The following is a 72,089-nucleotide window of genomic DNA, read 5'->3' as shown; positions in this document are numbered from 1 at the left end:
GTCAGAATCAGTAAGAATACTACCTAAAGGAGAAGAATTAATAACGATTTCCGAATAAACCCATCCATGACGCGCTGAGATAACTGTCCATGTAAAAACGTAATGACCATGGTTTGGCACCGTAAACATACCATTATGTTTGTTATATCCAGACCCAGAATTTGTCATGATGCTGTCGAATATAAATGTGTGATGTTGTCCTGGGCTTGGTTCGCTTGCACTCATGTATGCATAAAAGGCCACCATAACATCCTGTCCAATATCTGCAACATGAACTTTATATATTTCATTTAAAGCACAAACATTTCATTTCAAATATAGTTCAAAATGTGGACAATCTAGTATTACAAAGATAGAGAGTGAGATTTACATACTTTTGAAGAATCATGATTGAACTGTCTATAATTGACCGCCCCTTTGCCGCATTAAAAAAATATGTTTTTACAGAGTATGGTTTGTTTTGCAATTTCTTATATAAAACAAACGAAATTCTAGTATAATGCCTTGTAAGCACTTTGGGTCCATATCCATGGTAAAATCCGAATTTATTATTTGACAGCTGGTCGCGGCAACATCATAATTGTTTTCGCTGTTCCAAGTATGTAGACAGTTGTAAATAATATTGTAAACTATTAAATGGTGAAGGTTGCACAGCACAAAAATATATTAAATTTACCCTAATATTTTCAAACACTCCTCTGTAACTAGTTTTATGACAAGTTAGTAATCTCGTTGGTTGTGGTTTACATGTGCATATGTTTGAGTAGAGTACATGTATCTTCCATATAATAAAATAAATACATCGTGTTTATGCGTTACTGTTTTTCCTCATCGTTGAACTTGTACGGTGGACTATAATTCCTTACATCCACATCATTTGAGCTTTGGAGGATGTTGTCACACTGGCAATCATACCTCATCTGCATATATTATATTGGTTTATTTTGCAAATAAATTTACATACCAAGATGAAGCTTGTCTGTTCGTTTAACGTCATGCGCCACCTCTGTTGTACTGTCATTTTCCATATTTTTCTGCAAAGACCACTTATGAAGATTGGCTGTTATGTTTTCTTGTGACCCTAGATTCAATGGTTTATTTTCATTCGTATAGTTTTCTTTTGGGCGATGCATATATCCATTTCTATGGTTTATGGAATATTTGTTTTGGTTTTTATCGTGTTCACATATCTTTGTAATCTCTTTGAGCGTCTCAGTCTGTATCTGAAGTTTAACCTGAAGCTCATGAATATTATTGTTTTGAATTTCTTGATAGCTTTTAAGTTCGGCAACTAGCAACAATTGTTCTAAGCGATCTTTTTCCATTTTCCGAATTTGAAATCTTTGTTTTTCCTGAAACGTCTCCAATTCATGAATATGCTGGTCTTGCCTTTCAAAATATTGTTTTGTTTCGTCTCGTAGTATTTTCATTACCTCTTCCTTAACGAAATTATTCATATGGTTATCCTCAACACTATTACAGACAATGCCTGAACTAATGCAAAACAAAATGAAACAAAATATGACTTTCATTTCTGACACTCACGATGGTGATCTAACTTGTTTCTCACTGTTTATCGACAGAATGAGGTCGCAAATTATGTGTGGCGGCTATATAGCTATTTCAGATAAGAAACAAAGGTTTCAATTTTGTCTTAAAATAAATGTTTTATTTTTACATTTGAACAATAAAATTCCCAGAAATTAGTCAAACCTATCAAGCTGATTATTTTTGTTTTGTTGTTTGTTTGATTGACATTCAGTTAATTAATTGATTGATTGATTGATTAATTGAGTCCTTAACGTCCAGTGATAAATATTACATTAATTTTCAACGAAACCATATGTTTAGCGGCCTAAATGAAAAGTGTCTTAATCTAATAGGCCTATCTGATTGATGAACATTTTTACATTAAGGGGACGACCATTTGATATTCTGGGGGAGGGGGGGGCAGGAGGATTTGTTTTTGATAGGTTATTTCTTTTTGTAAACTAAGAGGACAGATTGTTCATTTTCTGCACTATTGAAGCAAGATTTTTTCATTTTCATTAAAGCAAGGGAATGATTATTCATTTTCACAACTATATTTTTGATATTCGAAAACATACAACTTTTAAATGATTTGTTTATTATAAATAATACATATAGTATAGTCAAGTAATTATGTACCATTTAATTAGATTAACCATCCCCCTCTGCAGAAATAAATCTTTTAAATTCCCAACTGCATATACATGTATTGTATACATACATAGTATTAAAGTTAGGTTATAACTAGGCACTTTTAAATGTATTGGCAAACATACTACGCCGCGCGGATCGAGGCAAAAAAAATTTTGAAGGGTTTTGGAGCCACGGAAGGCCCAAAAAGCTATAGAACAAATGATGCAAAATCATGCTTTCTGGGTGTTCCGAAGACCCTTTCATAATCTGAAAATGAAGTTTTGTTTTAATAATTTTTTGACAATATTTATTTTGGTCTCAAAGCAAAATGTATAAATTCAGTGTAAGACTGAAGTATCTAGGGACAACATCAAAAGACCAAAATGAATGTGCATGATAAAGCAAAAATGGAATTCACATAGTTAAGTCTGTGGCTGGTGGTTTTTTTTTTAAACTCCTGATCAAGTTCATAACAAAATTACTAGATTACAAAAGGAATGCAACACTAACAGAATACAGAAGGGCAATCAACGAACAAAAGACAAATAAATAAGAAACATTGATCCCGAAAAATCAGAACTTTCTTCTTGCCGTGAACACAATTTGATATGGAGACAAGCGTTTGGTTTTGAAATTTCCTACATGTAGTTACGGCCCTGTTAAAATAAAAGTGAGGTAAGGTTTCCTGAGACAATATACCTCAAGTTAAATGAAACCAATTTTCAGACATTTCAAGTATATTTAATAGAGATTATAAAAATTTCATATTTTCAATAATCTGGTTTAATTCAATCAAATATTTGTGTGGGTGTGTGGGTGTTGCAGCCTGTAGCTCATTGCCATATTCGGCATGGCCATAGAGGGCGCTCGCAGCTTGAATCAGAATTTTGGAATTCCCGTATCAGCTTGAATTAGAATTTTAGAATTCCCGAATCGGGCACTTGTTAATTTGCTGTCGACTAGAAAGCAGGTGTTACACAAATTAGTTAAACTTTTAAAAGAAAAAGAAAAGATGCCAAACAAGAGAAATGCCGTAGGATCGCCATCAAGGGCCATAGGAAAGAAGAGAAGAACGGCTAACAGGACAGGTGGACAGATAATGCAGAACGAGGAAATAACCCAAAAGAAGGACGGAGCTGGCCGGAGAAGAATTGCAAAGAAAAAACAAGGGGTCGGACACGTGGTGGCAGAAGGACCGGTGGAAACTACTGATTTTTCATCAGGTAATGAGTCGGAGGAGGATGCACGAGCATTCACCTCTTTAAGGCACGACCCGTTACACAAAAACTTTGAAATTGCAAATAATTCCATTGATTTCACTCCTTCACAAGAATCTAGCATTCATGACACAGTGGGGGAACACGTGCCTTTTAAAATTAAGGAAAAAATTTGGGAGGGAAAGTTTATTGAGCTGCATTCTCTTTTGAGAACGCAAAAAGCAATGGAAGAGGTGGACGAGGGCGATTTGAAATTAAAAAGGGGAAAAATTTGCATTGAAAAAAGATCGTCGAGTGTTAATTTGTCCATAAATGAATGGACTTCAGCATTCATGGTTTTTATGAGTGTCTACATTGAGAAATACTGCACACGGGCACAGGAATTGTTAAAATATATGCGCGATATAAGACTAGCGGCAACGAGGTCAGAAAACTGGGCCACCTATGACGAGCAATTTAGGCTAAAAATAGAGAAGAATCCAAATTTATCTTGGGGAAATATACACGGTGAATATTGGCTATTACACATCACATCTCCCATAGTACAAAACAGCGTGTCAGTGCAATCACAGGGTTAAAGGACAAATACACAACATCCGCTAATCTGATGATTATAAATTCCTAACTGTCAGTATTAATTATAAGCCGATTCAACTATAAATTAGTGATAACGTATAATGTAAACATAACCAGACAAGGTCGTTAAACACTTCCATTTGTTTGTTGTTAACATAACAATCCTCCCCCTTTTAATTAAGATGATCAAGATAAACAAGATTAATCTCCAGTGAATGAAAGCAATAAATTCAATTTGCACTCAATTGAACTAAATAGCTACAAGTTTTAATGTTCAATTATGAAATCCTAAACCTACAGCTATATCACTGCACTAACTTAATTAACCACAATTATTTACAGTCATATATATGTTTTCAATAAGTCTCTCTCAGTCTGGTGCCTTTCTTACTCTTTATGTGCGGTGCATAACTATAGTATCATTAGCATCTTCAATTGTTTTATTTTCGGTTATTTTAGTTTGTTCGGATTCATTGTTATTTTCAGATTTTTCGCTATCGCAAGTGAATTACATGTTGGTTAGGTTATTAATTCAGTGTAAATATCAGATATGGTAATTTCAAGTATGTTTGGTATGTTTTTATTTTCCTGCGGTATGAAGTTACGAATCTGAAAAATATGTCACTTCTAGATAAGTTACTGTTCCGAGTTTATGAACGATAGCTCCTTGTTTCCACTTGTTATTGTCTCTATAGTCTCTTTAAGATTTGAACTCCCTACTGGATGCAAAAAGAATATTTGTTTTTACCATCTCCCCATTTTATTATTATTCTCTGTGGAGCTATTGATTTGACATATTTAGAATTGACATCAAATGGTTTAATTGAAAAGGAAAAAATGGTCTACCCTACGTAACCAGGCTTTATTTAAAAAGGTTATTATAATATGGCCTTTATTGCTACAGTGCGATACTGGCATGTTGCACCCTTGAATGTGGGTGCAATAATAGAACAGAACAGAAAAAGAGTAATTTAGTGGCCAAAAATCTTTGTTACGGAAAAGAGGGGTAAAGCTATATTACATGAGAACATTAGGGCAAGTGAAGTGTCTTTATACAAAACAAATGGAACTTATTTGTCACAAACTGGAAATCAGGTTTTCTTGAATAATATACAAGGGTTTGTGTAGGGGGGAGTCGGTCCTACGCACAACATAATCAACTTTTCCTTAGAGTCAATAAAGAAAATTTTGTGGAGGTGAGAACCCATGTCAGATTTGGAAGCTGACTTGGGCTCTCATGTGGCGGTCCAGGGAGACTGGTAGTGATTGGGGGATTATTTCACTCGGCCCTTGCTCTGGGCCTGACAAGTTATAAAATTTGCAGGTTTGGAAAATGTGGTTAGTGGTAACGGTGTGGTCTACAGATGGGTGACTCTGGGACCTCCTCCACCTCATCTCATAGAGGGGAGGCCTACACCTGCCAACAGGTGGGGCGCTAACTGGAGCATTGGTAATACGAGTGTTTTCCCCGGTCACTCCCCATGGTAGGTGGTGGTGTAACCGTGTTTAACTACCAGGGGTTTTATGACACTATGTCAACATAGGTCAGCTGATAGCCATTGTGTGTAGGTAATCAGTAGTCACCCTGGCGCCTCAACAAAATATCATAGAATACTCTGTAGCCAAAGTATGGCCAAAAAGTAAAAAATGTATATTCTAGTCATGAAAATGTAAATACAAGTTGGTGTAATAAATGTATGTTTAATTCAAAGGATTGTTTTTGTATAAGTTGTATATGAATTACAGAGGATGGAACCTCTACACAAATGAGTATAATACACAGAAAGTCTTTAGTTAGTATTTGGTATTTGTGAATTATAATTCACAACAGAAAAAGGGAGACAACTCTTGATTAAGTTTTAGTATGTTTAGAAAATACGTCGACAACTCTGGATCGTTGTTTTTCATCTCATTGTTATTCGTTCAGTATTGAAATAGGGTCTTCATATATGAGTATTGCAATTAAATAATATTTATACTTTTGTTATTAAAAAATTTGGGAAGTGTTTCCCGATTTTTTTTTGGGAAAAAAGATGAATTTATGAAGAATGTGGTGCCATCTCATACTTTAGATAAGACCTGCTGAGTTATTTATTTTCAATACATTGCAAGTCAGGTAATTTATTTTCAAACTACCACAGAACAAACCATTTATTTTTTTGATTATCAAGGCTGAGTTATTTATTTTCAAAATCCTCCAGCCCCCCCCCCCCCCCTAGAATATCAAATGGTCGTCCCCTAACAAGTCAGAATTTTTTCTTTTCCCACTTGGAATTTTCACATGGTAAATGTTCAATTTTAAAAGATATGCCTCCCTCTTAAAATTGGAATTATTTGAATATTAAATATTGGTATTGGTGTTCTAGATGGATGTGTCCGGTGCCTTTATGCAAGGCAAATACGAATTTACAGTATAATTTGAGTTTAAGAAAATTGTATCTGATTGAAATTGATATTTATGTTATTTACCATTAGAACATGGTCATTTGTATTAAATCAAGATTTTAAACTGAATTATATTCAATATTTATAATTTATCGTTGTGTCCGTGTGCCCGGAATGGTGCCCGGACACAAAATGCATGTCAACTATATTTTGCATCGGGACCTTGCCACTAATGTAATGTTGACGTACGTGTCTTTTAGTAATTTGTCGTTTATATTGGTGTCTTTTTTCTTTTATTAATATTATAATTATCAAAAACTATTCTCTCTCTCTCTCTCTATCGCGTTTGAAGTCGTTTGATTCTCTAAGGTTGTTTTCGGTTTTGTTTTCGTTTTTGTTTGTTTGTTTTGTTTGTTTTTCTTTGAATTGTTTTCACATTATAAATAAAGCTAATTTTAAGTTGTCAATGGTTTTAAATTGATCTTAATTTTGACACACTCTGATGAAGACTTTTTTCTTTTGCACATTTTTCATTATTTCTGCTTAAATTCATTTCTGCGTAATGCCGCTCCAAAATTAACAAATACATAGATATTTGTTTACGTTTGAAAACGAATATAGACGAAATTTTGCACTAGATGGTAGGCTTCTACATTAAAACAAGTTTCTTATCTAACTACATAGTTTGTCTTACTTGACATTTGAACAAGATGTCGTCTATTATCAAAGTTGTCATAATTCTTTGTGTAGTTGAATGGTACTTTGCACATGAGACAACACATGAAGAAATTAATTTGCCACAAGTTTCGAGTGAGCATATTTATATCACTGCGCATAGTTAATACAAATTTTGATATACATGTATGCACATAGATATAGGAAGATGTGGTATGAGTGCCAATGAAACAACTCTCCATCCAAATAACAATTTATAAAAGTAAACCATTATAGGTCAATGTACGGCCTTCAACACGGAGCCTTGGCTCACACCGAGCAACAAGATATAAAGGGCCCCAAAATTACTAGTGTAAAAACAATTCAATCGGGAAAAACAACGGTCTAATCTGTATAAAAAAAAACGAGAAACGAGAAACACGTATAAATTACATATTAAACAAACGACAACTACTGTACATCATATTAACATATTTGTTTTTGTATGTGGTAGTATGATTTATTAAATTAAATAACATTGACAACTTTTTAAACTATCTCCATGGTTTTGAAAAACTATTCTTAATGATTGTTTATTTTCTTTTTGCCTATAAATTATAACATACAAACTAATATAAATTTAACTAATTTGTAAAGGTTTCGTGTTGCCTTGTGTTTACTCTATGATTGCAGCTGTCAGTGTAAAAGTGTTAAATATTAATCGCCGAAAATAAGACCTTTTACCTGTAAAATAAGAAAAAAAGACTTAAACGAATTGAATAAAAATTTCACATGCTACATGGATGCTTTGATATTGAAGAAGCATCTGTTCAATTTTAAAAATGAAAGTTCTTTACCATTCCATGATCACTTAAGTTGCTGATGTCTCAAAATTTTAATCATCACAAACAATTATGTATTAATATTTACTGAACAACGCTAGGCCCATCAAACTATTATGTATAACTGTTTACTGAACAGCGATAGGCCCATCAAACTATTATGTATAACTATTTACTGGACAACGCTAGGCCCATCAAACTAGTATGTATAACTGTTTACTGAAAAACGCTAGGTCCATCGAACTTATATGTAGAACTGTTTATCAGTTTTAGGACCCTTTCTGTTTTTATTTATATAAATGATATAGTAAATGACATTGCTAATGATATTATACTTTTTGAAGATGACACCTCTTTATTTGTTATAGAAGATGATGATCATGCTGTAGCAGCTGCTTCTTTGACTGATGACTTGGATGTTATCTCAAATTGGGCAAAATCATGGGCTGTTCAATTTAACTCTAAGATAACTAAAAATATTGTATTTACTAGTAGGAAAAGGGAGCACCCATCTGTATTTTTTGAGATAAATGGGGAAGAGGTTGAGAAAATAAATATTCACTGTCATCTTGGGATTACATTTCAGTAATCAGCTTCACGGAACTGACATATTGATATTATTTATAAAAACTCATGCTCTCGTCTATCTGTGCTTCGTCAAGTTAAACATTTATTAGATAGAAGTTCACTTATACGTATTTATTATGCTTTTATTAGACCTATATTAGAGTATGGTGATGTTGTATGGGGCAATTGCTCCAAGCACGAGTCTGAGCTTCTTGAAAATATTCAGATAGAAGCCGCTAGAATTATTACAGGTTTACGACGTAAATCCTCCAGACAAAAACTTTATATTGAATTAGAATTAGAAACTCTGTAGAATAGACGTAATAAACATAAGCTTATACTATTCTATAAAATATTAAATGGGATGACACCTGCATACTTATATGAGTTAGTCCAGCCATATCTTCCCAGACAAACCCCTTATACTTTGAGGAATGAAAATAACACTTTCATCCGCCTCTTGCCAGAACTAATTCTTTTTTTAACAGTTTCATTCCTTCCACTATAAGACTTTGGAATAGTCTTCCTTTGAGTTTACAAAAATCCCCAAGTTTGGTTATATTTAGAAGTGGTCTTGAAAAGTTATAGGACTGATGATACATTTAAACCTTTCAACTATGGGATATAAAGGAAACTTAATATAAATTTATTCATTGTAAACTCAGAAATAATGCTAGCAACCTAAAATCTCATTTGTTTAATCAGTTCTTATTCTAAACACGTTTTGTGCAAACTGTAATCACCTTATGGATAACAACATTTCTTTTTTTTATTTGCCCTAAGTACAATGATGTAAGACAGATCTTTCTTGATTCCATTAACTCCATTGCTGATAATGTTAATATAAATATTGAATTATTACTTTTTGGAAACAGATTATTTTCATATGATATGAATATTGTAATTTTTAAATGTGTTCAGAAATATATCAGTGACACTTAACGTTTTGTTTGAAACTTACTTATTTTTTGTTTCATTTAGTTTTATTTTTTATTTTTTTCTCCTCCACTTCAACATTAATTAATTTAATCCACTAAGCAAGCTTAGTGTCTCTTTCAAGCCATATATATATATGTACGTCTGAGCAAGTGACAACTCTACAACAGATTTATCCATCGGATCACCAGCAGTGATGGTGATACATGGCTGTGTACATTATGTATATACAACTCGTCGAAACATCAACCCAACAATGTTAGATCTGTAAATTTGCTTTCGCAAATTTTTAGCTCACCTAGCCCAAAGGGCCAAGTGAGCTTTTCCCATCACTTTGCGTCCGGCGTCCGTCGTCGTCTTTTACAAAAATCTTCTCCTCTGAACTACTGGGCCAAATTAAACCAAACTTGGCCACAGTCATCATTGGGGTATCTAGTTTAAAAAATGTGTCCGGGGACCCGGCCAACCAACCACGATGGCCGCCATGGCTAAAAATAGAACATACGGGTAAAATGCAGTTTTTGGCTTATAACTCCAAAACCAAAGCATTTAGAGCAAATCTGACGGAGTAAAATTGTGAAACAGATAAAGATCTATCTGCCCTGAAATTTTCAGATGAATCGGACAACCCGTTGTTGGGTTGCTGCCCCTAAATTGGTAATTTTAAGGAAATTTTACTGTTTTTGGTTATTATCTTGAATATTATTATAGATAGAGATAAACTGTATACAGTAATAATGTTCAGCAAAGTAAGATTTACAAATAAGTCAACATGACCGAAATGGTCAATTGACCCCTTTAGGAGTTATTGCCCTTTATAGTCAATTTTTAACCATTTTTCGTAAATCTTAGTATTCTTTTACAAAAATCTTTTCCTCTGAAACTACTGGGCCAAATTAATCCAAACTTGGCCACAATCATCATTGGGGTATCTAGTTTAAAAAATGTGTGGCGTGACCCTGCCAACCAACCAAGATGGTCACCATGGCTAAAAAGAGAACAGAGGGGTAAAATGTAGATTTGGCTTATAACTCCAAAACCAAAGCATTAAGAGCAAATCTGACAGGGTAAAAATGTTAATCAGGTAAAGATCTATCTGCCCTGAAATTTTCAGATGAATCGGACAACCCGTTGTTGGGATGCTGCCCCTAAATTGGTAATTTTAAGGAAATTTTACTGTTTTTGGTTATTATCTTGAATATTATTATAGATAGAGATAAACTGTAAACAGCGATAATGTTCAGCAAAGTAAGATTTACAAATAAGTTAACATGATTGAAATGGTCAGTTGATCCCTTTCGGAGTTATTGCCCTTTATAGTAAATTTTTAACCATTTTTCGTAAATCTTAGTAATCTTTTACAAAAATATTCTCCTCTGAAACTACTTGTCCAAATTAATCCAAACTTGGCCACAATCATCATTGGGGTATCTAGTTTAAAAAATGTGTGGCGTGACCCTGCTAACCAATCAAGATGGCCGCCATGGCTAAAAAGAGAACAGAGGGGTAAAATGTAGATTTGGCTTATAACTCTAAACCCAAAGCATTAAGAGCAAACCTGACATGGGATAAAATAATCTATTAGGTCAAGATCTATCTGCCCTGAAATTTTCAGACAAATCGGACAACCAGTAAACTGTTGTTTGGTTGCTGCCCCTAAATTAGTAATTTTAAGGAAATTTTGCAGTTTTTGGTTATTATCTTGAATATTATTATAGATAGAGATAAACTGTAAACAGCGATAATGTTCAGCAAAGTAAGATTAACAAATAAGTCAACATGATCTAAATGGTCAGTTGACCCCTTAAGGAGTTGTTGCCCTTTATAGTCATTTTTTACCACTTTTTCGTAGTATTTTGTAATCTTTTAGAAAAATCTTCTCCTCTGAAACTTCTGAACCAAGTTTAACCAAACTTGGTCACAATCATCATTGGAGTATCTAGTTTGAAAAATGTGTGGGGTGACCGGGCCAACCAACCAAGATTGTGGCTATGACTAACAATAGAACATAGGGGTAAAATGTAGATTTTGGCTTATAATTCTGAAACCAAAGCATTTAGAGCAAATCTGAATGGGTTTAATTGTTAATCAAGTCAAGATCTATCTGCCCTGAAATTTTCAGACGAATCAGACAACTGGTTGTTGGATTGCTGCCCCTGAATTGGTAATTTTTAAAGAAATTTTACCGTTTTTGGTTATTATCTTGAATATTTTTATAGATAGAGATAAACTGTAAACATCAATAAAGTTCAGCAAAGTCAGATCTACAAATATGTCAACATGACCAAAATTGTCAGTTGACTCCTTAAGGAGTTATTGCTCTTTATAGTCAATTTACAAAATATTTCCCTCTGTTACTAATGGGCCAAGTTCATTGTAGATAGAGATATTTGTAAGTAGCAAGAACGTTCAGTAAAGTAAGAACTTCAAACACATCACCATCTGACACCAAAACACAATTTTGTCATGAATCCATCTGTGTCCTTTGTTTAATATGGACAAACACCAAGGTGAGCGACACAGGCTCTTTAGAGCCTCTATTTTGTTCTTCCCTCCCCGGGATTCAAACCCATGTTACTGAGATATCGGAACACCAAATCGCCTGCACTGTAGCCGTCCCGCTAGACCACACGACCACCTGGGCTTCATAAAAATGAAGCTTTCGGTGGCCGGGTGTTACCTTTCCACGTCAGTTTTAATTTAGCGTCGTACTATACAGTACATGATATATAAGGCATGAATATGTTGTTTTTACAGATCAGCTAAATTATCTATAGTAAAGGATCCTACAAATTAATGTAAGATACAGTCACAGAAAATAATTATATTTATATGTGACTGTATATATATTTCTAACGACTTATAAAGGATATTTGCATGTTGTAAGGTTCTTGAATATATAATGAGTAATTGCCTATATACTTAAATATACTTTGCATTTAACACTGTAAACATATATTTGCTCGTGTGTGCTCATAAGTAGCTCAATCCTTTTCATATCTTAATGAATAAAATTTGTTTAAAATCAAAATCAAAAATAACTGTTTACTGAACAACGCTAGGCCCATCAAATTATTGTGAGAATGTATTTTCTGTTACCTGTTATTGAAAATTGGAATATAAGCATTTGGTTGTATTCGGTAGAAATTGAAATCATTGAACATTACGGTCTTACCCCCTGGTGATAAGATGGTCACAGATCAGTATATCAAGAATTTTTTTACTCAATGCATGATTGTAGTTTTATGTTATAGAATACTTTTTTCAGCATTTATTTGTGCTCTTTTAAAGAAACTCACACGTGCTTGTAATTTGAATAGTATGTGTATTCGAATTCTTAGAAAAGCTGAGTTCATTATCATATAAAAGGTCTTTCTTTCTTTATGTTATTGTAGATGTAGACACAACAAGCCAACAATACAAATAACTTAAAGACATAATGTGGCCAATCTGTCTACAGGAAAAGACAGGAGTCCATTCATTCACACAATATGACCAGCTCTAAATAGTTCAAAAATTATGATGACAAGCATACTTATAGTATTTTATTTGAACATTCAGATACAATACACAGTCAGGAGTCTACTTCGTCAAAATTATCTCCCCATTACGCCAGTTCATTTTCACAATCGTAGAAATGGAAGCCATTGTAGGGATGACGCGCTACCAATATTGCTCTTGGAAACCGATAAATTTATCCACATTGCACCATTACGATCCTTATATGTCAGTTTTATTTTAAAAGACAAATGTATCAACTAGTTAATGAGCATCAGTTAATAATCTTGTCTGCATTGATTCAACTTAAAACTATTGTCTGATCGGTTGTCAGGTGGAATTTTCGAAAATTCATAAACATTTAAAAAAATTCTTATTAAATATTTCGTGGAAGGGCAGACTAGATTTTTTTAGTGTATGAAGACTATAAACCCTAGTAATCACACACAAAAAATTAGAATTTTTCGAAGATATGCATTTTCATCATCCAACTTGAAAGACTGTCGTCAAGTACTTTCAGTAAAAAAAATAGCTATTCGAACACACCTTCTCTGTTTTTGTGACTCATTAGATAGGTATTTCACTTGACCCATATATTTCATCTTTTAGTACTGTGATTCTTTTGTGTTATAAAGTCAATCTGTAGCTTTGATATATAAAAATGATAGAATCTGAAGCGAGACGATGTATGAAATATTCTTGCTTTGTACGATATCAAGACAAAATATTCAACTCAAACACGCCCTAACATAAAAAGGTGCACTCGATTTTCTCTTTTCATTACAACTGTAACCCATTTTTTTTTCTTCTTGAATCACACAATGGAAGGGCAGACACGAAAATTACTGAACTAATAGATTGATATGTTTTCCGTCCGTGGTAATTTTATTTTAAAAATCGGAGGTTATGCATTTTCTACATCCAACTTGAAAGATACCCATGTCGTCGACTTGATATCTATCATTGATAAAGTTCTAAAAAGGTCAAAAACATTTAAATATAACAGTATGCGGCCGCTAAATATGATTTCTGACTCCAAGCAAACAAATTATTATTTGGTGACGTTAAATGAGTATTTTGAGATTTCAGTCTTTACCATATACAATGTATAAGTCAATCAGTGGACTAACAAACCTAACATAAAAACACGAAAATCCATTACAAAAATAAACTAAGAAATGAAAAAAATTATAACTGGATACAAACTCAATATTAAAAAGATGCATCTAACAACTGTGAGCAAGCTTCAAGTAATAGTCAAGCTACTGATGTGACATAAGGCCGTCTTACGCTAATAACTAATAGTCTATGAAATATTTTATAAAAGTATGCACATATTTCAATTTTGCATACAGACTGGTAATACGCAATTTAAGTTTCTTTTGTATTATTACATTTAGATGAGCTGGAAAACCTCAAACTGGAAATGAGATCTATGCAGAAATATATGACTGAAGTTTTCAGAAAGAACGAGTTAATTCAATTGGAAAATGACAAGCTGAAGAAAGAAAACAAAGTCTTGCAAAACCAAATTGGTTCGCTGGAAACTAAAACCATAAAAATAGAGAGAACAATGAATCAAATGAAGACTACGTTTGAGTGGACAAGACATTTAATAACTGAGAAGGAAGCAGCAGAAACAGTCAACCAGGACAAGGTTTCGAGAATTGAAACTCTTGGTGGGATAAACACAATTCAAGAAAAGAGTCCAAGATTAATAGTGCCCGCTGGTAAGGCTGCATTTCATTTATTTTTTGAATATTTTGTTATGTGCAGGGACAGATAATTTGTGATGTCACATTTTTTTTTGAAGATCATGCATAGAACTTGGACTTATTGGAGTTGTCGACTTTAGATAAATAATGTTAAATAATTAAAGAGTTTTGCCTCTAGTCTGGAACATAACAATTATTGGACAGAAGCTGATTGGTAATAAACATGAAAATAAATGAAAACTTTCACAAATAATTTGTTATCCTTGTCTCCTTGTCTTTTTGTTAATAGCAATATTTCATACTTTTAGAACATACGCGATTTAATCTCCGTTATCTGTTTCGTTTGTATAGTTAAGAAAATAAAATAAATAAACCCTTCACGTTTGGCTACTCTTAAAGTCAAATTTAACCATAGTATAGACAACACTGTTACAAATACATATGCTGTAAGAAGTAAAAAAATAAAACCACATTTAGAAATACATGTTATGTTCTACCTCGTTAAAAACCATACAACAAGCGTCATATTAACTGTTCATACAAATATTTACAGAAAGAAAATACAAAGAATTAGGATTTATACAAAGCATAATGTTACAATCTAAATGTAAAGTTGTCGCACAAGTTTGGTGTGTGAAATTTCGATGCAATGAAAAGGGCGCGTAAAACAGTATATAAAATTCGAAAACCAAAATACCCAGTATTGCGCAACAGAAATACATGTAGTAAGAAATCTCAAAACAAAAAGAAATACAATAAAATTATCGTTTGTATGATATAATTTATTTTGTTTATATCATTCATTTGAAATGAAGTTTGTATTATTTCAGCCTCCCAAGGGTACCCGGTCGTTGGTTTTAATGCAGTACTTACACATGACGTTAGCCTTGGTCCTCATCAGACTCTCGTATTTGATACAGTAATTACCAATGTTGGACAAGCCTATGAGCCAAGAGATGGACAGTTTTCAGCTCCATATTCCGGTCTGTATCTTGTTTGACAATCATTTGTAGCGCTGAACATTCGAAAGTTCATGTAGAGCTGGTGAAAAATGGGGTGCAGCTAGCAGCAATATATGGGGATGACTACAATCTTAGGAGTCGGACAATTGTAGTACAGATGAACGAAAATGATAGGATCTGGGTTCGACACTTTATAGATGCAGGGATTGGACAAATCAACAATGAAGCAAATAGACATTATAGTACTTTTTTCTAGAACTTTGATTGCAGCTCTTTAACGTGACTGTTAAATCCATTTACCTTAGCTGTATTTGGCAAAACTTTTAGGAATTTTGGTCCTCAATGCTCTTCAACTTCATACTTTATTTGGCCTTTTTAACTTTTTTGGATTCGAGCGTCACTGATGAGTCTTTTGTAGACGAAACGCGCGTCTGGCGTATTTGCTAGATTTAGTCCTAGTATCTATGATGAGTTTATTTACAAGCACTGGATCGATGCAACTGCTGGTGGAGATTTATTTCCCCGAGGGTATCAAAAGCCCAGTAGTCATCACTTTTGTGGTGACATGAATTGTCAATGATATGGTTATATTAATAAATTTACTGTTTACAAATTTTTGAATTTTTGGAAATACTAAGGCTTTTCTACCTCAGGCATAGATTCTCTTAGCTGCATTTGGCAAAACTTTTAGGAATTTTGGTCCTCAATGCTCATCAACTTCGTACTTTATTTGGCCTTTTTAACTTTTTTGGATTCGAGCGTCACTGATGAGTCTTTTGTAGACGAAACGCGCGTCTGGCGTATATACTAAATTTAGTCCTGGTATCTATGATGAGTTTATATATTAGTATAGAAACAAAGTGGATTCTTATAACTCTTTCATTTTATTTGCCGTTTAATTACACACTAACATTAAACCGCCGAAATGCATTACAAAATTGTATTTTGGAAAGCCATATAATTTTGACATTTTATACTGTAAAGAAAACAGTAAAACCAAAATTGTCCACATCAATAACATTTCTTGTTAGCACTGTTATATTAGAAGGGGGAAATGTGACTGAAAGGGGTGAATTCCTTCAAATATCATATACCTTACTTTGTTCAGGCAAATTGTGTTAGTTTTTGAATAGTTCAAATGAACAACAATTTTTACGCTAGCATGACACTCACTTCAATTGCTATACACACTTGCATTTAAGGTAATAGTGCAAAATAGATAAAGGTTCAAATGTATGATATTAACCTTTTTCAACCTTTAAAAAGTAATATTCAAGTAAACCAATGGAATTGTTAATACGCAAAGCAATGTACAACTGGTTTAATCAAAACAAAGTTTATGCCTGTGGTAATTTGAGCTATTTTGACCATCTATTGGTCGTTTGGTGTTGTGTGTTCCTGTTTTTACGATTATTTTTTCGGAATAGTCGGGTATTGGTATTGTCTGTTGTCTGTTGTGCTGTCCAGTAAATTCAAGTTGTTCCTTTTAGTATTTGCGTGTTACACAATAGACAGAGAAGGAAAACGTTTCAAGCAGTAGCATCGATCCCGACTCTGATAGAATTTGATAGAAATGATGACTGAGAATGACATGTGTTCATTGGTTTATTCTCAATGGAACTGATGGTTCGTTTACTTGACAAAAACGTAGATGAGCTTTTTATGCCCCGCCTACGATAGTAGAGGGGCATTATGTTTTCTGGTCTGTGCGTCCGTCCGTCTGTTCTCCTGTCCGTTCGTTCGTCCGTTCGTCGTACCGTTCGTCCGTCCGTTCGTCTCGCTTCAGGTTAAAGTTTTTGGTCGAGGTAGTTTTTGATGAAGCTGAAGTCCAATCAACTTGAAACTTAGTACACATGTTGCTTATGATATGATCTTTCTAATTTTCAAGCCAAATTATACTTTTGACCCCAATTACACGGTCCACTGAAAATGAAAGTGCGAGTTTCAGGTTAAAGTTTTTGGTCAAGGTAGTTTTTGATGAAGTTGGAGTCCAATCAACCTGAAACTTAGTACAGATGTTCCCTATGGTACAATCTTTCTAATTTTAATGCCAAATTAGATTTTTTACCCAATTTGATGGCCCATTGAACATGGAAAATGATGGTGCGAGTGGGGCATCCGTGTACTTTGGACACATTCTTGTTTTTTAGGCATGAACTTTTTTTTCTACAAAAGTTTTTAAAATGGCGTCATGCATAAAATAGTCTATAGCAATGGCTTGTTAATGATAAAGTATTTTATTGTGTTTAAAATGTGGTACAAAAGTTGTTGTTCATATCAATTTGGTATTCTGTTTTGACAAATATTGTCACATGAAAAAAATCCCTTCTTTTGTACATTAATAAAACTCTCTCCAATTCTCAGCGCTTCAATGTCATAAACGTTAGGGTTGTCGTCAGAAAAACAACCTATAAGTTGACAGTTTAATATCAGCTGTAAATACAGGTTCAAACAAGAATGTGTCCCCAGTACACGAATGCCCCACTGGCACTTTCATTTTCTATGTTCAGTGGACCGTGAAATTGGGGTAAACCCTCTAATTTGGCATTAAAATTAAAAAGATCATATCATAGGGAACATGTATACTAAGTTTGAAGTCGATTGGACTTCAACTTCATCAAAAACTACCTTGACCAAAAACTTTAACCTGAAGCGGGACAGACGGACGAACGAACGGACGAACGGACGCACAGACCAGAAAACAGAATGCCCCTCTACTATCGTAGGTGGGACATAAAAAGAACTTTTGAAACACGTGTGCCGTGGTTATATTATAAAATGCTGTGCTTATCTATATCATGACTTATGTATCGTTTTGTTTAGGAAGTCTGTGGTACTTGTTTTTAGATATTGTAAATGTAATATATTTATATGCCGGAATTTCATACATTTTAAAATAAATTAATTTAAACTTTAGCAGCATCTCTTTTTTAATCACACCGAATACAAAACCTAAAGCTGTCCCTGAATTGAATGATTCTTTGCCTTCGTTACATATCCAATTTGCCAAAAAAATGATAATTGGACATGCACATATTTCCTGCATACTAGTATTAAATTCTACATGGACACCTGCATCTATTTTCATTTAATAGTTTAAAGACACCGAACCTTGAGATTCTGATGATTTTATCATTTTACATAAACATATCAATTATATATCTAGTAGAGGCCGGTTTGCTCAAAGTTTCTATGCATATCTGTTATCGCAAATATATATATGAACCACAAGAATGGTTGAATATATTAAATAAGACACTTTAATTCACGAATTGAATCTCTTTCGAAAACATTGAATGAAATTAATAACCTTTCAAAAAGACAACCGACGGATAAAAGTATTAATCAGCATGGACACGAACTGTTAGATTTTCTGATTGAAGCCAGATTTTGTGTACTCAACGGAAGATTCCCTTATGAGAATTTTACCTCTATATTGAAAAAGGGAAAGCCATAGTAGCTTATATATGTGTGTATTTGATTACGCACCATGGACTATCGTCTAGGATGGGAGAAATCCGTTTGCGCCAAAAATGTGTCTTTTTTTGCCACAACCTTTTTTTCTATAATGCAACGTTTGCACCACCTGTTTTAAAATTACGAAGTACTATTTGCGCTAAAAATAAATATACGATTGCGCCAACTAATAGGAAATTAACTTCTCTCTTCCTTCATTTTAAGACATTTAATAGAATATTTTAAAACAAAAAATCAATGTACAGTCAAGATAATGAGAAAAAATATGTTTTAATCCTTTATATAAAATTGAGAATGGAAATGGGGAATGTGCCAAAGAGACAACAACCCGACCATAGAAAAAAATAACAGCAGAAGGTCACCAACAGGTCTTCAATGTAGCGAGAAATTCCCGCACCCGGAGGCGTCCTTCAGCTGGCCCCTAAACAAATATATACTAGTTCAGTGATAATGAAAGCCATACTAATTTCCAAATTGTACACAAGAAACTAAAATTAAAATAATGCAAGACTAACAAAGGCCAGAGGCTCCTGACTTGGGACAGGCGCAAAAATGCGGCGGGGTTAAACATATTTGTGAGATCTCAACCCTCCCCCTATACCTCTAGCCAATGTAGAAAAGTAAACGCATAACAATACGCACATTAAAATTCAGTTCAAGAGAAGTCCGAGTCTGATGTCAGAAGATGTAACCAAAGAAAATAAACAAAATGACAATAATACATAAATAACAACAGACTACTAGCAGTTAACTGACATGCCAGCTCCAGACTTCAATTAAACTTATGATTTCATCATATGAACATCAGGCACAATCCTTCCCGTTAGGGGTTTAGTATCATACCATCATAACATATATGAGAAGAACATAACCCGTGTCATGCCAACAACTGTTTTTTGAATAAATGTGTTTAGTTCCGATGAAAAGACCCTATAAGTGAATCAATATTAACGCCAAAATATGCAATCTTTAATGACCTGACAACAGTATCGTAACTATATCCCTTCTTAATAAGTCAATTCAAAGGTTTTGTTAGTTTTTGAGGTGAATACTGACACCTTTGTGCTTTATAAAGAATATTTCCATAAAAAATTGGATGTGACATACCTGAACGTATAAGAAGTCTGCATGTTGAGCTATATCTACGAATGATGTCCTTATACCGATGATAAAATTTAGTAAATGTTTTGACCAGTTTGTGATATAGAAAACCCTGGTGTAATAATTTTTCAGTAATACATAAATTTCTCTCGTTAAAATCTAAAACATTGTTACATACACGAGCGAATCGTACAAGTTGGGATATATAAACACCGTAAGATGGTGACAAGGGAACGTCACCATCTAAAAATGGATAATTAACGATAGGAAATGAAAAATCATCTCTTTTATCGTAAATTTTAGTATTCAGCTTTCCGTTAGTGATATAGATATCAAGATCGAGGAAAGGGCAGTGGTCATTGTTAGTATTAGCTTTATTTAAAGTAAGTTCAACAGGATAAATTTCTTTAATATACATACTGAAGTCGTCATTATTGAGAGCCAAAATATCATCCAAATATCTAAAAGTATTATTAAATTTGTTTATCAGATGTTGTTTCGATGGGTCTTTGCTTATTTTTGTCATAAATTGTAACTCATAGCAATACAAAAACAGGTCCGCAATAAGTGGTGCACAGTTTGTCCCCATTGGAATTCCGATAATCTGACGATATACGGAATCCCCAAAGCGAACAAAAATGTTATCTAGTAAAAATTCAAGGGCATATATAGTATCAAAGCATGTCCAATTGACATAGTTTTTTTGTTTATTGCTACTAAAAAAATGACCTAAAAGAGTTTGAACATATATATTCACATTCTGACTTTTTAAATGCCCATTTAATTAGGTGTGTGAATTTTTTCTTAATGAGAATTTGAGGCAAAGTGGTATATAGGGTAGAAAAATCAAAACTTTGAACAGATTCAAAATCACCAATATAAGCATGCAATTTATCAAGTACTTCCAACGAGTTCTTGACACTCCAAAAGTAATTAATTCCACTATTTTCGAAGGCCTTATTTGAACAATTTATTATCAGGTTTTTAATTGTACCAAGTGTGCTGGTAAGAAGAATAGACAATTTAGTAGTGGAACAATGGCTTGAAGACGAAATAAATCTATATTTGTAAGGTGTTTTGTGTAGCTTCGGAAGCCAATACATAGTTGGGACTTTCATTGTATTTGGCTCTGCTTGTAAAGCGGTAGCTAAAAGTTTATGTTTGTTTCAGATGTCGTTTTCTGAAAATGGAGTCAGTTGGAATGTTTGTGAATAAGTGATTTCTTTTTTCAAAACCTCAATGTAAAATTTACGTCACACAATAATAATATTATTAGCAGCTTTATCGGCCGGGACAAAAACAAATTTCTTGGCTAGTTCTTTTAGTTTATGTTTGATACGAGAAATAGGTTTATTGTGGTTATTGTTAATTATAGTAAAATGTTCTTTAAAATTTTGAATACGTCTATCAACTATCTTCATTACTGAATTAAAAAAAGAGTCCAAAGATTTTTTGTCAGCTTTTTCCCGTTTTATCCATTTCATACAGTAAGTACGGGGTGAGTCGTGGATGATATTACGACACTCATTCCAATTAATAATTGACGGGGGACGATACTTAGGTCCTTTACTGAGGAATGATTTTAACTCTCGGTCTTGAACGATGTTAAGATCTCCTGTTACAACATGGGAAATGGGTCCATAAATATATTCGGAGGTACTACAATTACATGAAGTAGGTGTATTTTCACTGATATTAACATCTTTATACAATGGACTATAATTAAACACAAATTTCCGGGTAGATTTCTTGTAAATATAACAAATAAGAGGTAACTCAGTATTGTCAAAATATCCAGGAATTTGTTCTTTAACAGAATGGTCGTTAAATATACCGGCTATATTTACAAATTCAAAACCTTTATTGACATACTTTATTTTGATAAAATGTTTTTTATGATCTTCAGGGCGATCAATTTTGGGAAATAGTTTAGAATAACAATATGCCATAATAATTTGAACAATTTCATACTTAGGACTGCTATATGAAATTATGTTGCAATCCTCCAAAATTTTATTTAACTTATTAACCGGTAATGAACAGAGTTTTGTTAACAGACAATGTCTGCCGTTGTTTTTTGAAATAGAAATTAGGTCCGAAATATTGGTATGATTGGTCCGAAATTTTCTTTGATTGCCATTTGTTTTACGACCATGAGAACGGTTTTTACGAACAGTTTTAGAAACTATATCCAAAATGTTAACGGAATCGGTTCTAGATATATTACCAATTCCCATGATATTATCATTAAGACCGAGAGGGTAGACTGTCTGTAATTTTTTAATCCAATTTAATTCAATTATTTTCCGTGATCGTACAAACTTTGAATGAGATTCACCAGGTTGTTTATTTACTACTTCTAAAGGTTGAACTGCTAAATATTTAAAAGGATGGTTGTGCTTCTTAAGGTGTTGGTAAATGATACTTTTGAATTTATTGGGTCTTTTAAAACGATACAGATGTTCTTGAGTGCGTTTAGATAAATATCGTCCAGTTTCTCCGACGTACTGAATACCACATCCCGGTTTGTTTCATGTGAGTAAATAAATAATACTGTTTGTTTTTCAAGTTATATCAGTTTCAAAATTCAAAGAAAATGTGCGACCATTAAACGTGGACCTTACCGTATTGTTGATGGAAAGACGGGGACATGTAAGTCATTTTTTGGCATGACACTTATCGATAGAAGGGTAACCCCGATTTTTATTGTTAAAAATGTTAGCGATGGTAGTATTTTTAGATAACCGATTTTGAAGATTGAGACGTGTAGATACCCTTTGAACAAGTTTAGTATTTAATATTTTTCCATTTCTAAGCTTCATAATTGTTTTTTGTTAGTGAATTATAAAATAAAGGAGAAAAGACTGGCGTCCAGAATATGAACCAGCATACAATAATTTAAGTTATGTAAAATTGATAAATCTGTTCGGCTAAAAATGTCAAACGCTATCAGTATTAATTACGCGAAAAAGATAGGGTATATCAGGGTAGGACTGATAAATATGTGTACAGATAAATTGGCGCAATTGATACCTTTGGGAAACAAAATTCAGCGGAAATGGTACCCCTGAAAAAACAGTAATTGTCGCAAAAGGACTTCTGTCTCTAGGATTAAGTCCAAACTATTTGTCAACCGCGCTTCAAGCTTGACTGCATCGAGTTAGAGTTCACGACAAGTGATATTAGAAAATATGCACTATCTGTATGATTGGCCGATTTAGGGAAAACATAATAATGTAGACAAATTGTATAACAATATGCACTGTTATTTGAACCGAAATGAACGAAGAAGTACCAAAAATGTATGGTGGCCGGTTAAGGCCATTTCGCGTTTTCGCGTTTTCGCCTTTCATATTTATAGGGCGAAAACGCGAAAATGCGAAGTCGAAAACGCGAAAACGCGAAATCGGAAAGAAAAAATATTTCACCTTTTCGCGTTTTCGCGTTTCGACTACGCGTTTTCGACTTCGCGATTTCGCGTTCCGCCCTATAGAAATGAAAGACGAAAACGCGAAATGGCTTTAACCCGCCACCATAAAAACGGGATATGATAGAACTAATTAATGAATTAAAAAAAAGGGAACAGTATTGGAATGAAAACCTAACGAATTTTTAGAATGATATGCGACATAAAGAAAAGGATAAAGAAATATTTAAATCATAAAGCTAGACAAATGTACTATAACGCTTACGTTTTACCTCACTTAGATTATTGTTGTTCAATATGGGGAAACTGTAATAACTTTCTATTAGATAGTTTACTAAAACTGCAAAAAAGGGCAGCAAGAATAATTTTAGACGAACATGATTACACCAAACCTCCAAGAGAATTATTTCACGAATGTTACATTGTGCCAATCACAAAAAGAATACTTTATCACAAATCATTACTAATGTATAAGGCAAAACATGGCTTAGCTCCAGAATATATGTCCAGTCTTATTGTATCAGCTTCTGCAAACAAAAAATATAATACGAGATTTTCATCCTCAGATAATTTTATTATTCCAAAACCAAATACAGAGTTGTATAAGTCTAGTTTCTCGTACAATGGACCAAAAGTGTGGAATGCTCTTCCTAATTCAATAAAAAAATCAAATACAGTATCCGAATTTAAACATAAATACAAATCTATGTACTTTTAACATTACCATCATATTTTTACTGTAATGCCATATCATAATTGTTTATTGAATTTTGAATTGTACATAATCTTTATTTACCATTATTATTGATGCATTGTTTATTTGTAATGTAATTATTATTGTATTAAGAGAGCCTTATTGAAAATTGGTGTAATCCAAATGAGTTACTCTCTCTAAATAAAGATATCATTATTATTATTATTATTAAGGACGGTGTAAGGTGTAACTGTAATCGAAGCGTTAAATCAACTCTCAGACGCGAGTGCAGTCAACAGCGAGTGATGTTTTTAATAAAAGTCTTAGACGAATATAACACACATACAATACAAGAAAGCTATGGTAGTTGATATTGAAACAATAATAACAACGAATTCAAATGAATTCTGGGAAAAGATTCAAAAGTTTGGCTCCTGAAATGTAAAGGTTATTGATGAAAGTCGTTGATGATTCTGGCTAGTGAAGTTTTAACGAAGGTGAAGGTTTTCAGTCAATTGACTTCTTAAGTTAGCTTTTAATCCACACTATAACTGTGCGTTGTACCGACAGCTGGTGTCGCGAATTGAAAGACATTTTCTGAAAACTAAACTTTGAACACTATTTTGAAACAGAAAATGTTATTAATTTGAAAACTGTTGAAATGAACATTCAGCGCCTTTATTCAAACATATGGTATGATAACATACAACATGTTCCAAAACTGCGTACTTACTTTTTAATCTGCCTTTAAACAAGATTAATATGAAAAAAAATCAATTCTAACAAAGTCGATGGCTTACATTTAGCACAGTTTGGATGTGAAATATTACTCAGAGGATAAAAACCGGATGGTATATTGGTAAACTACCAGCAAAAAGGCCCTATAGAATTTGCACTGATGATGTGACCCAAACAGAGATTCAATTTTTATTAGACTGAACATTATATTCAGGTATACGAGAACATATGTTTAGGGAACTTTGATAACTATTTCCTTTATATCTATGTACAATAATGGAAAGTTTTAATTGTTAAATATGATACATACTCGAAAAGTAGACAAATACATTATACAGAAATATTGCAAAAAACACAATTCTGTTAACAAATAGCTATATACATGTAATTGAAAAAAATAATTTTCTTCAACAAAAGATCATTTCATGAATACTTTGTTATTTTCAAGAACATGATAAGTGTTTTGAAATTATTTTATATTATTTTGGGTGACTTATAGGTCCATTGGGCAGGGTGTATTCATATTTATTATATATCATGTGATTGTAATCAGTACATAAATATTTACATATGTCACTATAATAAATAATTAACTTACTTACTTACTTATATCAATATTTTCATTTTAATAATTTCCTTAGTTTTCAAAGTTCAAATTTGATCTTGTTAAAGTGCTTTTTTCCGGCTAAGCAACTGTCAGCCGTTGATAATACGTACACCTAACACTTACATGTATGCATTACTTCAGAAGGATTTACTGTGAAAAATATTTATATTCATCGTAAAAGATATATATAAATGGTCTGATGAAGATAAACCGTTCATGGATAGTGAGTAAAATACTATTTCTACTATAATTCTAACTATAATATTTGTACCATGAATATGATTTTAGAATGAAAATGGTTTGAAAATGAAAGTGTATACAGTAAACATTTCGAAAGTATGATTTTGGCTAATAAATGATACCCATAATACATTGTTATCTGCCTGTTTATCTTTTTTTAGCCATGGCATTGTCAGTTTATTTTCTAATTTTAAAAGAGGGACGAAAGATACCAAAGGGACAGTCAAACTCATAAATCTATAACAAACTGACAACGCCATGGCTAAAAATGAAAAAAAACAAACAAACAACAGCACACATGACACAACATAGAAAACTAAAGAATAAACAACACGAACCCCACCAAAAAACTGGGGTGATCTCAGGTGCTCCGGAAGGGTAAGCAGATCCTGCTCCACATGCGGCACCCGTCGTGTTGCTTATGTGATAACAAATCCGGTAAATGGTCTAATTCGGTAGGTCACATTCATGAAAGGGAAGGGGATTGTAGTTACGACGTAAGGAACATATCAGATATCATTTGTGAAACGGTTATTCCATAACGGTCAACCAACTCGTGATGGCGTCGGTAAAATTTACGAAGAGATGATTTCAACTTCACCATTTGGAACTCTTGGTTTAAAAGCTTCCTTGTGAGCAGCAACCCTCTATCAAGAAAATCATGATAGGAAATGCAAGCACGGGAATATCGTATCAATTGGGAGATATATACCCCGTATGCAGGTGCTGCTGGAATGTTGCTACTTAGAAATGGAAAGTTCACAATTGGAAAACTGAAATCATCTCTTTTGTCGTAAAGTTTTGTTTTCAACCGACCCTCATTGTTAATTTCTAGATGTAAGTCAAGATATGAGGCCGACTTAACTGTATCTGTAGTATCCTTTATCTCTAGCTCGATTGGATAGATGCATTCCACATAGTCACCAAATTTTAAATTATTTAGTGAAAGAACATCATCTATATAGCGAAAAGTAGAGTTAAAGGATATTGCTAACTTCTTATCTTTCTTCCTAAGAAGTTCCTGCATGAAGTCAGCCTCATAATAATAAAGAAACAAGTCGGCAAGTAGAGGGGCACAGTTTGTTCCCATTGGAATGCCGACAGTCTGTTGAAAAACACGTCCCCCGAACGTAACAAATATGTTGTCAATCAAGAAATCAAGCATCTTGATAATATCAGTTTCAGAGAATTTTTTGTTCGAATCAGAGTGATCCTTTACAAAGTAGGATATATCCCTCCCCAAGACAAGATACTTGGATCTACGTTGGCCATTCTTTTTTACGAAGCAAAGCAATACCAACTCTTTCAATTTGTCTTTTAGTTTGGAATGTGGAATATTTAAGTTATGTCCATTTGATATCTTTTGCCTCTCTCATAAGTAAAATGTGTAAACTAATACGCAACAAGCATAAGATATAACAGTGTTTGAGATACACATGTACAGTTAATGTCATCTAGTACAAAACACTGTTTTCAGTTACATTAAGTGGAATTATTGATAAATTCGTTCAAAGATTTCTGAAAAATACGTTTGGTCTAGCTTTTATAAACACTTTTGTTGAATTTCATGTCATTCCGACCATTTTTTGAAAATGTAAAAAAATGTCCTAACTTAAAAACCAAATGGTATATATTTGTGTCTTGTCGAGGTCACAATTTAATCCAATAATGAGATTTTGACCATCAAAGTTAAGCGTTAAATCTTTGCCTACAGGTAGCAGTTCCTTCAATGATATTTTGGAATTTTTCAAATATTGATGAACAAAGAGTGACCTTCAGTTTCATTATTATTGCGACATAAGTTACAAAGGCCATCATATTTTCATATATAGTACAATCAAAACTCAGTTTAATATATACATATCTAAATATATGATATATCTATATACAAAATATACTATGAATTTTTTTTCTCTTAATTTCTGGTCTGTTATCTAGTATTTGACAATTGCATTTCAAAACTAAAATCACAAAAATACTGAACTTCGAAGAAAATTCGAAACGGAAAGTCCCTAATCATGCTATTCAAATGGCAAATCAAAGGATAAAACACATCAAATGAATGGACAACAACTGTCATATTCCCGACTTGGTACACTCAATTTCAAATGTAGACTTTGTATTGGTCTAACTCATTTAACAAATCAAGTTATCTGTTTGTGTCTTATATATTTTTTTTAAACTGATAAATAACATACACTTAGCTTCCATTTGCAGATATAATCCTTTTTGGAGATTTATCTTTGTTAAGACTTTTAACATTAATATATGTCTTTGTTACTTTTTTAACGTCAATCAGTCTTTCTATATCTTGGTCCATCAGTTTCGTATTAATACATCATAGTTTGGATGTGATATTTGTGTATTGTTGTGATTGTTGATAACTTGGAAGGACTTGAACATGTTTTTATAGTATACAATGTATATATTTTGTGAATTTGCCGTCCTAACATTTAGTATTTATTTGTTTTTAAGATTTTTGTTGTAAATTAATGATATGTTAGAGACTTGTTCACTACTTTCACACCATTTAATTTTGGTGTGGAGAATTGGATTTATAAAAAGAATTCCATGTCTTTAAGTTGCTGTTACTTTTTATGTTACTCTAAGATCTTATCCATTCTTATACTCCAATGTTGTTTGAAGTTACAACTGTTAGTGCTCTTATAGTGCTTTAATTTTTCATTTTTTCCATCCTGTGAAAAATCAAATCCTGTTTGATGCATATATTATAGAGAATTTTTTATTAAATATTCTTCAAAGTTTGAAGAATAATGTGTACATAGTTTAGTTGTCCAGATATGAATGACCATGTATAAAATTTTATTGACCATTAGCCAGTGGGGTTTATGATGTAAGTAAACACTACATTCATATTACTGAATGGCCATGTTACGTAAACCCCATTACCCATGTTACTTTTAAGTGTATTGGGGAGTTTAAGAATTTTAATAAGGGTTGTTCAACGGTCACTCCAAAGGTGCAAAAGATTAGTACCTACGTTTATTACTTTATTTGATTAATGGGATAATTTCTCCGGGTACTATATAACAAGTTTGTTCAGTTGATGATCTATCTGTGTATTCCAACTGTACATAACTTTATTTTTATCTAAAGGTAACCTTATAACCGGACCATTTCAGAAACCCTGGCGGTAGGATATAAGTCATCATATGCATCTGCATATCTGGTATGATATTACTACATTGATTAAAATCTTTAATATTTTGTTTATGTACAGAAAGGGGGAAATGGGATACAATCGGTTAAAATTGCTTGTCATTGAGTTCAACAAAGCATTTTTGTTCTTTAAATCTTAATTTGTCTTGGAAATTATGTAAATTTAATCATCTTATTGTCTTTTCAGAGTGTACAGCTTGCATGGCTATGAAAATTATTAAGGTAATGTATTTTATCTCAATATTTGAATATTTATAGATATAAGAAGATGTAGTATGAGTGCCAATATGTATTACAAACGAAAGAACAAATATGAAAAGAACAGGAAAGTGTCAACAGTATACAGGAATGATGACTTTACGAGTTTAAAATGGTCTGAAAATATTTAACATCCTCATCATAGGTCTTTCATGATCATCAAATTCTCTAAAGGACAACTGATTAATATATTACAAAAACAACAATTCCAGGTTTCAGACTAATGATATGCATATGATTATGAGAGGATGTTGATATAATTTCGGTGAACTCATAAAGGATCATAAAGGCTTCTCAATAAAATAAATACGTGAAATGCATGCAAATCTTTTAAATCGGTATAAAAATAATTCAAAACCCAAACAAGTACATTCAAACCATGATAAGCAACAGGGTAAACACGCATAACATAATTCAACCGTTTGAAATTTACTAAATCGCCGGAAAATGAAATGAAAGAAAACAAAAGAAAAAGCTTTGGCAATTTTTTTTTTATCTTTCTTTCCTTTTACCTCTGTGCTCCAGTGAAAATCGTACGGTTTAAATATAAACTGAAATTAAGTTTATAAGAAAAAGCACAAATATACAGTATGGGACGACTATCATTGGGATAGATTCACGATATCATGCGTAACGTTGGTTTAGGCAAAATCTATCTGTCATTGAGTCTACAGATGCAAAATTGTATACATGAAAATCTGAATTACTATATTTTTCTTAATGTAAAAGAGGGACAAAAGATACCAAATCGATTGTCATAGATCGAAAATAAACTGACAACGCCATGGCTAAAAATAAAAAGACAAACAGACAAATAATAGTACAGAAGATACAACATAGAAAACTAAAGACTTAGCAACAGGAACCGCGCCAAAACTGGGAGTTATTTCAGGTGCTCCGGAAGGGTAAGCAGATCCTGCTCCACATGTGGCACCTGTAGGTTATCTGTTTGAATGTAAACTTTTAACCTTTTCGGCTTTTGATTTTTCAAATAATAAAAACTTGTATTCCTTATTCTGATGGTTAATGGAGTCGAATCTGTTAGGATTTCCTAAAAGCTTAGTTTTAGCGCTATAAAACCAGGTTCAATCCACCATTTTCTACATTTGAAAATGCCTGTACCAAGTCAGGAATATGACAGTTGTTGTCCATTCGTTTGCTGTGTTTTGACATTTGGTTTTGCAATGTGATTAGGGACTTTCCGATTGAATTTTCCTAGGAGTTCAGTATCTTTGTGATTTTACTTTTTTCTATAATCATTGAGCATATCATTAACTTCATCACCAACGTAGAGACGTAATATAAATATTCTATTATAAACGGACGATAACTTGTGTATTTGTATCGATGAATCATATTTGCAAATAAAATGCATTTAAACTAGTTTAAATTCCAATTATTTTACCAACACTTTTTTATGTTTTATATTTTTCTTCGGAACGACTGTTGTGTTTTGGATTTTGAAATCTTTTAAGCTTGTAAGCCGCTGGTTTTCAAATTGTTACGTATTTATTTTTTATGATTGAACGATAAACGAAATGATTATTGCATGTGTTTTTTCAATACTTTTCAGGTACTAGGTAATGCAACTTGCTGGATATCTCGTCGTCGATGCTTGACTTTATTTTTCATGACTGGTGTGTTATTTTTCATAATTGACAAAAGAATATTATCTCAAAAAAAGCATTGGTGGAATAACAAAAATATTTCATTCATTTTGAATAACTTGAATTTATCTTTTTCGAGCTATGACAAACCTCGTTCAGTTTACACACTTTACCATGTTTTGAAAACCAGGATTAGTGATGTGTGCTCATTTCCACCAAATGGTCTCTGTAAGTATGTAAATACCGGTATCACTCGGCCATTTTGCATTTCATTATCTTGTATCATGCCTTTTTACCATTGTGTAAGTGTGTGGTTTTAGGCGAAATATGTGCTTTGTGTTGTTTTTACTGTATTTACCAATGACAATAGACGCAACATCACAGTCATTTTAACCAACAATACACAAAGAAAGGATATAGTTTTTATCTATTAACAAACAACCACGCTTAGCCAGTCCAAGAATAATACAAATATATTCGCAGTGATAATAATGAGGATCAAATAGTGGTCTTTAGATCACTGCATTTTTTCTGATATATTGGGCAGCGGACGATCTGCAGATCATTGCAAAATCTCTTCTTTTTGGCTTTCGAACTTTTGTATCTGGGCGTCACTAGTAAGTCTCCAACATGTTCTCCTATTTATTTTTACTGTAGTCCTGTTATGTTGTGTTGTCATTTTAATGTTATATTTAACGTTGCAATTAAAGAAAGAGGTTTGGCATGCCACAAAACCAGGTTCAATCCACCATTTTTTCTTTTAAAAAAATGTCCTGTACCAAGTTAGGAATATGGCCATTGTAATATTATAGCTCGTTTCTGTGTGTGTTACATTTTAACGTTGTGTTTCTTTTGTGTCGTTTGTTTCCTTTTATATTTGAGTGTGAATTCACATTATTATAAGACGTGTCAAGGTACTTTTCTATCCCAAATTCATGTATTTAGTTTTGATGTTATATTTGTTATTCTCATCGGATTTTGTCTAATGCTTAGTTCGTTTCTGTGTCAGTTACATTTCAATGTTGTGTCGTTGTTCTCTGATATTTAATGCGTTTCCCTCAGTTTTAGTTTGTAACCCGGATTTGTTTTTTTTTATCGATTAAACCACCGTTTTGAACAGCGGTATACTACTTGCCTTTATTTATCTCCCAAGATATATTGATCATCTGACTGTCTCCAGATCAAAACATCCTCCCACGATATATTGATCAGCAGATCTGTTTTCAGATCAATACATCCTCCCACGATATATTGATCAGCAGACTGTTTCCAGATCAATACATTTTCTCCTGATATATCGATCAGCGGACGGTCTCTAGATCAATAATCCTCCCACGATATATTGATCATCGAACGAACTCCGCGATCAATACATCCTCCCACGATATATTGATCAGCGGACGGTCTCCAGATCAATACATCCTCCCATGATATATTGATCAGCGGACGGTTTCCAGATTAACACATTCTCTCCCGATATATTGATCAGCGGACGGTCTCCAGATATCAATATATTTTTCTCCGATGAATAAAAAAGCGACCGCTCTCCAGATTACTACAGAATTTTGCGTTATATCGATCAGCAGACGAACAACACATACATGTAATGTGCAAATCTGAACAGCTAAAATTCTGCAAACATATACTGCTATTGAAATGTTAACATATGCAATGATATATCTTCACGTTTAACATGTTTTAATTTCATATCAAAAATAGTGCAGCTGATTCCGCAGAACATATCTAAGTAAATGTTATATGAAGACCTTGTTTGTTCCTGTGAACGTTGATAAAATAAAGTAGATGTCAGAAATCAGCTATAGGGTTTTTATTTTGCTGCAATTTTAAAGGGAATTCGAAAGTTTTTAGAGAGAACGGAATTTCTGTTAATAATGGTATAAGAGATATTACTGTACAATATTAATTCCTTATAATGTTCATTGTTTTTTTTTAACTTTTAGATGGACATATACCACTTAATAGATCTGTATTGAACAACACAATTTTGAACATGATTCATTCCTATATGGACGATGGACATTATAGACCACAACACTGTACAGCTGTACAAAAAGTAGCTATCGTTATACCATACAGAAACAGACAGAAACAACTCAAAGTATTTTTGAATAACATACTACCTAGAATAAAGCGACAACAACTAGAGTTTGTAATATATGTTATCGAGCAGGTAAGATTCTTATTGGCAAAACAGATTTTTGGGAAATAAGCTGTAAACATAAAAATAAATAAAATAAACAAACTTAATATATAATTCATTCTCATGTTATCATTATCAATTATTTATAAAAAGATAAAGAGGAAACAATAGTAGAAATAAACAAAATAACAATTATCAAAAGAAACAGACATCAGCATAACCAGAAAAGTCAGGCAAACAACTGTTTACTCAACACCTTTGCAGAAACCCATACAAAACACAAGATTGAGCTCGAGGGTCCAGAGACGATAACTATTGCATTTTCCTGTATTGGCACCCATCATTGTCAAAATGTCATGCAGAAGAAAAAGGTGGGAGGGGCGAAATTGTGACTTCAACAAGTGGAACATGTACGAGTTCTTCTGTCATATAGATGTTCGATAGTGAGAATCAAATTATATGATGGTTTCAAGACATGAAGCGAATTTTTCCTTTAAAAGCTCTTGATTTGATTTCAATAATTGCTTTAAAACTTTACCATCTAAATTACAGGGTCCTTACTTAGGACAGGCACACAAAGAATGTGACGCGGTTAAACATGTTAGAGAGCGCTCACCCCTCTCCTCCCCTAGCATATGACATTGAAGTTACAGTGTAGGTACAATAATAGAACAATCCATAATAATCAGTTAAAAAATATTTAAGTCATCAGATTGATACACATAGTAATACATGTAACAAAAACACAGAATTGACGTGGACGGTTACTTATGCATCCTACAAACAAAAATACACAAAGTAATATACAGATCTGAGAGTACTCACAGATATTGACACTAGTTCAGTAGCAACTAATAAAAAAATGGATTTCGTGTTAAGACGTTAACCTGCTATTACAAAATAATTTACCATAATGTAACGTTATCTCGGTTCAACTTTGTCTGAATTTTGACGTTACCATGTGTCTTACTCTGCTTTTGGCATGTTTTCTTCTGTTGAAATAACCTCCTACAAATGACATAGGAATCACAGAATGATTTACGCTTGTTCGATTAGTTTTGCCGGTTTCGTTGGTTGATTTAACACAAATTGCTTAATTAATCCCTGCATCTTCTTGTGTCTACCCTTGGCTGCACATATGCAACACAACAGCTTAAGCTAGAACATTACTGATACTGTCACAGATTATCTTATCAAATTAATTTGCATTTAAATTTAGTGCTGTTGGGATTTTTATAAAATCTATAATTTATGATTCCAAATAATAGGTGCATCGTGTTATTAGTGCTACATGAGTATCTATGAATATATAAAAAAAATATTTTAGAAATCCGGTATGCCATTCAACAGAGGTATGATGTCAAATGTCGGATTCAAAGAGGCCATGTCTGACATGGAATTTGACTGTATAGTATATCATGATGTTGATGTGTTACCCGAGGATGACAGAAACTTCTACATATGTTCTGACAACCCAATTCATATGTCAGTCAAGGTTGAGCAATTTGGATATCGGTAAGTTTTGTATGTGTTATTGTCTTAGATATGTTTCCTAATCAATATTCTATATATAGAAAACAAGAGGATGTGGTAAGATTTCCAGCGAGCCAAATATATTCACTGGAGACTAAAGAACTAAACCTACTATAGCGTACCGTATGCATAAATCCCATACCGTATAGTAAGCTTTAAGAAAGCCCGACTTAATATGAAACATTTCAAAGGAGAAGACAATAAAGTAATAACAAGTATGACAGACAGCAGCCAACAAAACATGAAAAAAGCAATGATCTATTTGTTCAATTGTAACGTCATTAAAATGAATAGTGTTAAGTTCTGAAAATTAAATTACCTCGAGTGGAGAAATATTTATTGTTATATGCAATTAAGGAAATGCACTGTAATTGTTGAATCCTTTCAGTCTACCATATGAAAAGATAGCAGGTGGAATAGTTACATTTTCAAGGCAACAGTTCGAGGAAATAAACGGATTTTCTAATCAGTTCTTTGGATGGGGAGGAGAGGATGATGATTTATATAGACGGTAAAGATTGTCCTTTGTAGAAAACTATTTGTATTCTCTATAGAATAAACTCATCATAGATACCAGGATTGAAATTTTGTATTAGCACCAGACTTGCTTTTCGTCTACAAAAGATTCATCAGTGACGCTCGAATAATAAAAAAAAACAAAATGCGAAGTTGAAGAGCATTGAGGACCCAAAATCTCTTAAAAGTTTGGCAAATACAGCTGAGGTAATCTTTTCCTGAGAAAGACAAATGTCATATTTCTGACTTTGTACAGGCATTTTCAAATGTAGAAAATGGTGGATTGAACCTGGTTTTATAGCGCTAAACCTGTCACTTGTAAATGTGTTTTATTTATACCGTAAAAAGGTGCACTCGATTAAAATCCAATGATTCGCTACAAGACGTTACTAAATTGTAACACTTATGTCTAATCTATTTGTCATTTTGGACAATAAAATATGTTTAAACTATTTGTATGACAGTTGCATCAAACTCAAGTATATTTACAACGATGCTTGAACTAACACAAAGGTTCCTGGTTCGATTCCCGTTCCGGAATGAAACTTTCAGGGATTAAATTTTCGGCTCGCCCTTGACACCATATGCGAGTATGGTCTTGAGAAAGCGATGATAATCCGTCGGAAGGGACGATAAATGACTGACCCGTGTTAAGAGAGAGCCATATATCTTGCACGTTAAAGACACCCTTGTAGATTTCGAAAAAGAGCAGGCTAATGCCGCTACAAGGCAGCACTCGCACCCGCAAAGTGGAAAGGGATTAATATAAGTTCCAAAAACTTGTTTCCCAATCCACTATAAATAAATATGTTTAAACAAATAAACAAATAAAACCAATAAACATATAAACAAAAACAAACGATGCTTGAACAAAAGAGCCAAAATTAGTCAAATTCTCAAAATAGGGGTACAGTAGTCATCACCGTGTCATAATCTTAATCAGAACAAAAACAAACAAATATTTAAAAAAAAGAAGCACAATAAAGCATATATCAAATTTAACAACCACATTCATTGCTTGCTTATATATGTATTTTAATATGCATTATCATTTTAGGATTAAATTCAACAAATATGAATTGATTCGGCCGTTTGAAGATTTTGGTATGTGTGGTAGTGTTAGCCACAAGCCTGCTGAAAGGAGTATCGATAGGTACTTCTAAAGTAATAATGTCAAGTTTCATATTTTGATCAATAAATGATACTATGGAAAGTTATATTTTAATCATTCTGCTCATTGTGGGCGCTGTGAGTGGCAAGCAAGCTGATTGTTTGTTTGATTTAACCTTCAATTTTACGTAGAAGAACCTCTATAAGCACCAAGGATTTTTAATATAACAAAAAAAATAAATAAAAAATAGGTTAAACAAAGTATAAACATGATTATGTTTTATTCAATTGATTAACATATAATATCAAACTAAGTGAAATAAGTAATTTGTAATCATGAATAAAAAATATAATATGACCCATTGTTTGTGATATCTTTACCAAACAGTATTTTGAGATATAACTGACTGATTTCAAGGTTTCATCAGACTCATGATCAGTCTTTTTAATTTTAGCGTCAGCCAATCAGAAGACGCGTTACATCCAAAATTGAATTATTTAGTTATGTTATTGATATTATTTCTGATTTCATTGCAGGAAGAAGTTCTTAAAATATTCGTATGAAGTGTGGAAAAATGATGGGTTAAATAATCTAGAGTACCGCTTGTTACGGAAAGAAAACAAACAGTTGTATCGATGGATATATGTCAGTATATAAATGAACGTAAATAATCTGGTATGAGACAATATTTTAAACAAATGATATCTTTGGTCTGAGGTTGCAACTAGCTTGTTTTTAAACATAGTAAACATTTCATTAGTTTTCTAATTCAAACACATAGGAGAAATTAGTAACATAACGAACGTATTCTTTATCATTACTCAGTTATCTTAGATGAAACACAATACATACCTCGTGGTAGTATTTCCACTGTTATTTATTGTTATTGTGTTCTTGTTCCTTACAATCTATTACCATGTACATTAAACATTTAATTATAGATAGGGTTATATAACAATAATATGTGTTTCCATCCATGTACTCCAGCTCTCTTTGATAAATGAATAATGACCATCATCATCAAGCAGCAAGGTCTCTAAAAGTGACGTTGAACACAAAGTAATATACAAAACAAATCTTGGTAGTTACAGAAATTGAAAATTAATCTTTTTACCTACTTGGTTTTAAATGTGTATTAAGTGAAATGACATATTGCTGTTTAACTTTTATGTTGTTTATTCCTTTTTAAATTTTTATCTGGGTTCTCATAATCTTTCATTGGAAAAAGTAAAATAAAAAAGGAACTTCGAGAACAATTCTACACAGAAAGTCTCTAAGCAAATGGAAAAATCAAAATCTTAAACACATCAAACATATGGATAACAACTGTTATAATCCTAACTTGGTACAAGAACTTTTATGTAGAAAATGGTGGATTAAACTTGGTTTTATAGCTAGGTAAACCTCTCACTTTTATGACGGTCGCATGCAATTCCATTATATTGACAACACACAGTCATAATAGGTTACAATATCCCAATAAAAGGATGGTACAGCAATCAACTTTGTTATAATCTTAATCGCTATATAAACAAGCAAATATGCCAACAAAGATAAACAAAAGGCATATAAACAAAGCACATTAGCAGAAGCGAAAGACAGGAATACACAAATTTATCATAGCACAATAACACAATTACGGGATGTATAAAAACCGAGTCAAGTCAGATGAATATTTTCAAAAAAGACCGAACAATAAAAGTCATAACATTAAGACAATTAACAAAATGCCATAACACGGTATTAAGACTGAAGATAAACAACACTAGAACCTTAAATCTTAACTTATTAAATTAAAAGGTTGTTATCATCCGATGAACTTTTTTAGATGTACATTTAATGGACAATATTCTCTTCTTTCTAAAGAATAATTCACATTATGACAACGCTCAATAGATTCGAGTCCATTGAGCTTTAGCTTAATTTGTGGAAAATTTTGTAATAACATAACACTTTGATAGACAAAGTTCACATTTCGACCAGAAATGTCTCTTCAGTGATGCATGCGGCAAAAATATTAGAAAAACGAAACTCCTGTAACAAACACTGAGGAGCTTATAAAGAACAAAACAATATTAATTCGGAGAGTGCTTCCCAAAATTGCTTGTAATCAACAGTTGTTTATAATGCTGTGATTTAATTCTTTTGTAGTTTGATGAAAAAATCGTGGCAGTAACGAAGAAAGCAAGGTATTAAAAAAATGATGGGTACATCGAAAAAAGAAAACAATATGATCTAATTGAAAGAAAAGATAAAATTGATAAATAGTCATCTAAGCCACGAGGTAGCTGGAAACTCAAACTATTATCATACGAACATCCGTTATAGATGTATTCACATCAATAACTGAGGTCAAAAACTCGGCTTGTTACAGAAATATTGTGCAAACTCGAGTCCGTAGTCGGTCTGATGAAATTTAAAATTTCTACTCATTTCAACATACCCTGAATGTTCCTTGGCAGTCGTTTTTCATCCTGTCATCGGATTGCACAAGTCGATATGCAATCTTAAAATAGTGTTTTTATATTACTGATACTAATTGAGCTTTTAACAATTAAAGAAAAGTTCATTATAAAATATGTACAGTTAATCCTACATCCTGTCGAAACTATTTATAGTTTTATAGCTTTACTTGCACAATTCATACGTTTCCAAGACTGTTTATATCATATCTACAATAAATCCGTTAAATGTGTACTAATTGATATTTACAAATGTAAGTGTGGGAGAAATTAATGCATGCTTTAGTTTCAATTGTCTTTAAACTAGCTTTCAGAAACTTCAAGTATTCTGATATCCATGATTTGTGTCTATTGTTCTTATTTCAGACGTTTTCTGTGCGGCGTCATTATCCATTGAATTGAGTCATTTGCAACTGATTGATATAGTTTAGTATTATGGTGGGGGATACGTTATGTGCACTTACACATGTAAAATATCGTCATATTATTATTGTGTCGCAAGTCAGTAGCTTGTAAATCAGTAATTGTCGCCCGGGGGGGGGGTACTTCCCATAATTTTAGTGGTACGAGTGTGTCGCAAAACAGGGTCGCTTTTTCATGCCCTGCTGGTTAGAACAGGGTCCCCTTTTCATGTTCTGCTGGATAGAACAGGATGGCTTTTGTATGCCCTGCTGATGAGAACTGGGTCCTTTTTGTATTTATTTAGAACAGGATCGCTTATTCAACTGTTTAAGATACAGTCTAGAACCCGGGTCAAAAACAGCATATATTTTATACGGTCTAGCACAGGATCATATTTTAGAAACATTTTCTGAGCGTGTCTAGAACAGGGTATGTTTTTCAATATTTCTGTTTAGAACAGGGTATGTTTTTCAATGTTTTCTGGTTAGAACAGGGTATGAATTGGCAAGTGTTGTCGGCACAGTTATACCCGAAAGGATATTCAGTAACCCCCGGGGATTGACGTTGGTTAATGTCATGTCTGTCATATTTGTAAATCGTAAAATTTAATTATCATAAATAATTTCGTTATTTTTTCGTTTGGATTAGGGAGCTACCATTTGATTTTTATGGGGAGGCTAGGATGAAAAATTTTGTCCTGCATTTTTTTTTAGTTGTAATCTCTGTCCTGCCTTTTTATTTTTCACTCTATTCGGTCCTGACTTTTTTTTTTTTGGTTTATCATGACTTTTTTTTACCTAAATTGTCATCCTGACTTTTTTTTTTGCAAGTGTCTCATCCTGACTTTTTTACTACTCAAAATTCCTGTCCTGCCTATTTTTTTCAAATTTCATCCATTTATAGTGTCCGATAAAATCTAAATATAAAGTAAACAATTTAACTCTGCTTTTTTATATTGTTTTCATATGTCAATTAACAAATCAAGCAAGCCATTCAATCATTTAACTAGCTACCATTAGTACAAAAGCTTTGATAATGCATTTTTTGGAAAAGTTAACAAGCCTCACGTATGTTCGGACATCTAATAATGTTTATATAACATTCAATGTAATATGTCAAAATTTCCAACAAAAATGTATAAAAAAAGTCTGAGACAATATAGATAAATCAAATCAACAACGTTTTATTCATTTATTTGTACGAACATAGATCAAATAAATTTATATCTTACGCAGTTTTATGAGAGACTGCTGATTTATTCAAATTTTGTAATTCGTTTCTGTGATTTTTTAGGGGGAGTTACAAATGAATCATATTTAATCCAATGTTATATTTAAAAAGCATAGCAGGTAATTGAAACTATTGCTGTTAATAAAAAAGATAGATGTTACTTGCAAAGGAGGTAAAAAAAAAGGTTTCCTCTTAGACTGACAAAAATTGAAACAATTCGTTATACAAAAAAAATGCGTCCGAACAGCTTTTATGGATTTACTTTCACCAAGAACGCTTGTAAGCCACGGATGTATAAAGACAAAAGAGCTGAAGGTTGCATTTCTGTAAATAAGGACAATGCAATTTTCCATAGAAACTCCGTTTACGGCTTAAACTGTACAACTTTTACTGTGAAGTTTTGAAAAATAGTGTATTTTAGAATGGAAATTTTATATGCACTACTATATTTATCAAAGATCAAAATATAGGGGTGGGCGGCATATTTTAAACGTTCATATGACCCAAACTTTTACGAGTTTAAACTAACACTAAATTTCTTAACAACCCCTACCTTGACTTTAGGACTACCACATATTTCAATATCACAAATATGCATATCTTTATTCACTGGTAGCATTCCCAAGTAATGTCTCTATGAGATGAAACATAGAGATCAGATCTGGAACCAGCACGTAAACAAAATTAATTGTCTATGAATAATATATATCTCCCCAAAAGAGGCGTGGTTTGAGAAACGGCTGTATCTACAAAGGCAACTTAAAGAGCTATAATGTTTGTAATTCATTACAAATGTCGATTGTTGAAAAGTTTTTAAAATTTTAAATCGAACAGGTATAATCTTTAACAACATTTTGAGTTTTAGATTCAATTTAACATTTGCTTTCGAAAAATACATGTTTAAAATCAAGAATATGAAAGTAGTTTTCACAAAATAAAATTGTGACACGTACAATAGAGAAGCCAACAACTGGTAGCATATGTAAATTTATCTTTAATGACTACATTAAGTGATTTATATTGTCAAAAAAGTTACACTATTTACATACTCGTGACTGTAAATTTCATGACCGAAAAAATCAAAATAACCGAAATAACACATACATATTCATCTATCATATATAGTTTTTGTTATAAAACTCAAGAATTTAACATTAGATGTATATATCTTCATAAATAATCGCTGAATTAGAAACGGTCAGCATGTCACAAGTGTGGTCAGAAGAATTAAATCTAAAACCAGTGCACAGAGAATGACTAAAGCATCTAATTCCACAACAAAGAACAGAATATACAGTTGTCGTTTGGATGACAGTGTTACCATCAACTGCCTGTTCTAACGTAAAGTATTTATCTGTAAAAGGAAAAAAGGGGGAGGTATTATCATTCCATCAGATAATGTTAAAAATATGTCTAGTTAATATATCGATTAAAGAAAATTTGGTCTATTCTTTATTGAAATAAAAGTCTAATAATACAGAAACCAGAAAAATACGTACTGGCTTACTTATACAAATTGTGACTTTGATGGAGAGTTGTCTCATTGGCACTCATACCACATCTTATATCTTTTGACTAGAGGCCCACATATCTAAACAAGTTTTGAATTAATTCAAAGGAGACATTACTATCAAAAGTCTACCTGCCATTCAATTTCTATTTCAAAAATAAAAAAAATAATTAGAAATATCCTTTATAAAATGCAAGCGCCCGAAGTGCTTTTTCTGGATTTATCTTCATTTTGGTCAGTCAAATATTTGAAAGCATAGGATATATAAGAACCGAAAAAATTGAAGTGTCATATATTTAATAAGGACATAATAATTCTAAGAGAAATTCGAGATTTGAGAAACATTTTTTTTATTTCATTCTTTCACATGCTACACATGTCAAAGCGATCGCATGTTTAGAGTTTCTAATAAAAAAACTATTAGCATTACATTGATATTTTTTCTTAATCAACATCAAGAAACAATATGAATAAAGAATCAAATATCGAAGTTGGCAAAGAAACTTTAGTGTTTCAGTTAATCTGTAAATAAGTAAATCTTTATGAATCCCCATAACGTTATTTTTTTACAAAATGTGGCGATCACAAATATGTTTTGGAGCCTTGGTAGCCAGGTATGTAGGCGGTTTATCTACTGTATCAATAGCAAGTATTTTCTATGATATTCAATTTCCGAACAACTCAAGCGGAAGGTGCGTTCTAATGTAAATTAATTAGGTTCTGCCGAAAATCGGTGGTTATCTTGGGGTACTCCGGTTTCCTCCACCGATAAAACTGTGCGCCACGATATATTCAACATTGCTGATAGTCACGTATTTGTCAACCAAATATGTTTCCCCCACTTATTGTATGAGTCTTTAAAGCCAGCACTTTATATTCAAAGTGATGTAGTAAGTTTTCGTCTGCCACAGGTGTAAAACTCTTATTATGTTATTGACTAAAATCATGCCGGTTTTTTTTCACTCGTTTTACGTTTTTCTTTAATATATTTTGTATAGTTTACAATACGGCACGGGGTTTGCTCATAGACGAAGGCCGTAAAGTAACTGAAATGTTACTGTCATACATTATGGAGTTGTGCCCATCATTGGAGGCCAAAGGGTGAATTATATATAGCTGTTTACGTACTCGTCCTTTATTCTAATATAGACACATTAATGAGTAGGTATGATTGCCAATGTACTAACTGTAAGAACATTGGCAATCATAGCTACTTATTAGATATTTATTGATTAGAAAATTCCTTCAATATCATACATGAATGACGAACCTTTGATATATATTTACACCACTGGGTCGATGCCACTGCTGGAGGTCGTTTCCTCCCTGTGAGTATCACAATCCCAGTAGATAGTACTTTGGTGTTGACATGAATATCAATGATATGGTCATTTGTATAAACTTCCTATTTTCAAAAGTATGATTTTTTTCGAAATACTAAGGATGTTCTTGTCCCAGGAAAAGACTAATTTAGCCGTATTTGGCACAAGTTTTTAAATGGTCTTCAACTTTGTACTTGTTTGGCTTATAATTATTTTATCTGAGCGTCATTGATGAAAGTCTTTTTGTAAACGAAACGCGTGTCTGGCGTTTCAAATTATAAGCCTGTTCTCTATATCAGTATTCATTTTAACAAAAGAACTTCTAGTGAACATGTTAATACGACAGTATATTTTTGTTGTTGCTATGAAATGACATTTAGACTATACATTGTCGGTCTTGTTAAGGTAATATTGGCATAAGTTTACCTATCATATAAATGGTGATTAATCACTGCTAATCTTTTTTACTTCCTTCAATTGTGATTTTTTTTTATCAGTATTGTAAATTGCTATGTACATTTAATCATGGTGTTATCTTTTATCAATACCGATTGTATATATGATAAAGTGGTATGCATTTTCATTATATTCAAACTTTTTAAAGAGAACATTTAGATAATGAAGCTTAAATTAAAAAAGGAAAAAGTATATTGAAATTGAAATATTTTTTTAATTTAAAATTCCATATTCAATATTAATATTTCCTTGATTTTGCTTAATTCAGTGCAATCAACCTAAAGGATAACGTGACAGTTGTAATGTTTTATTAACAATTGCGTGTACGGAAATTCAAATCAATTTATGTATAAAATGATTTGAAAGAAACAAGTTAAATCCTAGACTGAAAAGCTCATATGCACTATCATTTTTGAATGGTCAAAATATAGGGCTGAATGCCCAGAACCTCACAGAGATTAAACCTATTTTGCTAAAATTATGTACTACCACACCTTGCACTTTGGGTCTACCTCAGAATTCAACATGGCAGTTATTTGTGAAAATGATGTATAAAAAAAACTGGCTAAAATCAAAGTAGTTTAAAGCTCACTATATAGTATAGCCAATTATATATATTTTTAAGACCAAACATTGGCATTACGATGACTTTTTGTCTTTTTGTCTAATTAAGATGATTTCTCATTGACATAAACCACTGGTTTTTATACAAAATCATGTTTTCAGAAATAAAATATACTTTACCTGATAAAGGCTCTTGTTGACATACAACTCCTCGTAATACTGAACACGGGTTATCATGCCAACCAGTAAAGGCAAGGGCTACACAATGCTCTGTTAATATATCCGGATTACCTACATGTCCAGAATAGTAAATGGAATGGAAACAAATACATTTAACCCTGCTAATAATCTGATAACAATTACTGTCCGTATTAAGAATAAATGGAAAATACACAACAACGAACTTTTTGTATGTATTACATATTGTTTCATGAAATTTTTCTCTATTATGTTTTATTTCTTTATTATGTTTATCTTTCATTAACAATCACATGACAAAGATACATTTAATTTTGTGTTGTTTTGTTTCAATCAGGTTAAGCATTTCTTTTGTATCTCGTTAGAAAGAGAATGTCACTGCTTCACGGAGCTAATTCAACTGTGAATCTAGTTAAAATAAAATATATAAGAAATGTTATTTTAATTCGGGTGTAAACGAACATAAAAATTCAGCTCTGTATAGCATTTTGCCCGATTAGTTCTTTCTCTTTTCTTGCGTGACATACTCTCAATATATTATTCAAACATAAAATTTAGTTTCAAGAATGACAAAGGCTCATCTATGATATGAAATGTTCCATTTGTGTTTTTTTCATTGAAACTCTTTAATTGTTTTGGCACACAGTCGTGTGTTCCTTGACGTTGCAGAAAAACACAACCTTATATTATGAGGTAGTGTTAGCATCGTTTAAATTAAGACAGAAACGTTTCAACAGATTACGTATTTCCTGTAATTTCAGCTAATTTTAGCACTATGTCCGCTCTTTTATAAACTTATTTTTGTTTATTTTTATCCCGTAAGCGCCTCTTCCCAACGAACTATTTCTAAATGAATCTTTTTTATTCAACAAATTGAGATTTAAAAGGAGCGATTTGCGATGTCTACAAACATTTGCTTTAACCCAAACAAATGTTCAATGTTCATGTATCTCCCAGCCAGAAACGTTTTGAGTGCCATTTTTACAGAATATATGGCACATCTTAATGTTGTTTTTTGGGGAGAATATTTTATGTTGATGGCAGATATTTGATTGTTTATTTTCTTAACTTTCAATACTTAATAATTTTGATCTTTATAAAGTATAGAGACCCCTGTTTGATTACTGTCTGTTGACCATAGTGGAGCTGGCATCTCACTAACCACTAGTAGTCCTTTGTTAATTTAGTTTAGTTTCTTTTGTTACCTATTCTTACATCGGACTTGGACTTCTTTTTAACTGACGTTTACTGTGCGTATTGTTGTGTGTTTGTTTTTCTACATTGGCTAGAGGTATAGTGGGAGGGTTGGCATCTAAAAAAACTCAAAAACAATCATTTGCGCCTGACTCGATTCAGGAGTTTCTTGCTGTATTGAAGACCCACTGGTGACCACCAGCTGTTGTCTATTCTTTGGTCGGGGTGTTGTCTCTTTGACACATTCCCATTTCTATTCTCAATTTTAATTGATGTCATTAGATAGCTATCTTATTGACTTATACGTTAAATTTCCTTTTATTTATATGTATAAGATTTGTGAACTACTCAACATACGGGTACCTAGGTAATAAGGTTTATGCTAACTGAGCCTCAGATAACTGAAAGTTAATGCTGTGTGTTCATCGTAATCATGTTTTTGTTGTTTTTATTGCGCGATTTTATTGCTAATGCATTGACGTTAACCCGCATTATTATATATATACAAACATGACATTGATTCAGGGGGAGGGGAATAGTTACCGTTTATCCAATCAGTAAAACTTGCTAATGTTCCGTCCTCCCAATTCCAGATATTATCTTCATCGAAGTCTGTTAGGCCAAGCCAAAAATAACCAACTCTTAAATTTAAATAAAATGTTGTATTTTATATTCTTCTTATTTTAAAGCTTAAAATTATATTTAGCCTTAAGATCAAGCAAATGCATTCGTGTTCACCATTCACTAGTACAGGATTTCATTATTCCTTTAACTGATATTTTTAAACTATCTTGAAAGTCGATACTTGAGTCAGTTAAACTTTTTTTTTTTTAAATCTGTATATAAATTGTATTAATTGAGTTCATGTATAATACAGATGAAAACTGTAAGAGTTCTTGAGGTAACAAACAAATTTATGTTTCTATAATAAAAGAAATTATTACTATGATATAAATTTGTGGGGACTTACAACAATTCCAACAATATATAAAAACAAAGACTTCTTTAAGGAAGGGCTTAACTTTTCAATCGACAATTTGTTTGTCGAGTTTGCTGGTGGATCTAAATGACAAATAATATTATTACACCTTACATTTTATGGTAATTATTGATTGGCTTATACGGAATCACGTATCATAGTTTAATTTCGAAAAATTGGTAGAAGCGGCGATTTATAACCCTAATAAATTGAAGCCTCCATCGAACAACCCTATTATTCCCCGGTGAATAACTCCGACAAATTGAAGCATCAATCGAACAACCCTATTATTATTTACCGGTGAATAATTCTTGTCGTACTCAATGATCAGGAATTGAGTCCCTTTAAGTATGACGTCACTCAACCTCAGATGAACAAAACCAAATATGGCAACGTCCAGGTTAACGAAGACACAAGGCCATAGAAAACTTGGAAATCCATCTAGTGTCGAAGATATCTTTTGTAAACGGCCATTTTCCGAGCCATCTATATTTTACAACAAAAAATCTATTTTTGTTGTTCATATGCGAAACAGACACAAACTATTTTTCTAAAATAAGTGTTTTGGAAATCTGTTACAATATTTTACTTTTAATAGTAATATGTTCGTTCGGTATAATAAAACAATTATGGCCCATTGAGTCAATGAATATCCAACATGGTCAACCCGAGTAATCGTTATTCCCCTCAGACTAAAGCCCTCGTGGCATAACCCTTACTCGGGTTGATTATGTTGGATAGTCACCTCCGCAGCGGGCCATGATTGTATATTAGTTAAACCGATACGGTTTGTGGAACACTGTTGACAAACTTGTTTTTATATTAAAACGGATCGGAGAAGAACTGGAACCTTTTATATGCAATTGAACTGCAAGGTCGGATAATGTCATTGATAAAAGAGGGGTTTCCAACCAAGGATAAAAGGAGTATTCCAACTACATGCCCCTATTCAAATGCATTGATCGCAAAAAAAAAGTGTTCCAACCTCCGAACCCAAACCCTTCCAACCCACGCTAGTTGTTCCACTGAACTGGCCATTGAAGTTCCTACCGAAACGAGAAAGATTGCTTCCAACCTAATCATGTTTTTCCTGAAATTTGCATTATTGAAGAACTTCCAACTAAGACCTTTCAAACATGTTACTATTATTGCAAATTTCTACTGTCAACTTTCTAAACTTAGATGTAATCATTCCTTTTTCGAAACGCATTGGGTTCGGATGAGCCAGTTGACACGGTACTAACATGTATGCTCATATTTTACTGACGTCCTTAAAAGCTGGTTCTGTAAGCATAAAACGGCTTCACTGGTGTTCTTTTTAATAGATATTTATAATGCACTCACGTGTTCTCAAACTGTACAGCTAGAGCATTTTCTTGTTCTGTCTTTGGCATAATTGGAGTTGCTTTTGAATTTTCAATTGCACACAAACTTCTTCCTTCATGGTATGACACACCGGAACTTTGCAATCGGATTACTTTATAACATTTTGATCCAAGTAGGTCCCAACCAATTCCAGCACAGTAGAGGATAGCTGAATCGTAATCAATAAAAATGCTTTATTAATCTGTCTTGGGAAATAAACATAACATTAATAATTAACGGAAGTATATTTTTTTGCAACATTTTAATAGTTAAACAGAGTAAACCATTTATCGGTATTATCTAATTTGTAAAATGGTACTATATCAAATATTTATTTGTTCTAAGTATTATTCAGCAGAGTACAGATTCCGTCTTAGCCAGCACTCATCTATCTCTGACAACGTTGATTTTTGTTCGCTAATATATTGTTAAAAGTAGAGAATGCGTCAAATATTCAAGATTTTCATTGGTATTCAGCGAGATACGGAAGCATTTTTTGTCGTGGTTTAGAAAAAGAAAAAAAATCGTACCGATTAAAACATATAAACCTAGATTTTGAAAATAAAGCAATACATATTGCTTAACTGTTACATCTTACATATAAATTGTTTGTAGGATAGTCATCTTATAATTCATTTGAATTATTGAACTTGGAAAAAAAGCGATAACAACAACACAATTATGTTGTGTTTTCAAACCGTCAATGTGCCCGAAAACAAACTAGAACGTAAAGGTTTTTTTTTCTTTTCTGGAATAGCCCAATGAATAACATAAACCGGTTAACAACACAAGTTCATCAGGAATAGGTGTTTTAAAAGAGGCCACCCCTGGTCTAAAACGTCGAATTCAGACATTAATTATAATTGTTTAAGAACAAATTCATGCAAGATGTAGATTTGATATAAATTTTCACACAGACTAGGCAATATGAAATTGATAACAAAACTGTCGTTTGTCTGAATTATTTTGATTCTTTTCATTTTGTCGTGTCAGTGTCACTTACTATTGTCCTTCAGTTAACTTACGTTTGTTTAACAGTTGATAGAAATGCTTCTCAAAGTTATCATCAGAAGTTATTCGTCAGAACAAATGAATAATGATCATGGGGTTACTTTACTTTTAATTTGTGAATACTATTAATTTTACTGGGTCATCAATCGTCATCAATGTATTAAATTCATATAAATGCACTTTATGATGAGACTATAATGACATGTGATTAGAACAACCACGATATGATTAGATGCATTCATAAATTCAAAGCGTCATAAGGGTATTAAAGATACAACTACTATCGTGCTAATTATGCATATGGCTCGAATACGCATATGATCAGAAACAGATATACGTGGGAGGTAAACTCTTAACTTATTAGTAAAAGTATGTGCATCATGTTGCTCTAATATAGAACATTGTAGTATGATCTTGTTTACAAGACCAAAGCAGCACGTCTTATTAGAGTATTATATACAATAACATAATGAGTTGATACGCGGAACGAACTGGTTTATACTTGATGATATATGAGCACTTTACAATGTCCTACAATGTAAAGGAAATGAAAGATACCAATACCATGAGCATCAAAGGCTCTTGTCATATAACCCACTTAAAATATTCTGAATCATAACAGTTTGAAATGATTTGCCCTTGACACAGACGTAAAATGTGACTTATTTAAGACGTAATTCTATCATATTTCTATCATAATTCATCATTGGAAGGAATTAAAGCTAATTTGTACTTGTCTTTGTGCTTTGTCTTCATGCCATCTGTTGTTTTACTAAATAAAGGCAAAAATATTTTACCGGTGTCCAAAGGTCATAGATAGATTGAGAGAAAACAAATCCGGGTTACAAAATAAAACCGAGGGAAAACACATCAACTATATAATAAGAGTAAAAACAAACGAACAACAGGAACACTGAAGTGAAAAATAAATGCTTATAACTACGATGAACACGAACAATAAATATCCAATTTTTAAAACATGAGCGTATGCAATTAATACCAGAGCAGAAAGTAGAACAGACTTTCGTCGGCTCCTTCTGAGTACAGAGTGAACTGCACTTGTATCAGGTTGATTATTTTTTCAATCCATTGTTGGTATTTAATATTCCATTACACCACAACTAAATTATGACAGCTATTAACCAAAGTGTTATAATAGATCTCTTTTCAAATTGAATTCTACTCGTACGCATCATGTATTGAAATTGCAATATTTTAATTGAATGTATATGCTGGAAATGAAATGAATGCAGTTACATGTATAATCCAAACCTTGATGTTTTGAAAAGTAAAACAGCAAAATTACCGTACTTGAAAATAGAAAACGGAAATACCCTTATTAAATGACAAAATCAAACGCGCAAACACAATGAAAAATATTTCTGACTTGGTAGAGGTATCCGCCTGAACACAATGGTTGATTAAATCAGGTTTTGTAGCTAGCTAAACCTATCATGTGTATGACAGTCGCATACCCTGTATATAAGAATAACTTTATAAAACTTGTGTTTTTATATAATGATAAAATCTATTATTACCTAATAAAGAGTATTTTACTGTTTTATTAATATTTCTATATTATTTACTATTTTTCTGCCATTTTTTGTTCAATGGTGTATTGCACTGGCAATTACCGTTCTATTGCACCTGTGTGCAGTCTATTGCACTGACCTGTTATGACCTCTTATTCGGAAATATGATTAGTTGAAAGGTATTCATGTTGTCCAATCAAAATTGAACTGACTCAGTATGTATTAGGTAATAAAACAGTTATTGAATGTGTAACATACTAACAGGGCAATAGATCAAAACATAGTTCCCTCGGTATGAAGATCAGCTCATTGTTCTATTGCCCTCAGCCGTTGGCTTCGGGCAATAGAACAATGAGCTGATCTTCATACCTCGGAAAATATATTTTGATATATCGCATAGTTGTATATTAAATAACTGTATACTATATAACACTGGTAAAATCTGTTGCCTCCGAAGTGCTTTTTTTTTGTATTCTAGGATTTGATCTTCGTTTACTGTACTTAAATATCAAAATTACAAACATCATTAACATGTTGGGTCTGATAGGTGCTCAACGAAACCCCTTCACCGGTTTTGATTCTTATACATCTTTAGTTTTGAAAAAAGACGACATTGAGCATTCCTGATGTAGATGAATCCACAAAAAATATAGAAAGTGTTATTTCATTCTCTGAACATTAATTTTATCACCAATCAAAGTCAGGTTTATGTGTAACTGTAAAACTATATCACCAATACCAATCGGCGATGAAAATCAGATGTGGATACAACTAAAAATAGAAAGATATTTCCGAGGAAAACTCAGAACAGAAACTTCATTACCAAATGGTAAAAATCAAAAGCTTAAACACATCAATCAAATTGATAACAACTGTCATATTCCTGACTTGATACGGGCATTTTCTTATATAAAAAATGGTGTATTAAACCTGGCTTTATAGCTAGCTAAACATCTCAGTTGTATGGCAGTCGCATAAAATTCCATTATATTGACAACGATGCGTGACCAAAACAAACAACCACAATAGGAAAAAACATTTAAATTTCCATTCTCTGTCTTATAATGCAACATCAAACACAGACATAGTCTAAATTACCTGATATAAATGATAATTTCGTTGCGAGTACAATAATGACTTCATATCCAACCATACCTGCTTTGCTCACAGAGACAATAATCCTACAAAAACCAAGAGATTGATTTTTAAGATGGCCAAAATCAAGTCAAATACTTATACATTTATGTATTAGGAATCAATCATCGTATATTAACACAAAAACAAATAAAAATGTACTTTTTTATAACATACACTTTTCTTGATTTTCTTATCCCAGGCATATATTACCTTAGCAGTATTTGGCACAACTTTTTGAAATTCGGATCCTCAATGCTCTTCAGCTTTGTATTTGTTTCTTTTTGTAACTTTTTTTTATGTGAGCGTCGTTGATGAGTCTTATGCCGGCGTCACACATTGGCGTATAGACCAACGTGCACCAAACGTACAGAGAAAATTGATAAATCCGGTATAAGTTAGTTGCACGCCAGAGGAATGCTAAGCAATCGTTAAACGCGCCTTGCATAATTTTGAAGAACGTCGAATACATAGGTACCCGCTTGGTGAACGCTACAACTCGAGGAAATTTTTAAGCAGCATAAAAATGTTCATCCAGCTCAAACGTGTGTCTAGCGTATACCTGTACGCTACACGGACGTAATACATACTCTACAAGCGCGATGAAAACGCTACAGATAAGTTTGCGACACGTTTAAGGCACGTTGTATACGCTTCAAGGTCATTCGACTTTAACTAAAACGTATGCGGGTGTGTTTGTAACAAACATGCCATAATAGAACATCCACGATACGACCGGGACGCGTCTCAAATACGTTCAAGAAACTTTTTTTTTCGTAGCGTGCATTCGATCTACGTTAGACAAACGCCAGGCATACGCCAACATACGTTTCTTGAACGCCCGATAAACGCTTAGGTACGCTTCTTGTACGTCCAATACATGCTTAAAGCTCGTAGTGCACACATTACAGATATGATTGACAGGTTGAATGCATCCAAAATTACTAGCGTGTTGTCAGTATACACGATTTTGTAACACGCCCGGCGTACGTCGGAGCTACACGCTGATGTGTGACGCCGGTATTATGTAGACGAAACGTGCGTCTGTCGTACTAAATTATAATCCTGGTACCTTTGATAAGTATTTGCACTACTGGTTCGATGCCACTGCTGGTGTACGTTTCGTCCCGGAGGGTATCACTTATTCAGTAATTAGCACTTCGGTGTTGACATTAATATCAATAATGTGGTCATTTTTATAAATTTCCTGTTTACAATACTTTAAAAAAAACTAAGGATTTTCTTATCCCAGGCATAGATTGCCTTAGCCATATTTGACACAACTTTTTGACACTTTAAATCTTCAATACTCTTCAAACTCGTATTTGTTTGGCTTTCGAATTTTTTTTATATGAACTTCACTGATGAGTATTATGTAGACGAAACGCGCGTCTAGCGTACTAAATTATAATCCTGGTACCTATTCTGGATGAACAAAGATTTTATGATTAAAAGACATTTTGCAGAAAATATAATATGGTTGTTTTTGTTGTAAAGAATGTTGTTTTTTAAATAGTCTGAAGTTCTTTTTTAGTTCCAAAAAGAATGACAAGAACTTTCAAAATGAGATATCTATCGATGTGGCCGACGGAAATATGTATGCATATATATTTAAATGATAACAAAACTTACCACGATGAAAATCACAGATCTACAAACAGTCCTATATTTTTTTTTTATTGAAATCTAGATCACATTCCAACACGGGATAGTTTCCAAAATTCTTTATGGTCAATCCTTTAACAGATATCTTTTAATCGTGTATATTAAGATTTTTACATCAGATAAGTATATTTTGATCGATGAAAAGAATTATGTTGGTTATTACCTATGAAATATCAATTTATTTTTTACCAATCATCAATGTTCATGATCACTCACTGGTTGAAGTATAGATTAGACAAGATCGAGGATCAGTAACGCTTCGATATCACACGATAATAATGACAAAATCGATCAATATTTTTTTCTATAATCAGAGAGACTAATAAACATTTTAGAATTACATATTATATAAATTTGTTTCAAATCCTCTATGGACATTTTTATTTTCTAAGAACTCAAGGGAGCGAATTATAGCACCTGATTTCACTCCCGGTTTTTAGTGGAGTTTGTGTTGTTTCTTAATTATTATTTATAACTGTTGATGTAAATGTCCTTTGGTTTTTGTGAGTCTTTGTTTACTCCTTGGTTTTGATTGTTAATGTCTTATTATGTTACAGTTGATGCACATTTTTTTCTTTTTAAAACCAGAACGCATTACATAGAAATATTGCTCTTTATAGTGATTGGAAAATTATTATGCTTATTCTGCAAATTTGTAGAAAATTATCCTTTTTTTACGGTAGATTTGTAAATATTGTGATAGAAGTTTGAAGGATTTCTATTTTTTTCTGCACTTTTGTACAAAGAATTGCATTTCACAAGTCAAGAACCTGTAATTCAGTGGTTGTCGTTTTTTTTTTTGTTTTTTTTTTTCAGTGTTACCTTAAAAAAAAATTGTCATCATTTTGTACATAAATAAAGCCGTTACTTTTCTCGTTTAAATTAGTTATTTCGAGGCTTTTCCTAGCTGACTATTTGGTAATGGCTTTCGTTATTGTTGAAGGCCTTACGGTGGTCTATAGTTGTTATTTGGTCTATTGAGGAGAGCTGTCTCATTGGCAGTCATACCGCATTTTTTTCTTTCTTTTTTTTCATAGATTAATACTGTAAATATATTATGTTTAAAATTAATGAAATGCTCTTTTCATCTTGATCTGAACATATTCAGAGATTTTTTTCATAGTTCATGTGTAGTTCTTAACTTTAAACGATCTCCAGAAGTTTTACTATTTATAAAAACTAAGATTATGAGCACTGTGTTCTCCTAATTGTAACAGGAAAGATCAATTTTCGATTTCAAGATAATGTCTGATTAGTTTTAAAAAGAAAGTAACGTATCAATTTACAAAGATTTTACTTGATCATGTTGATTTTAAACTTTTATAAGATTAGGTCGTCATGAACAGTTGTTTTTTTTCTTCTCCCTTTTAACATGTTTATGGTTTAAGCTAAAACATGTTTCAGGTTGATTTAAACCAGTAACACGTTTGAGTATAAAAAAAACAGGCTATTATTAGTATTTAATTGATTTTTTTACCAGGATAGGTCCGTTTGAATTTCTTGGGTGACGTAGAATTATTTGCTGCAGTTTATTTAACATTGTCTACTTTTCTGAACTTTTCTTCATTAGTTCCCTACATATACGAATAATTTGCCTGCACATAAACAGCCAATAGAACATGTGAAAGCTATTCATCGCTAAGACATTCCTATTTATGATGTGTTGTTCGCTAAAGCAGTCGGAACTAAAGTACTAGAGTTTTTATATCTTTTCGTGAGAATTTTAATATACCTGAACCACTTACGGAAACAACAACAAACATGGATGCTTTTGCAGTAGATTACAAACGAAAATACTTCCTCGTTATGAGTTGTTTGTCATATTTTATTTTGTTTAGTTTTTTGTGTGATTCGGTCGAAATATTAATAGTAATTATAGGATAAATACATTTCAATTGAATCTTTGAAATGTTTATAGTATTGTGTGTCTCTGTACCAATTCTTATAAGGTTTCATGAAATGACGTTTGTGATATTTTTTGATCTGTCAAAATGAGAAAATACGATGTATGAAAACAGAAAGCAAGTTCCTCCAGAAGGAGGTTGCACAAAAATTACACTTTCACAAAAGAAAAAAAAACATGTTTCTTTTTAAGGCTAACGAAATCAAAAACATAAACAAATAACATTTATTATGCATTCTATCGCCTGTTATTTCCTGACATAGGTTGCACAACACCTTTACAAAGCAAATTACCACCTTTTTGTACATATATAACAGGCCACACAATAAAGTCTATATAATCTCCCGTTTTCGTATAGGATCGAAAGAGATCCCATTCAATCTTCGATCCACTCGGAAAATCCCATTCAATATAAACTTGGGGATCTTGTATCTGTATCATCCAAACATATTCTATGCAATCTGATAGGTATTTAGCACAGGCGATGATGTGTTCATCTGTTACGTTTGTCCTAGCTTTTCTCATATGACTCCGAAGCTTCTACAATATCATACAAATGGTAAATTCACACTTTATACAGCAGGTATCTGAGGTTATTACATTACTAGTTTGCGAGGGTCCCACAGACTAAGAGAGGAATCGTCTAAGTGGTAATTTATTTAAGCATCCTAGTGCTATGGTTTGTCGTTAAAGTAATTGGATTGTGATAATTTTGTAGATCCTGTTGAATGAAATCACGTTTTTCCTCAAAACCTAGGCGATAATGAGCTGGATATGTGGGATAAACTCTAAGTTATTGTTGATGAACACCATATACTAAACTCCTGGTGTATTTGAGGGTTCATTGTGTTGTTGCTTTGTTCAATTTGAATAAAATACAGATCATGTGTCCGATTGTTTTAAACATATCTGGCAGCACATTCGTTTTTATTTCTGTTCTGGTAATAATTACACCAGCCAATGAATTTAAGCATTGCCTTTTTTGAAAGTGTGTATAAATCCGATAAACCAAAGGATCCGACAACAGTTTCAAAACAGGAAGAGTTTTGTAGGTAACGAATGGAGACAAATCCAATTGTGCTCAATTTTGTTACTCGTTTGACGTTAGTCCCCCATCACCTTTTATTCTCATCATTTAAGTCCCCCATAAGATCATTTTTTTTTTGGTTTGTCTTTATTATTTACTTTTCACATATTTAGGTTCGTATTCATTTATTGTCTATCTATGTATGCACTAAACAACTAAATTTACGTTTTGCTCATGTTGATACACGATTTACTTTTAATAGAAAATGAATACATTTTACATATTTCACCATTAATCATGTTTCAGTTTAGCAATCAAATTTGCCATTCAATTACTAGTATGCCATTTTCAATTGTTGATAAACACCAATCATTTATCATAAGAAACGGAAAGATTCAAGTTGCATGTGAAGTTAAAACAAATTGTAGTTACCTTTTGTAATATTTCAAGGTTGGTTTCTGTCAACTGCAGTCTCAAGTTCTTTAATGTTTGTAACATTTCAGCAGGAACAACTTGATTTGGAGGCTACATGGAAAATAGAAAATTAACTTTCAGATAAACTTAACATCACTTAAATGTAAAATTTTACAAAAAATATCTTACTTTCACTTTTAATCTACATAATCTTCGTTAATCTATGCAAGAGCAACAATTATCTTTAATGTATTTGGGTATCATATTTTTTAAGTATCAAACACCAGTTCTTTTGCTGAGTCCATGGTTTATTAAAACAAAAACAACAATATGTGTATATTCATACATTGTGCACAAAATCTTTAACTTAATTTACCTTCTCTCCGTCTCCTACACAATCCGGAACAATCAGAGCTTGTTTTAAATGATGATCTAAATCTGATACGATCCTTCCACATTCCTCGTATGTATCCTTAAAATATATAAATCCAACACTATATCATGTAAATGAACAATAGTGGTGGATCCAAAATGGGGTCAATGTTTTTTAACGGGACATATAAATGGTTCATCACTCAATCTTTTAACCTCGGTTGAAACCCCCTTTGTAAAATGACTGGGTCCGCCCTTGAACTAACCATATAAGGATTAGAGACATGTTGGAGACACAATTACTAATTCATCTCACTAAAATTAACGAATAATCAAAAACCAATGCATAATATGAATCTCTCTTTAAAACAAAATGTTTGACCAGAAACATATGAAACCTTTATTCTTTCATGAACATTTCAATAAAAAAAAATAGGACATTACCAAGGGATTGTAAAATCTTACTGTAAGTCATAATGATCGTGATATTAGAAGACCTCATCGAAATAAATCTTCAAAAGGTCAATACAGATGTAAATGTTGGTAAACATATTTGCGTAAGTCATTCCTTCAAATTTAATTCTTACAAAAGTTGTGTTTTTTTGTTGTTTTTTTTTTTTTTTTTTTGCATTTAAGCTGAAATATGCCCTTTTAAACAGTCATGTTATTGCCATGAAATTGATATCACAAATGACCTATACTTTGTTGTTTACCTTTTATACATTGTGACAGGAGAGTTGTCTCTTTGGCATTCATACCATATATTCTTATTTATATTATTTACAGATGGACTTTAAAAACGCAACACGCATTTGTGATTTGTTGTGACGAAATCATGATTTATCCTCATATAACTACAATTTATGCTTACAATGGCTTTTTCGGTCAAGAAAATTAACAACTGTTTTCCATAAATAGTTGAACATAACTGGATTATTTGTAAATCGCACGAAATTCTTTAAGTGAAATTTAAACTCCATGAATGTTTTTTTTTTTTTAGTTTTTCTTCTTGAAAACAATTATTTCAATCCATACTAACACTTAAATCAGTAAAACTTGAAAATTTAAAAGAAACTTTTAGTGTTGCCTTTTTAAAAATTTGTCAATAGTTATCAAAGGTACCAGGATTATAATTCACTCCGCCAGAAGCGCGTTTTGTCTTCATAAGACTCAACAGTGACGCTCATATCAAAAAAGTTATAAAGCCAAACAAGCACAAAGTTGAAGAGCATTGATGATCAAAGTTCCAAAAAGTTGTGCCAAATACGGCCAAGGTAATCTATCCCTTGGATAAGAAAATCCTTAGTTCATATTACATCACCCTGTTCAACTATCAATGAAATCAAAACATATTCATTAGAGGGTTGGGTATTTTACTTAGATCATTATCAGCACAGATAATGAACTGCTAGGTCTCTTTAATTGTGGGTTTTCCTCAAATGTTTCTTATATTTATGGATTGATACGTTTTGCATTAATCCGTTTTTATGCAGTTAAAGACTATAATTACTAAATATCGACGCATTGATAAAAAAAACCTCGAATTTGAGTTTTCGTGGATTACTTAATATGAAACTACTTACTGTCAAAAAATGCAATAATATATTGACACACTCCTTTTCCTCCAAACCAAAATCTGCTAAGGCTTCAATACTTTTCGGCCATTCATAATCAAACATCTCTGAGAGCTTTTCTGCTATTTTCATTGGTCTATTAGGGTCCGACAAATCAATGTTTGCCGATATATCAACTATACCATCGGCTGTTTTGGTGCTTAAAACAGAAGAAAACATAGAACAATATTTTAAAAGGTCAGCTTAAAAGTTTTGATTTTATACAATTTATATGTTATTTTTACCCATAAAAGTTCATTCTAATATCTTGGTACTGCTGAAAGTCTACCGACTCAAGATCCTCATCACACGATTTCATAAAACTGAGGCAATTAAAGACGGAAACAAGCGATCGAGCAGGGACAGACTGTCTAATTATTTGTGTATATTAACTCATCATAAAAAGTAGGATTAAATCATCCAAATCATAAAAGAATATTAAAGTAATTCCAATACACAGGTAACCTGTGAGAAAGTAAACACACATAATTATCACAAAACGATACGTGTCGATCCGTTATTTTCCCGATTTGTAAGCAGACAAAAAAAAGAAATTATTATTAATGAATCAATCAGTTTATATTGATGTTAATTTAAATTAGGTATCATGTAATACTAACATTTTATAATATTTTATTATATATTCTCCCTGGGTGTATAATTACTGATACACAGGGATTCTCCCTGGGTGTATAATTACTGATACACAGGGATACTTAGCCTAATGTTGTAAGCTAGGCAAATTTTTAAACAGCATTTAGGGCAATAAAGATGATTTAATTATTAAAAAAAAAAAATTTAAAAATAGTAGGATTAACATTTTTATACTCCAAACGAGTTTGTCGTCTACAAACGACTCAGAAATGCTCAAATATAAAAAAAGTTATAAAGGTGAAGTCACATTACGACGTTGAAGAGCATTACGTACCCGAGGTCCACGTGGTCATATATGTCTTCAATTGTGTTGGTCATTATATAGCTTCGGCTCCAATATTCTGATAAATCAAGAAAGTGCATTGGGCGTATATGAACTGTATAAAGTGTTGGTTTTCATTCTTTTAAGATGTAAATTGGGGAGAAGAGATTTTAAATAATCATACATTTATGGAAATTTCAGAACTATATTCCCTTTGAAAGTGTTATATTAAAAATTAACATGATATTTTTAGTCAAATTATATGAAAGAGGGACGAAAGATACCAGAGAGATAGTCAAACTCGTAAATCGAAAATAAACTGACAATGCCATGACAAAAATGAGAAGGACAAACAGACAAACAATAATACACATGACACAACATAGAAAACTAAATAATAAACAACACGAACCCCACCAAATACTAGGGGTTATCTCAGGTGCTCCGGAAGGGTAAGCAGATCCTGCTCCACATGTGGCACCCGTCGTGTTGCTTATGAGATAACAAATCTGGTAAATAGTCTAATTCGGTCGGTCAAATTCATGAAAAGGAAGGGGATTGTAGTTACGACGTAAGGAACATATCCGATATCATTTGTGAAACGGTTATTCCATAACGGTCAACCAACTCGTGATGGCGTCCGTAAAATTTACGAAGAGATGATTTCAACTTCACCATTTGGAACTCTTGATTAAATAGCTTCCTTGTGAGCAACAACCCTCTATCAAAAAAAAATCATGATAGGAAATGCAAGCACGGGAATATCGTATCAATTGGGAGATATATACAACGTATGCAGGTGCTGTTGGAATGTTGCTACTAAGAAATGGAAAGTTCACAATTGGAAAACTAAAATCATCTTTTTTGTCGTAAAGTTTTGTTTTCAATCGACCCTCATTGTCAATTTCTAGATGTAAGTCCAGATATGAGACCGACTTAATTGTATATGTTGTATCCTTTATCTCTAGTTCAATGGGATAGATACGTTCGACGTAGTCACCAAATTTGAATTGTTTAGTGAAAGAACATCATATATATAGCGGAAAGTAAAGTTAAATGATATTGCTAACTTCTTATCTTTCTTCCTAAGAAGTTCCTGTATGAAGTCAGCCTCATAATAATAAAGAAACAAGTCGGCAAAAAGGGGCACAATTCGTTCCAATTGGAATGCCGATAGTCTGTTGAAAAAAAACGTCCTCCAAACGTAATAAATATGTTGTCAATCAAGAAATCAAGAATTTTCATAATGTCAGTTTCAGAGAATTTTTTGTTTGAATCAGAGTGATCCTTTACAAAGTAGGATTTATCCCTTCCTAAGACAAGATACTTGTATCTTTGTTGGCCATTCTTTTTTATGAAACAAAGCAATACCGACTCTTTCAATTTGTCTTTTAGTTTGGAATGTGGAATACTTGTATAAAGTGTAGAAAAGTCAAATGTTTTAATACTATTACAAGATGAAAGAGAGTAAGATTGTATGTACTCTAAAAGATCTTTGGAATTTTTAAGTATCCACATCTGATTCACGTCACCTCTAGAAAAGGCAGTTTCACAATAACTTTGAAGCTCGTTTTTTGATTGTTGATAAAATAGATGTTAATAATTTAGAAAGAGGTTGCGTGGAGCACTTGGAAGACACAGCAATATACCGGTGTTTATAATGATACTTATGTAGTTTAGGTATCCAATACAGTGATGGAAGATCCAATTCATCATCTTTGGATGAAATTCCAAAGGAACATAGAACAGACCTATGATTATCCAAGATTTCCTCTTTGGTAAGTGTCGTGAGGGTATATGTTGGGTTTCCAAGTGAATTGTAAATACCTAATTCGTTTATCAAGCAGTTAATTTTAATGAGTTTTACACACAAAAACGATGTTGTTTGGGGTTTTATCTGCGGGGACAACAACATATTCGTCAGGAAGGTAGAATAAGTGTTTCGCAACATAAGGGTCTTTAAAGATTGACGTAGCATGGGCATTGATAGACCCATTAAGTTTCTAATTCTGATTTGTATCAACGACCTCACTGCCTTAATTCATTCGGAAAGAGTGTCAACGTCTTCCTTCTAACGCTTAGCCCATTGTCTGACATAATCCTCGACTGAATGACTACAAACATATTGTATACGGAAAATGAGATTACTTTTCAAGAAACAACCGTATAAGTCTCTTATCAGTTGTAAGATTTGAACACAAAGAAATTAACGGCTGATAGACGCAATTATAGACATAAAAATACAATAAAGGAATTAAAAAAATGGATCATTTGGAATGATTTTTGTTAAAAACAACGATCTTAATTTTAAAATCCTCACTTATGCTTTATCTTGAAAATGGTAGAATTACAGAAGATTTTTTTTTTTTGCAAGTATTCCTTTTGACAGCTTTGATATTTTAATAAGTTGGTCAAGCGGAACATTTTTCACAAAAGTTTTGATGTTCTACGATCAGAAACAGCCTGTATATGTAAATTTTTGTTCATCTATACTGAATATAGTAATAAGAAGATTGCAGGGTTTTGAAAACAGAACGATGAGGAATATGCTGTTAACAACAAGTAAAAGCGGTGTATCAGTAAAATGATATGAAATATACGCTTACCAGATCATTTGCAGCAACTTAATGATTAATCCTATAATATAGACTGTGTAGGTTCATAACATTTGCATTCAACGTTTTTTATCGGATTTCTTTTTTTACTGTCAATATCTGATATAAAAAAAAGTTGAGTGCTAATTATATTCAACATTGCTAGTTAAAATAAGATATCCGATAAAACAAACGTTGAATGCAAATTATATGTACATACGAAGTCTTATAGGTTCAACTCTGATAGTAAAAATAAATATCCGATAAAAAAAAAAGTTTTATACAAATGATATGAAGTTAAGAAGTCTTATATTACAGTACTATTACTAGATTTATTTTACTTGACTGGGCGGAGTTTTATCGGTTCGCTCATGATAAACCAATCATCTATAGATAGGTGTTTTAGGGCAAACTCATCAATGAAGTGTCCAGTATTTTTTTGTAAATTCCTATGATGACACTGATAGATGATTAGAAATCAGTAATAATTATAACGGCAATCATTCTTATCACACACATCTTCAAATAGACTGTCATTATGCAAATTAAAACGTAAGCTCCGCCCGATCAGTTGAAATAAGATTGGTAATACTCATTGATAAATATGGTAAGGACTGAGTACAACAACAGTACATTAGACATTACCTTTCCTTTGTTGAATGTGATACACTTTCTTGTAAGAGTTTAATTTCAACATCTTTTTTCATTAATGCTTTGTCTCGCTCTTCCAATAAACATGTTAAATCTTTTAATCTCATGGTTTGTTCCAACTGCTCTCTTTTTAACATGTTGTAATCTTCTTCTGATTTGCTGTGAATAAAATGAAAACATCAATGGTTGCATCATATGAAAGATATATAAAAAAATGAGTGTCAATGAATTATATGAGTGAAGACAAAAAATAAGTGAACAATACAGATATTAGTAACTAGACAATCATGAAAGACGGTTTTGAAATTACGAAATACATTTGTTGTTAGAGAAAACAAAAATAAAAAAGTCTGGTGTAAATTGATTTGATTACCAGTGAGACAACTATCCATGGACTATATAATAAAATATTTAAACATTTTAACGGGTTGTTTTAAAGGCTGTTAAATGTACCTGGAAAACGACTGCTTACCGTTGCCATCACAAATGAATGACTTTTGTTTTTTATACGCCCGTCAAAATTTTGACGGGACGTATTATAATATACAAATGTCCGGTGTCCGGTGAAAATAAGATTAAAACTTTTTGAGTTACGGCACTTTGTAACTAAAACAGGGGGTTGTTTTTTCACATGTCGCACCGTATATCAAAAAAGATTTTTGATTATTGCTTAAAACTTTACACAATTCTTAGTTATATTAATCTTAAGATCTGTATACTTTTTGGTGATGATTCAATATTTCATATTTGAGTTATTGAGTATTTTGTAAAAAAGGGAGAGGGGGTTTTACATGTCGCGCCGTATCTCAAAAACGATTTATGATTATTGCTTAAAACTTTACACACTTCTTTGTTATATTAATCTAAACATCTGTATACTTTTTGGTGATGATTCAAAATTTTATTTTTCAGTTATTTAGTATTTTGTAAAAAAGAAGGAGGGTTTTTTTACATGTTGCGCCGTATCTCAAAAACAATTTATGATTATTGCTTAAAACTTTATACACTTCTTTGTTATACTAATCTAAAGATCTGTATACTTTTTGGTTTTGATTCAAAATTTTATTTTAGTGATATTTAGTTTTTTTTAAGGAAAAAGAGGGGGAGGTTTCATACGTCCCTCCGTATCTCAAAAAAAATATATGGTTATTCCTTAAAACTTTCTCAGAAACTATTTATGATTATTGCATAAAACTTTCACACAAGACGACGGGCACCATGCGCTCATGGCGCAGCTGTTTATTATAATGGTCGTCTTGGTTTCTCGTTGTGTACCTTTGAAAAATCATAAATATTGGAGGACTGAATACTTAGTCTAGATAAATGTTTTTACATTAGGTACCTTTCCTGTGTAGAATCGAATGCTTTTCCTTGTGAAAGTTTAAATTCTACATCTTTCAATTTTTTGTCTCGTTCTTCCAACGAAAAGGTTAAGTCTTTAATCTTCCTCTCGTGGTTTGACTGTTCTTTTTTCAAAACTCTGTTTTCTTCTTCTAATTTCCTAAACGTTTCCTCCAGTTGCGATATTTCACTAAATGATACGTGAAAAGCCTACAATAATTACACATTATACGAATTAAATTGATAATCAAAATGTATAATACTCGCTGATAGTAGACATTACACTTCTTGAACAAATAAAAAATTATAAATATAAATACTCCGTTCACTATAATTTCTTTTTGTTACCCCGACGCATGAAAATCGTTACCTCTCTAATTGCGAAAGGGTTTTATCATTTTTATTTCCTAAAGAATTGTTATTCAACTTAACAGTTCCACATTGTGTATGCTGACATGTTAATGTTTGACCTTCATTAATGTCATTGCATTTGTGAATTTTATTTGTCATGGACAATAATAAATCATCGACCTTTCACTCCTCCTGAACAACATGGATATATTCTTAATTGGAGCTGACAATACTTTCACTTTCCAATCACCTGAATCTTTTTTTGAGTCTGGTGTTAATAATTGTATCAATTTTTGTTCAATGCTTAATGTTGTTTTAAGTGCAATTTTTGTTGTCGTTAAATTTTCGAGTTTTGTCTTTTCTATCAACTTATACTTTTATATTCTCAAATATCGTGTTTTTGTTTTATTTGTATACTATAAATTCATGCCTTTTCCATGAAATAAGAAGTTGGTTCTTTATTTTATATATTTTTTTTTATGTTCAAACGAGCACAATACCCACTGCATCTCTGTTTTAATATGACAATTAGTGTTTACATTATGATATATGTCATTTCTTTTAAAGTTCAAAATCTTGATGCATTGACGGCATTTGGATATATGTGGGTAGGTTTTTGAATAAGCACGCTTTCGGTAATGTATCTTTTAAATCATTTATAGTAAAATAATAACATAAAATAATAACATTAAATAATATCATAGAAAGGAGACTTACTGAATTAAGAGAGTTAATTTTACTGTGAATGTCGTCTAATAAAAATTGTTTAGTATCTTCAAAATTGTTTCTCCGGTTTTGTTCTCTGGCCTTTTTTGTAGCCTTCACTTTCTTCCGTAATTCGTTTAAACCATTTTCGACATCGATAATTGCATTTTTAACGGTATCATAATTAAGTTCTGCACATACTTCATTTTCAGTGGACGGAATTTCTAGTTTTCTACAAGAAATGAACTTAAATAGACATGTGTTATATGAATAAGAAGATTTGGTATTATTGCCAATGAGATTACTCTCCACAAGAAAACAAAATGACACAGAAATAGGACATTAGTATAATGTCATAATAGGAACACTCTATCACAAGCCAAAAAAACTGTAAAAGAGGGACGAAAGATACCAGAGGGACAGTCAAACTCATAAATCGAAAATATACTGACAACGCCTTGCTAAAAATAAAAAAGACAAACAGACAAACAATGGAATACATGACACAACATAGAAAACTAAAATATAAGCAACACGAACCCCACCAAAACTACGGGTGATCTCATGTGCTCCGGAAGGGTAAACGGATCGTGTTCCACATGTGGCACCCGTCGTGTTGCTCATGTTATTACAAATCCGGTAAATAGTCTAATTTGGTGGGTCACATTCATGAAAAGGGAAGGGGATTGTAGTTACATCGCAAGTAACACATTTGATTTCATCTGTGAAACGGTTATTCCATAACGGTCAACCACCTCGCGAGGGTGTTCATCCGTAAAATTTACGAAGGGATGATTTCAATTTCACCATTTGGAACTCTCGGTTTAATAGTTTCCTTGTGAGCAGCAACCCTCTATCAAGGAAATCATGATAGGAAGTACAAGCCCGGGAATATCGTATCAATTTGGAGATGTATACTCTGTATGCAGGCGCTGCTGGAATGTTGCTACTAAGAAATGGAAAGATCACAATTGGGAAGCTGAAATCAGCTCTTTTGTCGTAAAATTTAGTTTTCAACCGACCCTCACTGTCAATTTCTAGATGTAAGTCAAGATATGAGACCGACTTATGTGTATCTGCTGTATCCTTTATCTCTATCCTACAAAGGTGTAAACATTATGAAGGTATACACTACCGACATTGAGAAAAATTGTACATATACAGGGTAATAGTTTTACAAGTTTTAGATGGAGTGCATTAATGTGAATACCTGACAATTTTAATCACTTACGCATATTGATGGGTAAACTGGACCAAAATTTCCTAAAACCTTTGCCAAATACAGCTACTAATCAGGAAGGAAAGCCTTAGTATTTCAAAAATTCAATATTTTGTAAACAGTTAATTTATAACTATAAGCATATCAATTGTAACTAAAGTCAACACAGAAGTGCTTGCTACTGGGCTGGTGATACCCGGGGGCATTAAAACTCCACCAGCAGTGGCATAGACCCATTAGTTGTAAATAAACTAATCATAGATACCAGGATTGAAATGTTATATTTGCTCCAGACGCGCCTTTTGAGTACAAAAGACTCTTCAGTGACGCTTGAATCAAATATTGTTAAAAAGGCCAAACAAAGTAAGAAGTTGAAGATCTAGAGCATTGAGGACCAAAAATTCCTGAAACTTTTTCCCAAATACAGGTAAAGTATCTATTCCTGAAGTAGAAAAGCCTTAGTATCTAAAAAGTTTTGTAGACAGTTCATTTATAATTATGAACATATCAATGATAACTCATGTCGACACAGAAGAGCTGACTACTAGGTTGGTTATTACCAACAGCAGTGGCATCGACATAGTGGTTGTAAATAAACTAATCATAGATACCAGGATTGAAGTTTTATATCTGTGCCAGACACACGTTTCGTCTACAAAAGACATAAAAACTCGAAGGCGTGATCTGTTCTGCGGTTAAGTAATACTTGGTATTTCTACAGTTTAATAACTAATACTAAGCATGGGGTCTGGTGGAATATCGACAAATGGAAATACACTGATACGCTTGAAGAAAACAGTATATAAAAATGATCTTATGCCTCAGTCATACTCACATCAACACAAGATGATACAATAATACCAAAAACCATTAAGTATAAACGATATGTATAGATATTATATGGCTATAAGAAGATGTGATATAATTGCCAATGAGTTAACACCAATTATCATGGCATCAATTCACAAATGATGCTATGAATAGTACACGCAAGCGCAGATGACATATGCCAGATTTAAATTTATGTTTTGGCGTTGTTTTCTGTCAGTTTCATTAGAATGAAGATAACAATATTGTATTTTAAGCTCCGACGGCATCAATTGGTGATTTAACGCATCGCCAGTTAACTTAATTTGCGATCATCAAATCAACAATTGATGCAGTCGGAGCTTAAAATACAATACAGTTATCTCCTAATTAAAGGTCAAAGTGTGGTCTTCAACACGAGCCTTCGTTCAACTCTAACAAAAAGCTATAAATTGCCCCAAAATTAATTGTGTAAAACCATTCAAGCGGTAAAACAAACGGTCGAATCTATAAAAAAAGAAAAAGAAAAAAAGAGAAACGAGAAACACTCATGAACCATCAACATGATCAACAAACGACAACTATTTAAGCATGTTAAGATTAGGTTTCTGACTAAAAACAAGTGCACCATAATTGCAGCGGATTTAAACGTTTTAATAGGTTCCAACTTTCATCCTAAAACAATACTGTATCATTTTTAAATTAGCATAGAAAGACACACTATGAAATATCAATTGCAATATCTTTATTTATGCATGTCAGGCAATGAACCTATTGTCTATGTGGTAAACCGAATGTTTGCGTTTTTAGTATCTTTTTTTGTGTTTGATTGTGAACTCATTGACTTTTACGCCGAATTTTCTTGTATAAGCATTGCTCTGCAACTTAGTTTCGTTTTATCTTATATTTTGCATTTTTAATGAACATCGTAATGTTGAAGAATGTTAGGTATTTGCCTCTGGATTTCTCTAATAAATTCTTTAATATTATCAAGTTGTACCAATGATTTTATTAACGATAAATGTAAAACACATAACAGACTTTAGTTTGAAGATAGAAATTAGGACTTTCATACATATAAATTTGTTAAAATTGCCGTATCTATATAACTCATTACCCAAATTTTTACAACTCACTTGACCTCCTTCTAAACTAAATTGTAAACAGTGATATGCATTTGATCAAAAGCAATAAGCTTTGAACATTATAACACATAGTTTATTCTTCACGTAATAACATATGAAAGATGAAGAAATTTATAAATTTGTCAAACATTTCACAGGTGTGCTTCTATGATCTTCTATGTAAACACTCCAGTCAAAATCTCCTTACAGGTAACTCATTAACCATGTTAATATGTTGAATCTTTCAATAAATTTGTTTACCTGTTTGAATTCCTTCTTCTGTGTGGCGTCAATCTCCGAAAACTCATTGTCTCATCAAATTTTGTTGTACACAAAATGAGAAACTATATTTATAGATGTGTACAGGGAAATAAATCACGTGTGCTATATTTTTAGTACGAAGATGAAAATAGATCTGTGATGTGATATTTATAGAACAAGGATTCAACGTGTATTAATATGTTTCTTTGTTTTTGTTTTACTTTTTTCTTCAATCTCAAAGTATAGTACTGCAAAATCTTCGATAACAATAACAATAACAATATTTACAATTTTCCCCTTTGGCACGTTTAAAAAAATGTAAATGGTGAAAAAAAATAAACTGTTTATTATATAAATGGTATGGAAATGTTTTTTAATAACAAAAACAAACAAACAGTTTATTATAAATATTTTTGCGAATGAAGGCATGTATGTTTTAAAGAATGTGTTCATTGAGTTGTCTAGTTGGTATGCTAAGGCAGTATGACTTGTAATCAAGTTATGACGGATACATACAAGTATGTTATCTGGTTTACTTTTATATAATGTGTAATACACGTCTACTTTGTATTGTTGTAACTAAAATGAACTTACAACAATCAAGTCATGATATCATTAGCAACAGAAAAGACATATTCTATACAAAAGATGAAAAAGAAAAATGAAAAAGAAAATTCACAAAAATACTGAACTCCGAGAAAGTCCCTAATCAAATAGCAAACACATCAAACGAATAACTGTCATATTCCTGACTTGGTACAGGCATTTTCTTATGTATCTTAATATTTATTTCTTGTGATTTCACTTTTGGCTAACAGTATCAGAGATATTTGCCAGACCGCAAAATCTAAATGTTGAACAATGAACCATACCATTTGGTTTAGGTCAGTTGAATCATGCTAGGCTGACATGTCAGTTCAATTGATTCAAACACCAAATATAGAGTTGTCCGATACAGTATTTGACATATTGACTAAGCGAAATAATACTTAGACCATGTGAACATTCAGACTGTCTCACGAACATAAAGACGTTGTAGGATTCTATTTTTTTAATAAATGTACCCAAATATTCATAAGAAACGAGAAAAACACATTTTATAAATCCTACACATTTTGTTCCACAAATCCGATATTACAACTCAAAAAGGGAGACAAAGTATACCAAAGCGATATTCAATTCATAAGTCGAAAATAAACTGACAAATTAACGCCTAAACTACAATAGCAAAAGACAAACAAATTGTGCACAAAACAAAATGTAGAATCAAAAGACAAAGCAAAACTTGAGGATGATTTAGGTCCTGTAGAGGGGTAAGCAGGTCATGGCCAACATGTGCCATTCGTCGTGTTGTTCATGCTAGTACAAACCCAGTGATGTCTAATTCGGTAGATCATATTAGAGCAAAAGGAGCGGGCAGGAATATTGTAGTTACATAAATTTGAACATATCTGTTGTATCTGTGCAACGGGTATTCCGTAATGGTCATCCAAGTCATGATTGCGTCCTTGAAATTTACGAATGGACGATTTTTGCTCTTGGATTGAGCATTTTGCCATGATGACAAATCTTTCAATTTTATAGTTTTTGTTAATCAGCTAGAAATTTATATGAGAGATTAAAAGAATATGAATAGAGCTAAGATGGTCAGAAATGTACAACAAATGGAAGTGTTTAACGACCTTGACTGGCTATACAGCCCTCGCACGGTAAGACAGTCCGCTAACCTCGATGATGGAGTACTGGTAGATGAGTCTTGAACGTAGTATTAAAGATGACAGGACGCGTTATCAGGACCAAAGCCGCGAGGCAGTGAAATGAAGGTCAATCATCTAACACCTAGGATACAGCCCTCGGACGTTAATCGGCATAACACTCTTCCATGATACAATGGGTTTTGGAGTGCATGTTAACGCGGGTATACGCCAACTACTACGTTTACTGTACGGTGTTGGGTTGGTTTCTGTCATCTAAAGTAGTAAGATTTTGATCATCTAACTGTAAACCCTCATCGAAGATAGCGGGTAAAGGAGAGCTGGCACAGCACGTCCGTTCAGATGTAATGACTAAGACGTGACTCTTAATGGATTTCATTGTGATTGTCAGAAATGTAAGTTCTATGAAAATGACAATTTATTGAAATCATCAGTCTACTTCATCTGGAAAGATAGCTCTAACATTTAATAAGAAACTCATCATAGATATCAGGATCAAAATTTTACATTTAAGCCAGACGCGCGTTTCGTCTAAAAAAGACTCATCAGTGACGCTTGAATCAAAAAAAAGTTTTAAAGGCCTAATAGAGGTACAAAGTTGAAGAGCATTGAGGACCAAAAATTCCTAAACGTTTTGCCAAATACAGCTTAGGTAATCTATTCCTGAGGTAGAAAAGCCTTAGTTTTTCAAAAATTCAAAGTTTTGTTAACAGTTATTTTTTAATTATGAACATATCAATGATAACTCAAGTCAACACCGAAGTGCTGACTACTAAATGAAGTTTATGACCAATTTCAAAGATAAATTTAAATAGTATATTTCAATGAAAATTCTCAGCAACACTAGTACTGAATCTATAACAGTGCTAGGATGATTCTAACGTTCAGTTGGTTCCTTAAAGGAGCTATAGTCCTTGAACACTGTTAGTCCAATTTTAGAACTGAATCCCATTGTATTGTTTTTCTTTCCTTAAGGATAAATGGAAACTGAAAACAATAAAATGAAACTGCAAAAGCAGAAGCAAGATATGAGCTGTCGAATTGACAATCAGGTATTTCTGTATTTTGAAACTTTCAAGGTTGTTTGACCTATCTCAATCTGTACCTAATTTTTAATGTGACCTTCTGAATTGAAACTATTACTAAGTTTGTACTAAAAAAACGGGTGTCGTATGTGAAGCAGGATCTGCTTACTCTTCTGGAAAAACTAAAATCACTACCATTTTTTGGTGGGGTTCGTGTTGCTCAGTCTTAAGTTTTCTTTGCTGTGTGTAGTGTGCAGCTGTTTGACAGTTGATCTATTTTTATTTTTAGTATGGTGTTTTCAGTTTGTTTACGACTTTTGTGTTTGAATGTCTGTCATTTTGTTTTCGCCTCTATTTGTAATCTTCCAAGGATCATCACCTACGAAAATTAAAAGTAAAAATACCGTATGTTGATATGTAAAAGATTCAATATGTTATAAATTTTACTTTGCCTTTGTTTATCTGCTGATGAACTTTCATTCCTTAATTCATGCTTGGTATCATTCCTCAATTAACATTGAACATCATTGTTTGTTTACAACATCATTGTTTGTTTACTAATTTTATTACACCACACATTAAAGTGTTTAAATCACTGATTTTTTTTAAATGCTTTCAATAATGTATGAATAATAAATGACCATAAAAAGTATACAATCTGGTTGTAGAATATTTCGAAGTCAGTGTTGTATTTGTTTATACAAAATACATAACATTTTTTTTTTATTTTGTATGTTTTCCTAACAAGAGTTCTGGTTCTATCATGGCAATTGGACTGTCTCCGTCTAAAAAACATAACCACCGTGAAAAATCAATTTTGTATGCATTTACATTGGTAGTGCCCATTTTAATATATTTTTAT

At 32.5% G+C, this 72,089-nt stretch overlaps 4 protein-coding genes across 4 annotated transcripts; 2 read left to right on the top strand and 2 right to left on the bottom strand.

Moving 5' to 3' along the window:
• The first annotated feature begins 7,042 nt into the window (after positions 1-7,042).
• Positions 7,043-15,634, top strand: LOC139485307 (protein BCAP-like). Its single transcript, XM_071269717.1, has 3 exons — positions 7,043-7,151; positions 14,239-14,568; positions 15,384-15,634. Exons 1-3 carry the CDS (start codon positions 7,052-7,054, stop codon positions 15,551-15,553), a joined length of 600 nt encoding a protein of 199 aa, XP_071125818.1. The 5' UTR covers positions 7,043-7,051; the 3' UTR covers positions 15,554-15,634.
• A 10,035-nt stretch (positions 15,635-25,669) lies between these two features.
• LOC139485305 (beta-1,4-galactosyltransferase 4-like) lies at positions 25,670-36,923 on the top strand. Its single transcript, XM_071269715.1, has 8 exons — positions 25,670-25,782; positions 29,167-29,201; positions 30,811-30,874; positions 32,806-33,035; positions 34,333-34,520; positions 34,927-35,049; positions 36,112-36,207; positions 36,702-36,923. Exons 1-8 carry the CDS (start codon positions 25,776-25,778, stop codon positions 36,820-36,822), a joined length of 864 nt encoding a protein of 287 aa, XP_071125816.1. The 5' UTR covers positions 25,670-25,775; the 3' UTR covers positions 36,823-36,923.
• A 3,283-nt stretch (positions 36,924-40,206) lies between these two features.
• LOC139485304 (C-type lectin 1-like) lies at positions 40,207-51,567 on the bottom strand. The gene is made up of 5 exons (XM_071269714.1): positions 51,489-51,567; positions 47,827-48,016; positions 46,047-46,144; positions 44,292-44,402; positions 40,207-41,613 (listed from the first exon to the last, which is right to left on the bottom strand). Exons 1-5 carry the CDS (start codon positions 51,541-51,543, stop codon positions 41,414-41,416), a joined length of 654 nt encoding a protein of 217 aa, XP_071125815.1. The 5' UTR covers positions 51,544-51,567; the 3' UTR covers positions 40,207-41,413.
• A 3,736-nt stretch (positions 51,568-55,303) lies between these two features.
• Positions 55,304-68,615, bottom strand: LOC139485303 (paramyosin-like). Its single transcript, XM_071269713.1, has 8 exons — positions 68,488-68,615; positions 65,089-65,308; positions 64,022-64,230; positions 62,674-62,838; positions 58,489-58,678; positions 56,910-57,005; positions 56,552-56,644; positions 55,304-55,632 (listed from the first exon to the last, which is right to left on the bottom strand). Exons 1-8 carry the CDS (start codon positions 68,532-68,534, stop codon positions 55,330-55,332), a joined length of 1,323 nt encoding a protein of 440 aa, XP_071125814.1. The 5' UTR covers positions 68,535-68,615; the 3' UTR covers positions 55,304-55,329.
• Positions 68,616-72,089: the final 3,474 nt, after the last annotated feature.

This window comes from Mytilus edulis, chromosome 8 (genome assembly GCF_963676685.1).
Source record: "Mytilus edulis chromosome 8, xbMytEdul2.2, whole genome shotgun sequence".
NCBI lineage: Eukaryota > Metazoa > Mollusca > Bivalvia > Mytilida > Mytilidae > Mytilus > Mytilus edulis.
The sequence above is the reverse complement of the archived record's forward strand: the minus strand, read 5'-3'. Positions and strand labels throughout refer to the sequence as shown.

What these genes read in the sequence shown, in the direction of transcription:
- LOC139485307 (XM_071269717.1), top strand. Translation starts at nt 7,052, where the DNA reads ATGTCGTCTATTATCAAAGTTGTCATAATTCTTTGTGTAGTTGAATGG. An exon ending in TAATTTGCCACAAGTTTCGA is followed by an intron (nt 7,152 to 14,238) that starts GTGAGCATATTT and finishes TATTACATTTAG; the next exon opens with ATGAGCTGGAAAACCTCAAA. An exon ending in AAGATTAATAGTGCCCGCTG is followed by an intron (nt 14,569 to 15,383) that starts GTAAGGCTGCAT and finishes GTATTATTTCAG; the next exon opens with CCTCCCAAGGGTACCCGGTC.
- LOC139485305 (XM_071269715.1), top strand. An exon ending in TAATATATGTTATCGAGCAG is followed by an intron (nt 33,036 to 34,332) that starts GTAAGATTCTTA and finishes AAAATATTTTAG; the next exon opens with AAATCCGGTATGCCATTCAA. An exon ending in GATGATGATTTATATAGACG is followed by an intron (nt 35,050 to 36,111) that starts GTAAAGATTGTC and finishes TTATCATTTTAG; the next exon opens with GATTAAATTCAACAAATATG.
- LOC139485304 (XM_071269714.1), bottom strand. Translation starts at nt 51,543, where the DNA reads ATGGTTGGATATGAAGTCATTATTGTACTCGCAACGAAATTATCATTT. An exon ending in TTTTACTGATTGGATAAACG is followed by an intron (nt 44,403 to 46,046) that starts GTAACTATTCCC and finishes CTGGACATGTAG; the next exon opens with GTAATCCGGATATATTAACA. An exon ending in TCAACAAGAGCCTTTATCAG is followed by an intron (nt 41,614 to 44,291) that starts GTAAAGTATATT and finishes TTCCTTTTACAG; the next exon opens with ATAAATACTTTACGTTAGAA.
- LOC139485303 (XM_071269713.1), bottom strand. Translation starts at nt 68,534, where the DNA reads ATGAGTTTTCGGAGATTGACGCCACACAGAAGAAGGAATTCAAACAG. An exon ending in AAATTAACTCTCTTAATTCA is followed by an intron (nt 64,231 to 65,088) that starts GTAAGTCTCCTT and finishes TAATTATTGTAG; the next exon opens with GCTTTTCACGTATCATTTAG. An exon ending in TCACATTCAACAAAGGAAAG is followed by an intron (nt 58,679 to 62,673) that starts GTAATGTCTAAT and finishes TTCTGTTTTAAG; the next exon opens with CACCAAAACAGCCGATGGTA.